Here is a 72089-nt window from a genome sequence, read left to right as displayed (position 1 = left end):
ATTGTAGATAGTAAAAAATAAAGAGGGAATCTTTATTTCTATAACTAAATACTTAAAGGACTTATTGAAAATGTTTGGTTTGGAAACATGTAAACTTGTTGGAACACTTATGGTAACTGGACACAAATTATCTACAAAGGATGAGACACCTACTATTGAGCAAAAAAAGTACAGATCTATGATCAATGTATTGCAATATCTGACTCACACAAGGTTGGATATAGCGAATGCAATTGGAATTGTTGCAAGATTCCAAGATGATCCTAGAGAAGCACATTGTGCAGTAGTAAAAAGGATATTTAGATATCTAAAAGGAACTTTAGAATTTGGATTATGGTATGGTAGATCTAATTATTTTACTCTAAGTGCTTATACTGATACGAATTGGGCAGGCAATATGGATGATATAAAGAGCACTAGTGAAGGAGTCTTCTATCTTGGAGGAAGATTAGTTTCTTGATTAAGTAAGAAGCATGATTGTACATCTCAAAGTACAATAGAAGAAAAGTATGTTGTAATAGCAAACAATTGCAATCAAATTATTTGGATGAAGCATATGCTGAAGGATAAAAAGATAGAAATCAATGAACCTATTGTTATACATTGTGACAACACAAACATGGTAAATATGTCTAAGAATCTAGTGTTGCATTTAAAGAATAAGCACATTTTTGTTAAGTATTACATGTTTAGAGAAAAAGTTGTAGAAAAAGAATTAGATTGGAGTATGTAAGCACAAAAGAGTAGATTACAGGTATATTCACTAAGCCTCTTCCTAAAGAGACTTTTGAGTATTTGTGAGGTATGCTTGGGGTTATGCCTCTTCCTACATCAGAGTAGAAGATAAAAGAATGCATTAGTCTAGGGTAATACAACACCATTATTTTTCTGGACTAGAAATTGATGTTTCCTATATGGGGGAGTATCTGTGATGGACAGAGTCATCTAGGACCCTTGATTGATATTGATGTAAATAGTGTCTTTTGACACTCAAGCTGAATAAGTATCAATTGATTATAGAGTTTGATGTAGAGATATTGGTTGCAAAAACCTTTGACATTGATGTTAATGGGGGAAAAATTTGGCATGAAAAACATTATGCTAAATGGGGAGAAGTATTGTAGGAAAACATTATGCTAAGAAGAAAATTTTGGCATTAGCACAATATGTAGAATAATAGTTTGGTATAGAGCACATTGAGGTATATCAATGGGGGAGTATGATTAATAAAAGGATTTGAAGATGGACAGTATTTTGTTAGTATTATTGGAACTAGATGTTTTTCATCTATTTTGCCATCAATTCTAAAGAGGGATATTGTTGGAAGATTGGAGAGATTAATGGAAGATTTGTTTGATGATGATATGTTACATTGATGTTCATTGATGTCAACATAGCATGTTTGATGTCTTTTATGGTATCTAACAAAATAGTAGTGGAAAGATCAAGTTGATACAAATGGCTAGTTGAGCATGATAACCACCCAAGGTTATGGGAGACACATCTGAGTATCTAGAATATATAGTTAACATCAAAGTAGAAAGGATAAGTCTAGAAGAAGTTATGTAAGTTTTGGTGATATCTGTTCTGATATAGTTTATAGATGCATGTTATTGTAAAATTGTTATATCTCTTAGCACAATTAATATCTTGAGGATCAAGGTTGAGGAAATGGAGAAAACATATTGAGGATGATGTGGCTAAGCTCACTCATCATAATATTGTGTGTACAGAAAACTATTCAAGTTCCAACGTGAAAGATTTGTGTTATCACTAAGTGTAACATGTTCTTAATGTGGTCCTATAATAATTAATTGAGAAGGACTAACAACCAACTCAAGGAGGTTTTTAATGAACTTGGTATAAAGGAAGGATATTTTCCTTTATCATAGCATGGATATATGTAAATTATGAATGTTTGGAAAGTAGCAAAGAGTGCAGAATGTGAAGTTGGGTAGAACAGTGTGGAAGTGAAGGAAACTTCATTGCTGAGGTTTTGTTGAGTGATCTGAGGTTTGGTATTTGGACCCAAGGTTTGTGACCTAGTCTACAAGGTCTAGCAGTGATTAATCTAGTTGACAAGATAGAGGAAAAGAATAAGGAAAGAAAAAAAAATAGTAAACTATTTTTTTGAGCAATGAGCTCTTCTTGTAGTTGAAATTGCATGTTTGGGTAGTGGGCTCTTCTTGCATACATTGTACTACAACTCCTAACAGGGATTCAAAGTCTCCTAACAAGGACTCATTGTACTAAATGTTGTAATAAACTCCTAATAGGGTCCATCCTCTAACAAGTAATATTCATATTAGTACATCATCTTGTAGGAATCATTCCCATCGGGGTTTTCCCTCTAATCAAGGGTTTTCCTAGTCAACATATCTAGTGTAATTATTTATGTGCATCTTTCTATGGTTGTTGTTTACATTGGTTGAATGGTTAATTTTATTTAAAGAAGATAAGTGTTTTAATTTTTAGATGATCAATTCATCCCCCTTCTCTTAGTTATCTTGGTGGAATATAGTTATCTTGGTGGAATATTATTTCTAACACTTGCTTCTCAACATATGAAGTGTTGGGCACTTCAGTCAATGTAACTTTCAGCTAAATAGATTTAGAACTTGGTTGGATGCTTGGTATAGTAGTGGTATCAAAAACCAACATGATAGAAGCCATATCTAATCTAGATTGTGCTAAGGTTGTGCTTGGAGAGTGATAAAATGAGGCCACGACTACTACTACAATTTTCTCTACATTAGTTTCCTCAATGCTTTGAATCTCTAGAAGAATTCCTCTAGTAGCTTCCTGTTATTCCTCCTCATCATCTAGGTTGACATCATCTAGCTCATCATATTTTATTTCTACATCTTCTTCCTCATCTTCATCATCCTTTTCATCAACATGTACAAAAAATTCACTAGGTTGATGCAACGTGTATATGTATTCTTCCATGTAGTTATAGCTTCCTTCATCACATATTCAATGTTCTTAAGCAATATCATACAAGCATTCAACTTGAGACTAAATGTCTTCTCATTTTTTCTTGAAAATAATTTGTTCAACTTCATCTTCAGCTAACTTCAATTTCTTCCTAGACTTGGCTACCCTTCTTGTGAATACAACAGGAGATGACTTAGTAGGTCTAGTTATAATAACTTTACCTTTCTTTTTTAGAGGCTCTTCTTCCTCAAATTTGGCTTCTTCTTCTTCATCCTCTGCATCATCATATTCTATATTGTCACATTTTCCCTCAATAAGCATTAAAAGGGAACTTTATTGCTTACTTCTTTTTAGTAGCTTTTCTACTCTTTTCCTTCCTTTATTCACTACTTGAGGTAACTTGACCTCAAGCTCAATTCTTTTATTTTCCTCATCATATGTTTAAAATTATTTGGCTTTAGCATCCACATGCTCATTAAGTAGAGCCCCTATGATATCCTTGGTGTCATCAATGTTAACCTCATACTCTAGAGGCTTAACCCATGCCACTCTAGGTTTGACTGTCTGAATTTATACTTTGTCATAGTCCACCATAAAATAGATATCATCCTTGCAATCTTCTACAAGTTTCTTAGGAATCCTAAATCTATTATGCATCTTCTCTTTAAATGATTCAAAATAGTTATCTATGATGTTATCAAAATTTTCACCCATCTCTGCTATATACTCATTTATCTAATATAAAATAGGAACATCTTTCCTCCATACTATTATACCTTTGGAAGAGAAGAATTTCAAAGCAAAGAAGAATAAACATGTCAAAAGAGATCTAAACTTACATGGGTTATTCTTTGATCCTCTTATGCTCCCCATGTTTTTTTTGAATTGGTTCAATAACAACATGACAAGGTCAAAGGATAGGTTATTCTTTTGATGTAAGGACCTCTACTTAATTCCATAAACTCATAATAGAAACCAAGAAATAATAGAAAATGTGAGAATAAAATATGGACTTCTTATTATTGCTGAAAATGTAGAATTATAGAATTCTCAATTACAATATGCTAACCCAAATGGGTGCCTTCATTACAGTAGTCTACAAGATAGTGCTACAAACTATCATGTAGAACTGTCCTAGACAATGTTTGAGCCTTTCTTAAATAGGTAGTTTTTTACTGCCTAAGAAGGTTTTAAATGCTCAAACTTAATACCTAGGGCCGATATACCCTAAAAAAACATATAGAGTCAGCCAAATACATCTTTGACAATTATTTTAGAAATTTCAGGCAGCCCAACTTTGGAAAGCCATAACTCACAAATCGTTGCTTTGATTGCCTATTCTAACCACTTTTTAAAAATGTTAGCTCCTAATCTATAGGCTTGAAACCATTTTATCACCCTTCCATCAAGTTTTCATACCTCATATGGGCACTCTAAGCCCTCCAATGGTGAACCTAAAGATTTTTCTACAAAATTTTTGATCGAAAATTTGCAATAACTTCTCGTATACTTAAGCTAGAGCAATGAGATTTTTATGGAAGCCTTATATCTCTAAAATGAACCTTCCTATAGAAAATAATAACATTCTAAGCTCATATGAAAAACTTACTAAAAATAGCAAGTTCCCATAAATAGTAACCACCCTATCTACCAGCCCTTATTAAAATAGAAAAGATTGAAAATCATTTCTTTTGGGGTGATGCAAGATTGCCCTTACACCCAAGATGCTCCTACATCATCTTCATAACCTTGTATGCAAGATTGACAACTTCACATGATACCTAGTTTAGTTGAGTAGAAATATAAATCTTGTGTGCAATTACATGAATGTCAAACTTCAACTCCATATATGTTACTCCATTGATCTTCATACCTCTTTTGTCCCACTTGGCAAGATTCTTCTTTTCCAATTCGACCCAACCAAGGGTTTTGGATTTCTTGGCTTTTTTCATCATTAGAAGCCTATTGATTTTGTGTATCATTTTCTTTGTTATCTGAATGGGTTTTTCCAACCACAATTTCCCATTGTGTACATGGCTTAGAATATATCTAATCCATTTGACCTGAAAGTCTCTTGGCATACATGAAATATACATCAAACCTTTGGTTTCCAAATGTTGATGATTAGGCTTTAATAAACCATCCAAACATAATTCCTTGAATGCCTCATCAATCTCTAGGGTTCTATGTTCCTATATAGAATAGTGGTAAAAAGAACATATTTCATGTATTAGTAATACCTTAGGCAAAATTTGAGACTGTGCACCAACTAGGTTGAGCGCCTTTGCAATCGCTAGACTCAATTTGAAATTAGGTTCCTTATAGTCGACTCCAAAAACCAACATTTTAGAACCTTTCTTCACTTTGCTACTTAAAGATGTCATGCTCGATAGGGTTTCAAAAAAATTTGAGAATTCTTCAACAACAAATACTCAAATCACTCCAAGGCTTTGAATTTTCTCTTCACAAATAGCTCTAGAAATTCGTAGTGCAATGATGCCTTTGATTTCTTCCTTTTAATCAATTTTCTTTGTTTGATCACCCTTAATGCTTTGTACTTCATACTCACTCGATGATAGGCTATCCTCCAGTTAGTTTATTCTTTATTGCACATAAGAGATCTATAGCTCAATAGAGTCACCATTAATTTGTAGGAGCTACCAATTGTGTATGCAATAATATGCAACCTAATCTTTCTCATAACGTCTTGCAGCCTAACCTTTCTTGGTAAGGTTTCCTACTTTTAATCATGCTCGATGCTCCCTATGTATCTTGAATGCTGATGTGGAAATTTCTTCTTGTTGGTTGGAATTGATGTTACATTGCTTCTTCTAAATCACAGCTCCAATCATCTCCATAAGGAATTAAGTTTAAATGTTTGGACCACCCAACTCATTGACTTGGGTGTCATTCACTTGATGATTTTAGTTTTCATTCTCTAGAGATTTTGGTACCCATTACTACCTCATTTGACTACTAATATTGTTAGCTTTGGATTTCTTTTCATCTTCAATTCTACCTATGTTCATGTAGTTCTTGGCAAGATGTCCAAGTTTTGTACAAATAGAACATATTTTTGTAGTATCTCTTTTTCTCATGTGATGTTTCATACATTTTCTCCAATGTACCCAAATTCACCATAGTAGTGACATCTACACCATGTATTGTAATCCAATCCAAATATTGCTTTCACAATTTTTTTTGTTGGGTTCCGCTATATGGTTTTCCACTCTAAATATTTGTGTCCTTTTTTCTTTTAATTGTGACATTTACCTTAAAACTTAGGTTTCTCTTAGCATTAACTTTCTTTATGACCATTCTTATTACACTTTTCACAATTTCCATTAAATATTTCTTTACCATTACTCTAGTACGTATTTGATGTTTGACCTATCTTACCACAATGATTGCAAGTAGGGATTTTATTCTTTTAAGCTCCTTGTTGAGATGATTCACCTTCTTATGTGTATCTTATTCTAGATTTTCCTTTTGCGTCTATACTAACTTTGTTCATTAAATCAATTTATGCTATCTTGAGATTTCATCATTCTTTCATAGGTTTTTTTTTTAATGTTGAGATTGTCTTGCAGTGTTTCATTATGTAATCTAAGATTCATAAGCTCGTCATTTGCATTAGTGAGGTAATCAATGAAGTCTACTTGGTAAAGGGATAGTTCCTAGATTTCATTGTTCTTTTCTTCTACCTCTTCTTTGGCTTTGTCTTTTTCTTCTATGACTTCACATAATCTCACTGAATGGATTTCTTGTTCTCCTTTAAGCTTTTTGATTTCTTCCTAAAGATTGGCATTCTTTTCTAATATGTCTTTGATTGCTTCATCAGCTTCATCTGAATTTCTTTCTAGATATATATCTTCAATTCTTTCTTTAGTGTAGAGATTTTCATTCATTTGTACTATAAGATCTTTCCTTCTTTTTAATGATTGAGAGAGTTTCTCCTTTGCTTTCTTGAGTTGTCCAATGACCAATTCAAGATCCCAATTGTTCATTGTTAATAGCCTTATCAAGCATGTATATCTCCATTGCCTATTATCTTTTCTCAAGATGTTAAACTTTTTATGTGAGAACCATGTAGCTTTGATACCAATTGTTGGAAATATAAGGTAGGCAAGGTTACTAAGAGGGGAGGGATGAATCAAGAACCAACAAGACTTTATCTTACTTCACTAATTAATCCTTCATATAATATTCTAATCTAATTGCATGTATGAAAGAATAAAAGAATATAAACATTCATAATACTATGACACAAGATATGGTGTCCCAAAAACCTTCCAATTAGAAAGAAAACTTGAGATAGGGATGATGCCTAAAGGCTTTAGTATTGTAGTATAAAGTTAACTTGTTCAAGCTTACAATTGACCACTTCTAGTGATATGTCCTATTAGGAGTAATAAAGACTATGATGTCCACCTTGTTAAATAATTTACAAACATCTAATGAAGTATGCACTTGGCTAAGAGATATAAAAAAGACTATTAAGTCTACATTATTAAAAGATTTTATTGATACACCTGTTAGGATGAACCAGTGGCTAATCTTTGATCTAGAACTTTGATTTTCTTGTTGAAATTCCTTGTATTGTAATGATCACCTAAAGGTGATAGATAAATCTTTGATGTCTCTTATACTTCTTGTAGCCTCTTTTAATCTTCATTTCTTCTCATCACATTTATTCCATATTCATACTTGGATATGATATAATGTATTACATATATACCAATCCAAACCATAACTTACTATACCCAACTACAATATGAGTTTCATCATAATTCACAAAGTTAGCCCAACTGTTGTAACTTGGGTTTTGAAGACAAACTCGGTGATGTTCAAATAGATGGCAAACACTTTCAATGCTTAGAAATATTTGGCAATTTGTTGAACTTGAAGCTTGATTCATACTAATCACTTCCAAGTAGCTTAAACTTAGTCAGCACTATGTGACTCATTGAATGCTGAGAAACTTGGTAGCAACTAGATCACTTGGTTGACACTGCATGACTCTATCAACACTATTAGAAACATTAGTCCACCAAGATAACTAAGAGGGGGGGTGAATCAATTATCTAATTATTAAAAAATTTATCAAATTTAAAAAATCTTAACCATTCAACCAAAGTAAAAAATAACCATACAAGATGCACATACATAATTACAATAGATATGTTAACTAGGGAAACCCTTGATCAAAGGGAAAACCTCAATGGGATTGATGCCCACAAGATGATGTACTAATATAAATATTCCTTGTTAGAGGATGGACCCTATTAGGAGTCTATTATAACATTTAGTACATATGAGTCTCTATTAGTAGACTTTGAATCCTTATTAGGAGATTCCAACCCTATTAGGAGTTGTGACAAGACAGAAGGACCCACTGTCCAAATAGCTTCTAAGGAAAGATCACCAAACTCACCATTCAACTAATCTCTCATATATTCCTTGTAGAATAATTATATGTACTATACTTCAGCTCCTTTCCTCTATCCTGTAAATTGAACCAATCATTATCAAACCTTGCAAACTAGGTTACAAACCTTGGATCCAAGTATCCATCTTTAGGTCACACAATATAACCTCAACAATGAAGATTCCTTCACCTTCACTTTTCTCTACTTAACTTTTCATTCTTCTCTTCATGTTGCTTACAATCACTTTTAATATATACTAATGATAAAGGAAAATGCTCTTCCTTTATATCAAATCCACAAAACAATTCCCTGAGTTGTTTGTTAAAACTTCTGAATTAACTATTATAAGACCACATTAAGAACATATTACTCTTAGTGATAACATTAATCTTCTGCCTTACAACTTAAATAAATTGTTTTACATATGTCATTATGATGATTTCACCAACATGTCTTCTTCACATCTATAACTTTGGCTTCTTAGAATAACAATTTTGCTAAGAGATATCAAGTTTAATAGAGCATTCCTTTGCAAACTCTATCTTTGAACACTCTCACCAAAAATTGCATAACTTCTTTCAAACTTAATAACTTATGCTTCCAATGTTAGCCATGTATACTAGACACAATATTATCTTTCTTTAACCTCAATTAGTGAAAATGTTCAACTATCTATTCATACCAACTTGATTTTTCCATTGTTCTTTTGTTAGATATCATAGAAAATTGCTATTTTGACATCAATGAAAAACACATTCATGAATGTAACATACTCCCCCATAGGAATATCATCAGCATTCATACTTTCAACAATCTCTCCCTTTTTCATTGATGGCAATATAGATGAAAAACATCTAGTTCCAAGAATGCCAACTGCAAAATACTATTAAACTTTCTTTTCAAATCCTCTTCATCAATTATTCTTCCCCATTGATATACCTCAATGTGCTTTACATCAAACTATTTTTCATGCTAAACTTCTCCCCATTGACATCAATGTCAAAGGTTTTAGCAACTAACAATATCTACAACAACTATTTTTTACTAGCTCAAGTGTCCAAAGACACTGTTAAAAACAACATCCAATAAGAGTTCTAGATAACTCTGTCAACCATAGATACTCCCCCATACAAGAAGCATCACCATTCAATCCAAACAAACAATAATATGCTATTACATGAAACTGATGCACTCTTGCATCATATACTTTGATGTAGGAAGGGGCATAACCCCTTGCATATCTCATAAATACTCAAAAGTCTCTTTGGGAAGAGGCTTAGTGAAGATATCTACAATCTTCTCTTTAGTGCTCAAATGCTCCAATCTAATTTCTTTTTTTGCAACTTTTTCTCTCAAAATGTGATACTTGATAGAAATGTGCTTAATCTTAGAATGCAACACTAGATTCTTAGACTTGTGTACTATACTTGCTTTGTCACATTGTATGACAATAGGTTCACTAAATTCTATCTATATATCCTTCAACATCTATTTCATCCAAAAAAATTGATTACAATTGTTTGCTACTACAACATATTCTACTTTTTCTATACTTTGTGAGGTACAATCATGCTTCTTTCTTAGCCAAGAAACCTATCTTCCTCCAAGAAATAAGGCTCCACCACTGGTGCTCTTTCTATCATTTAAACTACCTACCCAATCATCATTAGTATAAGCACATAAATTGAAATCATTAGATCTTTCATACCACAATCTAAACTCAAAATGTTCCTTTCAAGTATCTAAATATCCTTTTGACTACTACATAATGTGCTTCTCTGGGATTAGCTTGAATTCTTTCAATAATTCTAACTTCATTTTCTATATTTGGCCTTGTGTGAGTTAGATATTGCAATATTTTGATCATAGATATGTACTTCTTCTTCTCAACAATAGGTGTCTCATCCTTTGTAGATAACTTGTGTCCAGTTACCATAGCCATTCCAATGGGTTTACATGTTTCCAAACCAAACCTTTTCAGTAAATCTTTCAAATACTTATTCTAAGAAATAAAGATTCCTTCTTTATCCTACATAATTTGTAATTGTAGAAAATATTTCATCTCTCCTATCATGCTCATTTCAAATTCCTTCTTCATTTCTTCTGCAAACTTGTCACTTTAATCATCATTTCCTCCAAATATGATATCATCAACAAATATTACCAAAATCATTAATCCATCATCAATTTCTTTCCAATAGAGATTACTATGTGTCATACCTTTTCTATATCCAAGCTTTGTCAAATACTTGTCCAACCTTGTATACTAGATTCTAGATGCTTACTTCAACCCATGCAATGCTTTCTTTAGTTTTCATACTATGTCCTTGTCATCTATCAAAGGTCAACCTTGTTCTATGTAAACCTCTTCTTCAATTTCTCCAATCAAAAATGTTAACTTGACATCCATATGATATACTTTGAATTTCTTATATGCCACATATGCTAAAAATAACCTTACTAATTTTATTCTTGCCACAAGAGCATAGGTCTCATCATAGTCTATTCATTCTTGTCATGACTAACCTTTACATACCAAACTTGATTTATTCCTTACAACTTCACCTTGCTCATTCATCTTGTTTCTAAATACCCATTTAGTTCATATCACATTCTTGTTTACTGGTCAAGGAACTAATTCCCATGACTCATTCTTTACTAACTGATCTATTTCCTCTTTCATAGTTTGTTTCCAATAATCATCTTTATATGCTTCATCTGCATTCTTAGGCTCAACTTGATATATCAAACATAGTTCTCCATTGATTCTGCTTCTTATCATTGCACCTTTATCTCTACTTCCAATGATCTTCTTAGGTGGATGATTCTTTGTTATATCTTACCTAAAGTAGGAGTTGCTATCTCAACTCTTAGCTCTATTGAAGGTTTCAAGCTTTGTTCCTACCTTGTATATCCTTCATTTTGAAAATCATTGTTAATCTCAAAGAATACTTCATCATTCCTTGATTTACTAACAACATTCTCATCATCTCAATTGTATTCAACTATTCTTTCTTGTATCCTAAATTTCTCATCAAATCTAACATTTTCACTTTCCATAATGGTCTTAGTTCTTAGATTATAACATCTATAAGCCTTACTTTTAATTATTAACCAAGAAGCATATCTCCATCACTTCTAGCATCAAACTTACCAATATCGTAATGTCTTTTGATATAATACTTACTAATAAAAAATTTAAAATACTTTAGTGTAAGTGAGTGACCAAACCATAATTCATAAAGGTTCTTTTTTATGTCTTTCTTGACTTGCACTTTTTTCATAGTGTAGACTTTTGTATTTGCAGCTTCTTTCCAAAATGTCTTGGATACATCATTCTCTGCTAACATAGCTCTTGCTACTTCTATTATTGATTTGTTTCTTCTATCTACTATACCATTCTATTCAAGGGTTCTTGGAGCTAATAACTATCTTTTGATTCCATTATCTTCAAAAAAGATTTTAAACTCATTTAAAGTAAATTATCCTCCTCTATGTGATCTTAAACATTTAATCTTCATGCCTAATTCATTCTCAACTCTATTCTTGAATATCTTGAACTTATCAAATCCCTCAGATTTTTCTTTAAGAAATGCAAGCCACATCATTCTAGAAAAATTATCAACTAAAATCATGAAATGCCTTTCACCATAGAATCATTTAGTCTTCATAGGACCACTAAGATTTGTATGTACAATCTCCAATTTTTTTGTAGTAGTAAACTTCGTGCCAAGAAAAGAAGTTCTATTATGCTTTGCCAAAACACAAACCTTGCAAATTGTATTAGTAGGATTTATAATGTTAGGAAAATCTCTAACTGCTAACATACTACTAGTCTTCACAATATTGTCAAAGTTGATATGACAAAATCTCTTATGCCATAACCAACTATCATTTCATTAAAATTCAACTAAAATACATTACCTCTAAATCAGGTTCTTGTTCCAATTACCTTTCCATCTTTGTCATTGATCATGCATGTCTTCTCTATGAATGAAAATTGATAACCTTTGTCCACTAGTTGTCCAAAACTCAAAATATTTTGCTTCAAACCATCAACAAAATATACATCCTCAGTGTTAGTCTTACCATCAAGAGTTATAGATCCAATTCCTTTAACTTGGCATGTTGCATTGTTTCTAACTCTGACAATGCTTCCATCATGACTTTTGATGTTAACAAATTTGTTCATTTCACTAGTCATATGATGTGAACAACCACTGTTAATTATCCAATCAGATTTATTTTCAACCTATGATACCAAAGGCATTTTCTCTAGACATTCTTCTTTAATAGCTACAAGTCCAATTTCATCACCACTAGAACTTACTACTTGTTCATCAAATTTATCTTCTTCATTTGCACACAAACATTCTCCATCTCTTCTAGGTTTGAAATTGCCTCTATATTTTTTCTCTCTTTTAGGACACTTGGATGTATAATAATTGTATTCATTACATGTCCAACATTTAAAGATTTTCTTATCATCTTTTTCTCTTCTTACCAAAAGGGCTATTCCTTCAATCTTTCTGTCTTGATTAGTTCTACTACTGCTAGTAAAGTCTCTTCTAGCACTTGTGCTCCTTGATAAGATAGGTTCAATATTCAAGGCACTAAAAATTATTTCTATTCTGGTCAATTTTCTAGACTATCTAAGCTCATTCTCAATTACTTCAAATCTTCCAAGTAATGTTTCCTTTGTGAAATATGTGGTACAAGAGATCAACAACTATATCATTTGAACTGCTAGCTTAAATGGTGGTGTTGAGCTCTTCAATATCTTCCATATCACCTCACCATCTTCTTTGGCTCCTCCTTGAGATCTAATACCTATAGTAATTTTTGATATTCTACCTACAAACTTTCTTATAGATTCATCTTTCATCATCTTATCATCTTGAAATGCACAAATCCAACTTTGTAACCTCAATTTCTTAGATTGTTCATCACTTTCAAAACTATTTCCCAAAGCTTTCGAAACCATGAGAAGTATCAAGTGACTTTACTTGATTGTACTCAATTTTAGGAAGTGTAGATAATAGTGCTTCTCTATCTCTCATGTTAGACATGAAAAGATCTCTTTTGTCCTTAGTATAGGTTTTCAAATCTTTCTCAACAATGATGGCCTTTTCTAATTTTGTCAAGATCCAATATCTTGGACCCATATATAGAAAATGTGTCTTCATCTTTTCCTTCCAACTATCATATTTTTTTCCATCAAATTTTAGACTATATTTCTTGAACATGTTTGTCATGAATCTCCCAAAGTTGTTAAACTTTATCTTCAAGGACCTGATGCTTTGATACCAATTGTTAGAAACAATAGTCCACCAAGATAACTAAGAAGGGGTGTGAATTAGTTATCTAATGATTAAAAAATTTATCAACTTTAAACAATCTTAACAATTCAACCAAAGTAAATAATAACCATACAAAGATGCACATACATAATTACACCAGATATGTTAACTAGGGAAACCCTTGATCAGAGGGAAACCCTAGTGGGAATGATGTCCACAAGATGATGTACTAATATAAATTTTCCTTGTTAGAGGATGGACTCTGTTAGGAATCTATTACAACATTTAGTACATATGAGTCCCTATTAGGAGACTTTGAATCCCTATTAGGAGTTGTGCCAACCTTGTTCCTAGGAGTTGTGAGAAGATAGAAGGACCCACTATCCAAATAGCTTATGAGGCAAGATCATTGAACTCACTATCCAATTGATCTCTTAACTATTCCTTTTAGAATAATTGTATGTATTGTACTTTAACTCCTTTACTCTATCCTATCAACCAGACCAATCACTATCAGACCTTGTAGACCAAGTCACAAACCTCATATCCAAGTATCCAACTTCAGATCACACAATGAAGCCTTGACAATAAAGATTCCTTCACCTTCTCTCTACTCTACTTAACTTCACATTTCACTCTTCATGCTTCTTACAATCACTTTTTATTCATACTCATGATAAAGGAAACTGTCCTTCCTTTATATTGAATCCATAAGTTGGTTGTTAAACATTCTCAATTAATTATTATAGGACCACATTAAGAACACATTACACTTAGTGATAACATTAATCTTCTACCTTGTAACTTAAATAAATTTGTGTACATGTGTCATTATGATGAGAAAAATTAACCACATCATCATCAACATGTCTTCTTCACATCTATAACTTCAGGTTTTTAGAATAAAAATTCTGCTGAGAGATATAACAAGTTTACTAGAACATGCCTCTGTAAACTCTATCTCAAAATATTCTTTAATAAAACTTGCATAAATTCTTCCAAACTTAATATATTATACTTTCAAGGTTATCCACATATACTATACACATAGTATGAGCTTCCTTTAATATCGTGTAGTGAAAATGCTCAACTATCTATCTGTACCAACTTGATCTTTCCACTATTCTTTTGTTAGAGACCATCAAAATCTACTATGTTGACATCAATGACAAACACAATCATGAATGTAATGTATCATCATGATAATGATCCAATAATATTTCTACAATACTCCCTCATAGGAATATCATCAGTATTCATGCTTCCAAAAAACACTAGATCCACTTCATTAACACCATGAGCATGGCAGACACTATTGGACTTGGTTAACACTACAAACCTTTATTAACACTACAAACTTCTTCACTTCAACTAAATAGCTCAATAGCATTTCCTATGCCCAGTTTGCATTGTTTATAAAACTTAGTAAATACTATGTAGCTTGGTGAACACTACAAACTGACCTAGGTGCATGGTAGACACTGCATTCTAACTAATTAGCTTAGGAACAACTAAATAACTTGGTTAACACTACAAACTAAAAGATAAGCTTGGTAGTGATTGTAGAGCTTGGTAGCAATGAAACCAATTGACTAATTTTTGAGTCACTGATAGATAAATGGACCTTATCAACAATCTCCCCCTTTGGCATTAGTGACAAAAGTACTTGTCAAAACAAAAAATCTAATCATTCAAAACTATAATTCAAAACTTCCTTTGTCATAACTCAGTGGCTATGTTGACTTCCATCTTTTGTGGCTTGATAACATACTCTATTTTTCTAATTTTTCAAATTTGATTTTGTAAAGGTATTTTCTACTTATCCATACTACTCCCCCATACATATATCTCTCCTATATACATACAAATGGAGTTTATTATATTTCTTCTCCTTTACAATATCTTTCCCTCTTTACATATTACTACTCCCCATTTTTAACATAAATTCCAAAGGCATATAATATCTATATGTTAATACCAACAAGTGACAAGAATTCAGAATGTATCTTCAAAAGAAGTACCATTGTCTTATCCTAATTCTCCTATAGCACCTTGCTTACATTCCATACAATCTAAACATCTATTGATAATTTCATCATGTGATTAGCTATGGAGAATTTTTTATCATCGATGAGTGTCTTTACATGTACAGTGTGTTTCTACAATGCATCCATGTTTGGAAGAATCATGTCCTAGATTTCTATAACTATGGCCCTAATCTTGGATTCTTCCTTCAATAATTCTACTTGCAAATTTTTCAAATTTCTAATCTTTGAATAATATTAGAACTCTGGCTTGGGTCAAGTGACAGCTAGTGTATACTTGCCTTCATGTCTCCATCTATCTTGGAGAATTTATCCTTAATATATTTGTAAAGATAGATGTGTCACATAACTTGACAAATAGTGAAACAACATTATTAATAGGGGTTTCCATTGAACCAAGAATAGTAGCTAACTCTACTTGATCAATTGCAATTGTTTGTGCAACTTCTTCTAATACTCTATTCTCAAATTTTCTTTCTACTCTTCATAGTAGTTTATCATGTCCATTTAAGTCTTCATTATATTTATAGACAATTTTTGCTAACTAGTCAGAAATGGTTGTTTTCCATCAACCTCAATATTTAGAGCATCAACAAATATGATCTTTATATCTTCAAGAACTAGATTTTATTTGTGGTTTTCTTCTCTAAGTTTTTGTTTCTTAGCTTTTTTCTTTAGTAGTTCACCCATAGTATTCATTTGATTAGGCATTAGGGTAGAGATATACCAATTTGGGATAATAATATCTTGATCTAGATCAATTGCTTCTTCTTCTTTTTCCTTTTCCTTTAGAATGGTGAAAACAATTTTCTTTCCCTTGTCTAGGATTTCAATACTTGGTTGAGATTGGTTCTCAACTATCATTGCACTAGCTATAGATATACTTCATATAAAAACAATTGTAGAAATGGACTAGCAAAAAATATTGAAATGGTACTAAAAACAAGAATACCTTGTTGCTAATCAATCAACCTTGATGATGGAGGACCTTGCTACTTGGTAGATGAAGTGCAAGGCACTTCATTCAATGTAACTTTCAGCTAAATAAATTTAAAGCTTTCTTGGGTGTTTGGTATAGTAGTGGTATCCAAAGAAAACTTGGTATAAGCTATCTCTAAGCTAGATTGTGCTAAGGCTGTGCTTGGAGAGTGCAAAAATGAGGCCATGACTGCTACTGCAATTTTCTCTGCATTAGTTTCCTCAATTCTTTGAATCACTGGAAGACTTCCTCTAGTAGCTTCATATTCTTCCTCCTTGTCATCCATATAAACATCATATACCTCATCATATTTTATTTCTACATATTCTTCCTCATCTTCATCATCCTTGTCATTAGCATGTACAACAAAATTCACTAGGTTGATGTAACTTATATATGTTCTTCCATGTAGTCATAGCTACATTCACCACATAGTTAATGTCCTTAAGTAATATCATACAAGTGTTTAACTTGAGAGTGAACTTCTTCTCATTTTTCTTCAAGGATTCCTTTACCTCCTTCTTACTGAGATTTTGCATGAGTTGCTTCAAGGGGTGATCAAAGATCTCCTTGGATGCCTTCTATGCATTTTCCAATCTAGGCTTGATTGTGTACATAATTTTATAAGGTATTTTTTGTGCAAGCTCATCTAGTGAATACTTCCATTTGACCAATTTGGTCATAATAGTATCTTCAATCTACCTTTTCTCTTCTACATTCCATGTCTCATACTTGAGAAATTTGAAACATGCCATGTCAGTTCCTTTTTCCATCTTCTCCAATATTTTTTGAGGTGGAGGTATAGATCTCTTGAATATAATTTTCTCAGCTTCATCTTCACCTAACTTCAATTTCTTCCTAGACTTGGTTGTCCTTCTTGTGAATATAGCAAGGAATGACTTAACAAATTTGGTTATAATAACTTTACCTTTCTTTTTGAGAGACTTTTCTTCCTTGGATTTGGCTTCTTCTTCTTCATCCTCTACATCATCATCTTCTATATCATCACCTTTTCTCTCAATAATAATTAGAGGGGAACTTGCTTGCTTAATGCTTTTAGGTAGTTTTTCTACTCTTTTCCTTCCTTTATTCATTTCTTGAGCTAGTTTGATCTCAAGCTCAATTCTTGCCTTTGCCTCATCATATGTTATGAAATATGTGGCTTTAGGATCCACAAGCTCATTTAATAGAGCCTCTATTATATCCTTGGTGTCATCAATGTTAATCTCATGCTCTAGAGGCTTAACTCATGTCACTCTAGGTCTAACTACCTGAATGTATACTTTGTCACGGTCCACTATAAAACAGATATCATCCTTGTAATATTCTTGAATTTTCTTAGGAATCCTAAATCTATTATGCATCTTCTCTTTGAATGATTCAAAGTAGTTATCCATGATGTTATCAAAATTTTTACTGATCTCTACTATATACTACTATACCATTGGAAGGGAAGACTTTCAAAACAAAGAAAAACAAATACGTCAAAAGAGATCCAAACTTACATGGGTTATTATTTGATCATCTGATGCTTTCCATATTTTTCTTTAATTGGTTCAATATCAACTCAGAAAGATTGAAGGATAGGTTATTCTTCACAACCTTATATGCAACATCGACAGCTTTACATGACACACTATTTAACCAAATAGAGATATAAACCTTGTGTGCAATTACATGAATGTTGAACTTTAGCTCTATGTTTGTTATTCCATTAATCTTCATACCTCTTTCATCCCACATTGAAAGAGTTCTCTTTTCCAATTCAACCCAACCTAGGGTTTTGGTTGTCATGGTTTTGTTTAGCATTGGAAGCCTAGTGATTCTATGTATCATTTTTGTCATTATTTGAATGGGTTGGCCCAACCATAATTACCCATTGTGTACATAACTTACAATATGTCTAATCCATTTGACCTAAAAGTCTTATGGCATATGTCAAAATATGCGTCAAACCTTTGGTTTCTAGACATTGACAGTCAATCTTGAATGCACCATCCACACACAATTCCTCAAATTCCTCATTTATTTCTAGTGTTCTAAGTTCCTAAATAGAATAGTGGTAAAAAGAATGGATATCATGCAAGAGTAATACCTTAGGCAAAATTTGAGACTGTGCACCAACTAGGTCAAGTGCCTCTATAATTGTTGGACTCAATTTGAAATAAGGTGTCTTGTAGTTGATGCCAAGAACCAACATTTTAGAACCTTCCTTCTCTTTTCTACTTGTAGATGCCATGCTCGGTACGGTTTTAGAAAACTTTGAGAATTCTTCAACAACAAATGGTGGTTCTGAGTTTTCTCTTCACAAATACCTCTAGAAATTCATGATGAAATAATGCCTTTGATTTATTCCTTTTAACAAATGTCCTTTTTTTGGTATCCATTAATGCTTCATACTTCACACTCACTTGTTGATAGTTTTTCCTCCACTCGGTTTATTCTTTAATGCTCTGATGACATCTACAGCTTGGTAGAGTCACCATCACTTGGTAGGAACAACCAATTGTGTCTACAATATAATGCAACTTGACCTTGTTTGGTAAGGTCTTGTAACCTAACCTTTCTGGGCAAGGTCTCCTACTTTCCATCATGCTTAGTGATCCCTACACATCTTGAATGTTGATGTGAATATTTCTTCTTGCTAGCTGAAACTAATGTTAGATTATTATTCTAAATCATAGCCCTAGTGATCCCCATAGGGAACTAAGTTGAAATGTTTGGACCACCCAACTCATTGACTTGGGTGTCATTCACTTCATGTTTTTCCTTAGCATTCTCTAGAGATTTTGATACCCATTATTGCCTTATTTTTTTTTTGATATTGTTAGCTTTGGCTTTCTTTTCATCTTCAATTCTACTTATGTTCATATAGTTCTTGGCAAGACGTCCAACTTCTATACAAATCACACATCTTTTTGTAGTATCTCTTTTCCTCATGTGATGTTTCACACAATTTTCTCCAATGTGCCCAAATTCACCATAGTGGTGACATTTGTACCATGTATTATGTCCCATCCAAATATTGCTTTAACAATTTGTTGTTTTGGGTTCCACTACTTGGTTTTGCACTCTAAATATTTGTGTCCTTGTTTCTTGCAATTGTGACATTTACCTTCAAGCTTAAATTTCTCTTGGAATTCACTTGCCCTATGACCATTCTTATTGCAACTATAACACTTTCAATTGAATTTTTCTTTACCATTACTCCAGCACTTGTTTGATTTATGATTACAAGTAGGCCTTTTATTCTTTTGAGCTCCTTTTTGAGATGATTCACCTTCTAATTCTTCCTTTGTTTCTATACCTACTTTGTTCATTCAATTGATTCATGCTTTCCTAAGATTACATCATTCTTTGATAGGTTTGCTTTTCAATGTTGAGATCATCTTGTAGTCTTTCATTCTCTGATCTTAGATTTATAAGTTCTTCATTTGCATTAGTGAGATGATCAATGAAGTCTTCTTGCTAAATGGATAATTATTGGATTTCATTGTTCTTTTCTTCTATCTCTTCTTTGGCTTTGTCTATTTCTTCCATTACTTCACGTAATCTCACTGAATGGATTTGTTGTTCTCCTTTTAGCTTTCTAATTTTTTCTTGGAGATTGGAATTATTTTCTAATAGGTCTTTGATTACTTCATCAGCTTTGTCTAAATTTATTTCTAGATATATATCTTCAATTCTTTTTTTAGTGTAAATATTGGCTTTCATTTTTACTACAAGAGCTTTCCTTCTTTTCAATGGTTGATAGGGTTGCTCCTTTCCTTTCTTGAGTTGTCCAATGGCCAATTCAAGATTTAACTTTTCATTTCCAATAGTCTTATATAGCCTGTATACCTCCATTATCTCTGATATTTTCTCAAGTTTTTAAACTTCTTATACAAGGACCAAGTAGCTTTGATACCAATTGTTGGAAATATTAGGTAGGCAAGGTATTGAGAGGGGAGGGATAAATTAGGAACCAATAAAAATTTATCTTACTTCACTAATTAATCCTTCATATAATATTCTGATCTAATTGCATACATGAAAGAATGAAAGCATATAAATATTCATAACACTTTGACACAAGATATGGTGACCCAGAAACCTTCCAATTAGAAAGCAAAACTAGGGTGGGTATGATACTTACAAGCTTTAGCACATTAGTATAAATTTAATTTATTAAGGCTTACAATTGACCAATTTTGGTGATCTATCCTATTAGGTGCAATAAGCATTGTCATGTCCACCTTGTTAAAGGATTTACAAACATAAAATGAAGTATGCACTCAATTAAGATATTTAGAAAAGACTGTTACATCTATCTATTAAAGGATTTGATTCATACACCTAATAGTACTAACTAGTGGTTGATGTCTAATCTACAACTCTAATTTGTTGGTGGAGTTTCCTTATATTGTAATGATCACTTGACTGTGATAGATAATTCTCTACTATCCCTTATATTTCTTGTAGCCTCCTTTAATCCACACTTCTACTCATCGCATACAATTTCAAATTCATACTTGGATATGCTATAATGCATTACATATATACCAATCCAAAATATAACTTACTTGAGCTAGCTACAATACCAATTTCATCATAGTCACAAAGTCAACTGAACAATTGTAACTTAGGTTCTAAAGAAAAAATTAGTGATGTTCTGATACATGGAAAACATTATCAATGCTCTGCAATCTTTAACAATCAATTAAACTTGAAGCTTGGTCCATACTAATCACTTCTTAGTAGCTTGAACTCAGTCAGCACTATGTGACTCGGAGAATAATGAGAAAATCTATAGTAACTAGATCACTTTGTTGACACTACATGAGTTGATCAACACTAGATCCACTTCATTAACATTGTGAGCTTGGTAGACACTGTTGGACTTGGTTAACACTATACAGCTTGATTAACACTATGATCTTCTTCACTTCCATTGAGTAGCTCAGCCTCCACTATGCTCAGTTTACATTGTTTATAAATCTCAGTAAACACTATGTAGCTTGGAAAACATTACAAATTGACTCAAGTGCTTGGTAGACACTATATTCTAACTAATGTCAATGTCAATAGAGACTGTAGAGCTTGGTAGCAACGAAACCAATTGACTAAATGTTGAGTCTCTAATAGAAAAATTTACCTTAATGTCAATAGGTCAACATTGGATTCACTTCATTAATATTGTGAGCTTGGTAGACACTGTAGAACTTGGTTAACACTACAAAGCTTGATTAACATTAAAATCTTCATCACTTCTACTAGATAGCTCAGTAGACTCTACTATGCTTGGGATATACTATAAACTATCTCATATGCTTAGCATGAACTACACTCTAACTACTTTGCTTGGTAGCAACTAAAATACTTAGTTAACACTATTGGATGAATAATAAGCTTGGTAGCAACTGTAGATCTTGGTAGTAATGTAACCATCTGACTAAGTGTTAAGTCACTAATAGACAAATTAACCTTAATATCAACAATCTCCCCCTTTGGCATTAGTGACAAAAACACTTATCATACCAAAAATATGAATTCTCAAAATTATAAGTCAAAAACTTCCTTTATTAACATTTTGTGTCTTCAACTCAATTTTGACTTACTGTTGTTGTAACTTAGTAAATTACTCCATTTTTCTGATTTTCAAATTTGATTTTGTAAACATACTTACTACGTAGATATATCTGCATATTACTATTCCCCCATACATATATCTCTCTTCTATACATATATCTAAAGTATGATAATCTTCTTTATACAAATAATCTTCTTCTCTCTCACACTCTATACAGAGAATCTTCTTCTTTTCCTTTTTGACATAAATGCCAAAGGTGTATAATATCTACAAATTAATACCAAAATGTGACAAGAAATTAGTGTGTACCTTCAAAATTATTGACGCAATCTTGTCCCAATTCTCTTGCAATACCTTACTTAAATGCAAGGATATATGTACCTCTATAGATAGTTCCATCATGTGGTTAGCTATGGAGAATTTTTTGTCATGGATGAGTGTCTTTGCATGTGCAATGTGCTTTTGGAGTGAATTCATGTTTGAAAGAATCACTCCATGAATTTTTGCAAGTGTGGCTCTAATTATGTCTTCTTCCCTCAACAATTCTACTTGTAGATCTATTAAATATCTTATCTTTGTAAAGTGTGCATATCCACAACTATGATCAAGTGGTAGGTGGTGCACACTTGCCTTCATATCCTCATCTATCTTGGATAATTTATCATTGATTTCCTTTGTGAAGATAGATGTGTCATTTAACTTAACAAATAATGAAATAACATTAATGACATATGTTTTTAGCAAAGTAAGAATAGTAGAAAGCTCTTCTTGATTAATACCAATTTTTAGTGCAAGCTACTCCAAAACTTTATTTTTGAATTTTCTCTCACCTCTCTACAATAGTTTTTCTTATCCATTCAATTATTTATTGTACTTGTGGATAATTTTAGCTAACTGATCTAGAATAGGTTGTTTCTCATCAACCTCAATATTTAGAGAATCAACAAATATGCTCCTTATGTCCTTAAGGACTTGATTAATATTTTTCCTCTCTTCTCTAAACTTATTTTTCTTAGTCCTTTTCTTCCAAATTTCTCCAATGGTATCCATCTCTTTTTAAGTGAGGTTAGAGGTTTCCTAACTTGGAATAACAATGTCCTCATTTAGATCAATTTCCTCTTCTTTACCCTTTTCTATAGGAATAGTAGAATGAACAATTTCTTTTCCATTATTTAGAACTTCAGTGCTAGGTTGAGACTAATTCCCAACTATCATTGCATTGGTCATGGTAGAAAAAAAAAGTTGAAAAGGTAGGAATAGCACCAATAGTACTAACAATAGAAATAACATTGACATCAAGAATACCTTGTTGTTTCTTGGTCAAGCCTAATGCTGGGAAGACTTGTTGCTTGGAAGATGAAGTGCTAGGCACTTAGTCATTGAAATTCTTGGTAGAGAAAGTGTATAATATTTGAACTCAACCAACTCAATAGAAGCCTTCTCTAAGCTTGATTGTACTAATACTTTTCTCAAAGAGTGAGGAAATGAAGTCATAACTTCTACTACAATCTTTTATGCATGTGTTTCCTTAATATTGTATTTTGAGAAGACTTCCTCCAGTGGCTTCTTGCTCTTCTTCCTCATCATCAAGATCAACATTATATATCTCATCATCTCTAATTTCTACTTCTTTTGTATCATCTTCTTCTCCATCTTTGTCATCAACATGCACAAAAAAGTCACTATGATTGTGCAGCTCATAGATATTTTTCCATGTGGTAGTAGTAGACTTCACCATAGATTCAATTTCCTTTAGTAGTGTTAGACATGCATTGAATTTGGGTTTAAGCTTCTTCTCATTTTCTTTCAATGCTTCCTTCACCTCTTTCTCATGAAGACTCAGCATAAGATGTCTCAAGGTTTGTCCACCGATGTCTTTAGCAACCTTCAATGCACTATCCTATTGAGGTTTGAATGCTTTCAAAAGTACATTAGGAACTTTTTTTCTTAACTCATTAGGTGAATAGTTCCACTTACACAATTTTTTCACAAGGGTATCCTCAATTTTATTTTTCTCCTCTTTATTCCTAGTCTCATACTTAATAGACTTAAAACATGTCATACCTATTCCTTATTCCATTTTCTTCAATCTTTCCTAAGGGGTAGGGGTAGACCTTTAAAAGATAATCTATTTAGCTTCATCCTCTTCACCCAATTTCAATTTCTTCTTGGATTTAGAAGAACTTCTTGTAAACATAGCAAGGAAAGACTTGACAAGTTGGGTTATTATAACCTTTCCTTTCTTCCTCAGAGGATCCTCTTCCTCAAGTTTTGCTTCCTCTACATCCTCTTCTTCATCTTTATCTTCTATACAATCTCCTTTTCCCTCATTAATCATGAAAGGAGAGTTTTATTTCTTAGTATTCTTCATTATTTACTCAATCATTTTCCTTCCTTTACTCACTACTTGGTGTAACTTGATCTCAAGCTCAATTCTGGCCTTAGCCTCTTCATAAGTGCTAAAATATGTTGCCTTAGGATCCACAAGCTCATTAAGTAGAGCCTAAATGATATCTTTAGTATCATCAATGTTAACCTCATATTCCATAGGCTTAACCCATGCCAATCTAGGTTTGACTACTTGAATATAAGCCTTGTCATACTCAACCATGAAACAGATATCCTACTCATATTCTTCTACTAGTTTCCAAGGTATCCTAAATCTATTTTGCATCTTCTCCTTAAATGTCTCAAAATAATTTCACATAATGTTGTCAAAATTTTCTCTCATCGATACATAAATTTATTGATTTGGTATAGTAATGGAGTATATTTCTTCCATAGTATAGTTCCTTTAGAAGGGAAAAACTTTTGAACATAGAAAAATAAACATGTCAAGAGAGAACCAAACTTAAAATAATTATTCTTTGATACTTGGATGCTATCCATATTTTTGTTCAATTTATTTAGCAGCAATTTGAAAAGGTCAAATGAAAATTTTATCTTTACCATCTTGTATGCCAGGTCAACTACTTCATATGACATGTTCAACTAGCTTGAGCTATAGATTTTATGAACAATCACATGGATGCCAAATTTCAATTCCATGTTAGTTACACCACTAAGTTTCACACCTCATCTATCCTATTTAACAAGAGTCCTCTTTGTCAATTCAACCTGACCTAGGGTTTTAGTGGTCTTCACCTTATTCAACATGGGCAATCTAGTAATTTTTTGTATCATCTTCTTGGTTATCAAAATAGGATGATCTAACTATAACTGCATGTGATGAACATAGCTCAAGATGAGTCTAATCCATTTCACTTGAAAATCCCTCTACATATGTAAACATTGGTCAAACCCTTTATTTCAAATTTTTTGTGCTCAGGTTTTAGACTACCATCCACACATAGTTTGTTGAAAGCCTTGTTCATCTCTAGGGTTCTAAGATCCTAAATAAATAGTTCTAAAATGTCCAAATGTTGGGAACAAGAAGTACCTTAGGTAGAATTTGGGATTGTGCTCCAATAGGGTCAAGTGCCTCAACAATTGTCAAACTCAATTTGAATATGTGAGCCTTGCAATCAACTCCATGAAACAACATTTTAAAACCTTTCTTAACCTTGTTGCTATAGGATGCCATCACTCGGTAGGATTTTTTTTGCCCAAGTTTCAATTCATATCTTTTTGCTCTAGGGTTTTGAGTCAAATCAAGTGTCAATGTCTTTAGTCTGTGTCTAGATTACTCTTAAGGAACTTTTTCTCTCATCTATCCCTTTGTGTGTACTTAGGTGGGAATTCAAAGAAATATATTTCATTTTTTTATATGAGGTGATTAGGAAAGAAAGGGTAAGTTTATGCATTTTCTAGATGAGAGGGAAGTTGTTTAGAAACCCTAACTCTATGATCATGTGTTTCATTGAAGGCATAATACAGGTAGAATGGAGAGATCACAAGCATATATAGAATAATGGTAGAAAATAATACAAGAACTAAGGCTAAGAGTTGATATGAAGATCACAGAAACATCATGAAAACTAGAAAAATTGGACGAATGTAGGAAAAGCAAATAAATCCTTATAAATGGTGAAAGAACCTAGTCAAAGGTGGTATGAATTTCTTCAAAATTAAATCAATGGCTTGTATTTGATCCACATGTCTACATTGCAAAGTTGAAAAGTCAAATGGCTTAGATACTAAATCTAGATTGTCAGATGGAGACTAGATTGACAGATAATGTTTTAAAGATAGAATTATAAATATTCAATGATGGATCTCCTCAACTGTCAAATCAAAAAGAAATCCATGATTTTTGTTATGTCACTATGGACAGTTGCATGAAGAATAACTAAAGTGACATAATGATGATTTGACACATAGAAAAAATGGACCCACACTACAAAGGAAATTAGTGAGTTAAGATCTTTAAATTATATCTGTTAGATCAAAAGAACATCCATAGTTGTCATTATATTGTTATAAAAATTTGCACAAATATTAATCATGGTGACATAGAAATGATTTGACATGTGTCTTGATGGGCCCATTATATTCCACAAAGTGCCATGAAGAAAAGAAATCCAATGTCAGATTCTTTGAGTAATGGAATAGTGCCAACTATCTACCATGATGTGTATAGTTGGAAGATGGACCCACAATATAGAGAAAAATAGAGAGTTAATACCTTTTATCATCACCATTAGATCAAAAGGATATCAATACTCATCATTATGTCACTATGGAAAGTGACCTAAACATTAGTTATAGTGACATAATGATGATTTGACACATGTACCTAGGTGGGCCCATGGAGAAAGTCATAAATGGAAATGGATGGTTTTTAATTATGATTGTTGGTTTAAGATCGATGGTCAAAATTCAAAAATGCAATGACCATTGGAATATGAATTATATAGACTTAGTGCCAAATAGTAGAATATGAAGATAATGAAGAGTTCAACAGGGTTTTCTGAAGCCACATGAAGATGAATGATTTCTAGGTGTTCTTAGAAGTTCCATGGAATCAGGACATCACCAAGAATCATGTCACATGTATATACCATGTTGAATATTAGATATTTTTCATGTATTATTCATATTTTATTTATATTTTTTGATTGTTTCTCTACTAGAACTGAGGGATGATAGAAAATTACAAATGTAATTTCTTTTGATAATACAAATGTTGGAAAATGTGATGGTGAATTGGTCTATACTTCCATTTACACTATTTTCTTGTCATGTTTTGTGGCCCATGCATAGAGTAATTTTGCATTAAGAGTTGAAAGACAATCATGTATTATTCTATTAATAATCAAATGAGTTCCATTTCACTTTTATGTTTGCAGTATCGTGATTCCATTTACTTTCTTTATATATAGTTTTGTTTCTTCCCTTTTTAGTTTCATAACTTGTTAGATAGTTTCATTGGGAAATTAAAGATAAATGTGTATGAATCTATTAGTTTTTGGTTGTATTTCATTTCATTCAAGGCTAATAGTGAAAGAAATTCGATTTTCCCTCATGTACATATCTTCTCCATTCCTCTTCTATATTTAGATGGTTAATCTACATTTAGAATAGAAGTAAGGGTTAGAAATATCAAGATAATCTACTACATTCATTTCATTGAGTGTGATAGGTTATTCAAATTCATCTTGACTAAATTGTTTATGCCTATAAGAAATTTGGTTACCCTTTACTACTCTCAAGTTAAGAGCTTATAATATCAAAACTTCTAATCTCCATAACATTGCAAATCATAAGGGAGTTGTACCTTGTAATTTGAAAGGCAATGATAGAACACATACACTAACCCATTTTTTGGTAAACATCCTTTTGTCTCTCCAAAACATTCGGTATCAAAGAGTCAGGTTATAAAATTTGATAGGATGGAAAACTGTTAACCAATAGTTTTTAGCAACTCTACTAAGGAGAATTCAAATGAAAGCTCTGAAGAAAATCAGGTTTTTTCCATAAGAACCTAAGACTAGTTTTATAGCCTCAACCTACTAAAGAGAAGAAGCAAATTCAGATTTGAAGATTGGTAAAGTTTCCTTGATCACAAGGATTAAGGTAAACTCAAAACGCTATTTTTTTGAACATCTAATACATCTTGGATTCCAAATATACCAAGAGTGCTAAGGAAAGTGGAAGGATTAACCCAATATATGAAGAGCTCAACAAGGCTAACTTTTCTATCCTAGAAGACCTTTGCATAAGAGGAACAGCATGTGCAAGAAAATCTATGACTAAACTACTCCAAGATACTCACTTGTCTATAGTTGTTCCTCCTAATGAAATATAGAGAAGTCAATCTTCTTCTCCTATTTTTCATCAAAATTTGAAGTATCCCCAAAACTCTAGAAATCGGCATCAAATTGAAGTCCTCAAAATTTTGGACCCAACACAACTTGAACAGGGGAAAAAGGAGTTTTTATGCTCAAGTTATGGCTAGTCAAAGTTAGGTCAAACTTTGGACCAAAGGCCGTAAGAAAGGAAAAATTTGAAACACTCCAAAATTGATCAAAGTAGACATCAAACTAAAGGGTTCATCGAGATCTTTTTGATGATGGTCATTTCATCAAAATCGGAGCCCAGATGCAAAAGTTACACCCAATCAAAGTCATGGTCAAGCAGGCATCTCAAGGGTTGACCAAAAATAGGTGGGAAAATTTGACCTTTACAAAATTGGTCAAATTCAACATCATTGTGAAGGTCTTGTCGAGACAATTTCGAGGATATGCCATTTGTTAAAACTAGAGCTTGGATGCAAAAGATATGAAAGGTCAAAGTTCGATTGACCAAGTGGACTTTGATGACTAATGATGTCAGCATTATGATGTGGCAAAGAAACTGACATGGAAGCCTCCATCAATCATCATTTGACATGTGGCATAGTATGACATCATTCTTGACCAATAGGAAATGGACATGTGGTAGGGTTGTGTTTGTCTCTGTCCAACCAAGACTGGACATGTGGTGGGGTCAGGATGTGTTAGGTAGTTGAAGAAAAATTTCGGTTGTTGTGGGATTCGACCTCACAACCTCCCTTTACCAAGTTTCATGCTCCACCATTGCACCATGTAGCACTTTATTAAGTATAGCAAGTAATAATACTTATAACTATTAACTAAGCACAAATGGTGTATGAGGAGGAGGCTGGCGGGGGTGGAACCCCTAACCATCGGCCACCCAAAATTAGCCTTTACCATTGCACTATATCAACACTTTGAAATATATAGTGTGTAGTTTTTATTTGACCTTGATCTATGCCAATTTCCTTTGCTAAAAGGTCACCAGCGAGGTTTGAACCCCGACTGATTGGGCCTGGTTGGGCCTGCAAAATAACCATTGTTGTTGCGCCACATTCAATGCTTAAGACACATATAACAAAGGTTTATTTTAAACCTTATCAAAAACTACCAACCTATTTTAAATAGGTTTATTTGTTAATTAGTTAAGATTTAAACCCCCAATATGGTTTCAAGCTGAATTTATAAAATGGCCAAAGGGGGATTTCAAATAAGGGGTTAATTAATAAGCCCTATCTTTAAAATAATTTTGTTTACCTCAATTTTGGCACTTTTTTTGCATAAAAAGTGGGGTATTTTTTCTTAGAAGGCATTCTAGATTTTCCAGAGCATCCCAAAGCCATTCCAAAAGAGAGAATTATAGAGGAGATTTTTAGAGAGAATTTCTAAGAGCCACTCCATGATGTTGATGTTCTAAGTCTGCAGTTGAATGCAAAGTCTTCCTGGGTCTTCAATAACTAATTTTGCACCTTGGGAGCTTGTTACAAGATGGTTTCAAGTCAAGATTTGTGTAATGACTTTGTGGATGGACTGTAACATGTTGTAAATCAACTTTTAGAGCATCATTTATACATCAGTCACTCAGTTGAGTTAGATCTAGAGACATAGTCTGCTTAGCCGGATGAACTCTGAAATCAAATTGGTTCTTTCTCCCTCTTTCTCTTCTTTGTGTGCTTATGCATGCTTTTATTTTTACTTAACTATCATTTAAGTTCTTATTCTGCATTGAACTAAATTGAAATAGTGAAGTAAATTGGCATGAAGCTTGGTGTTTTAACGCACTGCACTAGCACATTGGGTTTTAGATTACTTAGTATTTACCTTTCATCTAGTTCATGTCATTCTTAATGTTTAATGTATTTTCAATTAAACATTAGACATTAAGTATTTGTACACCTTTATGCATTTTCACTAGTATATAATTGCCTAGATCCTAATCAGATCAATAATGAAGATTCATGGTAGGTTTTTGAAGATGATAAGCACATACTAAAATTAATTGAAGGGGTTGAACCTTTTGAAGGCTTCTACTTTGAAGGAAGCACTAATTATCAGAGTGATCTAGTGGCAGGTGAAACAAGTAAATCATAGCCTGATATAATTCAATTGAAAGGTAATAAGATTCCACCTCATCTAATTTCTTTAGAAAAGATTTTTTATTGGCATCATGCATACATAAAGAGAGAAAGAGATAAGAAAGGAAAAGCCTATGGTGAATATGATGGAATCAATATGGGGACAGAAGTTAGCCTGAAAGTGATAAATAGAGGAAAGCCTTGCACACCAGAGAAGAAGATAGAGATCATGAAAATAATTATTTAATTTCAAGATGCATTTTCTTGGATCTATGAAGACCTATAGAATTGCATGGGTGAGAAGTTCAAGCATGAAATATCTCTTATAACTAAAAGCAACACCATTCATGTAGTAACAAAGAAACTATAACCCTATAGTTGAAGGAGAAATCTTCAAGGAGATTGACAAAATGTTGCATGCCAGGATTATGTACCCTATTCATCATTCCACTTGAGTTTCTAATATCATGCCAGTGAGGAAGAAGAATAGAGAGATAAGGATTTGTGTAGATTTTAGAAATCTAAATCAAGCATCACTCAAAGATAATTTTTCTCTCCCTAATATGGATCATCTTTTACAAACTATTGCAAGATCATAAATGGTGTCCATGTTAGATGGATTTTTAACATATAATCAAATTCAAGTAAATGTAATAGATCAGTTCAAAACTACATTTACCAAACCATGAGATACTTTTTCCTACAATAGAATATCTTTTGGCCTAATTAATTTAGGTGTAACTTTTCAGCATGGCATGAATTTGGCCTTTGAAGATTTTAAATATAGAATTATCGTCATATACCTTGATGATTTGACAGTCTTTTCTAAAAAGAGAAAAGATCATATCAGAGATCTAGAAAGGTGTTGCAAAGATGTAAAGATCATGGTGCCTCACTGAATCCAAAGAAGTCAATATTTTGTGATACAAAAGGAAAGCTTCTTGGTCATATTATATCTTGGGAAGGAGTGAAGATTGATCTAGATAGAGTTAAATCTATTTAGCAATTAAGTTTGCCATTGAGTAAAAATGGGGTAAAATCCTTCTTTGGCCACGTAAATTTCTTGAAGAGATTTGTGCTTAAGTTCTCTAAAATATTTAAATGTATAGTTGATATGATGAAAGGAAATAAAAATTTCAAATGGAGTGTTGTTGGGAAAAAAATATTTTGAAGATATCAAGGGTGTCATTGCCAATGCCCTTGAGCTTGTCCATCCAAGCTACACTAAAGAATTCATCTTATATAGTTATGCCTCAAAACATACTATGTTAGTTATATTGATGCAAGAGAATAAAGAAATAATACAAGCTCCAAATTTTTTTAAGAGTATACCATTGAAGAATCAAGAACTAAAACACTCATAGATTAAAAAACATGGATATGCGGTAGTCAGAGCTCTTAAAAATTTCAAGTTTTATATGTTACATTTTCATTCAATAATATATGTGCTAGATCCTATGGTAAAAATTATTTTGACACAACAAGAGGTTGGTTTTAATAATAGAGGAATTTGGATAACAAAAGTCCAAGAATATGATATAGAAATTAAGCCAACCAAACTTGTAAGAGGTAATGCACTCTATAAAACCTTGGTAGAGGATCAACAATTTAAAGAAGAAGATATTCCAAAAGATCATATGGTAAGTCTTCAAGATCCTTGGTTCTCAAACATTGCTTATTTTCTGACATATGGTGAATTCCTTGATGGATTGAATACTAAGCAAAGAAGAGATCTAAAAACAAAAGCCTTGAAGTATGTGATTCATGAAGATGTTTTGTACAAGAGAGAAATTGATGAAACATTTTTAAGACATGCGGATAAGGAGCAGTAGGGATAGTTATTGGCATCTTTCAATAATGAGACATTTGGAGGACACTTCTCTTCTATTGTCCCTACATTTAAAATTCTAAGACATTTTTATTATTGGCCTAGCATATTTAAAGATGCATATAAGTGGGTTGATGATTGTGAGAAATGCAAGATGTTTACTAGTAAGCCTCATCTTGTTGCCCTACCTTTTAGGCCATTAGTAATTGAAGCTCCTTTCTATCAATGGGGTTTGGATTGTATAGGTCCAGTTAATTCTCCTTCCAATCAAGGAAATTCATATATATTAACTGCCACAAATTATTTAAGTAAATAGGTTGAAGCAAATCCAATGAAGAAGACTTCATTAGAAGTAGTATGTGAATTTCTCAAAGTGCATATATTGATCAGGTTTGGAGTTCCTATGAAATTGATAATGGATAATGCATCTTATTTTTCTTCGTTAGAAATCACTAAATTTTTCTATGAAAATGGTATTCAAGTTGGGCATTCCTCTGACTATTTCCCTTAAGGAAATGGGTAGGCTGAGTCTAGTAATAAGAATCTAATTAATATTTTGATAAAATTGGTCTCAGATAATTAGAAAAGTTGGCATAAGAAGATTCATGATGCTTTATGGGCTCATAGAACCACACCTAAAAGAGCTATAGGTATCTCACCTTTTGAATTAGTCTATGTAGTGGAAGCTAATTTTCCATTTCCTTTAGAGCTTGTTGCATGTAAACTAAAGTCTATGATTGAAAGGATGTTGTGATATTGCTATCAAGATTTAACTATGTGATTTTTGAGTCAAACTCATTGACCCATGTTTCATAAGTAGTGATTCAACATGAATCCATCTCTCATGAGAATAAATGTTACACTTAGCACTCATTGGATCTAGTGATGCTCATAGGGGTGAAGTGTCGAGACTTCCTAGGAGGTCACCCATCCTAGTACTACTCTGGCTTGAGTACGCTTAACTACGAATTTTCCTCCATGGTTAAACCCAAAGCTTGCAACCCCATTTGCAAAACCTTCACCAATTGTTGTGCCTTATGAACCATTCATTAGAAAGCCCCTTAAGCTCATCAATTGATAAGTAGGAGATAATTTCCATAGTAAGTCAAATTGTGATATTGCTATCAGGATTTAACTGTGTGATTTTTGAGTCAAACTCATTGACCCATGTTTCATGAGTAGTGATTCAACATGAATCCATCTAGATCTAATGAGTGCTAAGTGTAACATTTATTCTCATGAGATATGGATTCATGTTGAATCACTATGCATGAAACATGGGCCAATGAGTTTGACTCAAAAATCACACAGTTATATCTTAATAGCAATATCACAATTTGACTTGCTATGGAAATTATCTCCTTCTTATCAATTGATGAGCTTAAGGGGCTTTCTAATGAATGGTTCATAAGGCACAACACTTGGTGAAGGTTTTTCAAATGGGGTTGCAAGCTTTGGGTTTAACCATGGAGGAAACTTCATAGTTAAGCATGCTTAAGATGGAGTAGTACTAGGATGGGTGACCTCCCAAGAAGTCTTGGTGATTCACCCCTATGGGCATCACCTATATCCAATGAGTGCTAAGTGTAATGATATGAAAGGATGTTTTCAAAGATGGATTAGAGAAGAGGATCTTGTATCTTACCAAACTATAAGAAGAAAGAGAAGAGATGGTTGATAAAATCATTGAACATTAGAGAAGAGTCAAAAGGTTGTTCAATAGGAGAGCAAGGGCTAGAAAATTAATGGAAGGTGAGTTTTTATTGCTATGGGACAAGAGACATTATCCAAGACGCATGCATTCCAAATTGTAGTCTTTGAGGAAAGCACCATTTCAGATCATACAAGTGAATTACAATAATTCTTTCAAGTTGGCATATCCCACTAGAGAAACCCTGCCATGTTCTTATGATGGGAAGGATTTGAATTTGTATCAAATGCAAAATTGAAATTAGGTAACCCCTATATAGTAGCTATGATAGGTAGGTTTTCCTTTCATATAGTTTTCTTTAGCTTAGTTGCTTACTTTCCTAGGTAGTTTATTTTTGTTTTCCTAGTTTTGTGTGTTCTTTTTGTTTCCAAGATGACACCTTTTGTGCAAAACTAGAGATTGTTAGGATTATTTAAAGAATTATTGTGCTTAAATCCCCACATAGAGTCAGTTGATTCCCAAGTTTTAGTTCATATCTTTTTTTTCTAAGGTTTTGAGTCACGTCAAGTGTCAATGTCTTGAGTCTATGTCTAGATTACCCTTAAGGAACATCTCCTCTCATCTATACTTTTGTATGTACTTAGGTGGGAATTAAAATAAATATGATGCATTTTTTCATATGAGGTGATTAGGAAATAAAGGGTAAGTTTATGCATTTCCCAAATGAGAGGGAAGTCTAGAAACCCTAACTCTATGATCAAGTGTTTCATTAAAGGCATAATATAGGTAGAATGGAGAGATAATGAGCATATTCAAAATAATGGAAACAAAGAATACAAGAATCAAGGCTAAAAGATGATATGCAAATCACAAAAACATCATGAAAACTAGAAAAATTGGATTGAATCTAGAAGTAGATAAATCCTCAAAAATGGTGAAAGAACCTGGTCAAAGGTGGTATGACTTTCTTTGAAATTAAATCAATCGCTCATATTTGATCCAAATATCTATGTTCAAAGTTGAAAAGTCAAAGGGCTTAGAGAATAAATATAGATCATTGGATAAAGACTAGATTGACAGATGATGTTTTAAAGATAGAATTATAAGTATTCAATGATGAATCTCCTTAGCCATTAGATCAAAAAGAAATCTATGCTTGTCATTATGTCACTATGGAGAGTTGCACAAAGAATAACTAAAGTGACATAATGAAAATTTGACATGTGGAATAGATGGACCCACACTAGAAAGGAAATCAGTGAGTTAAGACCGTTAAATTATATTTGTCAAATCAAAAGAACATCCACGGCCATCACTATATCATTATAAAAAGTTACACAAAGATTAATCATGGCAACATAGCAATGAGTTGACATGTGTCATGATGGGCCCATTATATTCCATGAATTACCACAAATCAAAGTAGTCCAATGTCAAATTCTCTGAGAAATGGAATAGTGCCAACTATCTACTATGATGTGCATAGTTGGAAGGTGGACACATAGTGTAGAGAAAAATAGAAAGTTAATACCATTTATTATCACTATCAAATAAAAAGGAGATCAATGCTCAACATTATATTGCTATGGAAATTTTCTTGAATGTTAATTATAGCATAATGATGATTTGACATGTGTATCTAGGTGGACCCACAGAGAAAGTTATAAAGAGAAATGGTCATATTTTAATCATGATTATTGGTTTAAGATTGATGGTCACAATTCAAAAATGCAATGACCTTTGGAATATAAATTACACAAACTTGGAACCAAATAGTAGAATATGAAAGAAACAAAGAGTTTAATAGGATTTTCTGAAGCTGCATGAAGATAAACAGTTTCCATGTGTTCTTAGAGGTGCCATGGGATTAGGACATTGTCAGGAATGATTTCACACATCTATACCATGTTGAAGACTAGATATTTTTCATTTATTATTCACATTTTCTTTCTATTTTTTGATTGCTTCTTTAGTAGAACTGAGGGAAGATAGAAAATTATAAATGTAATTTCTTTTAATAGTACAAAGGGCATAAAACTTGACAGTGAATTGGTCTATAATTCCATTTACCCTATTTTCTTGTCATGTTTTGTGGCCCATGCATAGAGTAGTTTTGTATTAATATTTGAAAGACAATCATGTATGATTCTGTGAATAATCAAACAAATTCCATTTCACTTTGATGTTTGCAGTATAGTAATTCCATTTAATTTCTTCATATATGGTTTTTTTTTCTTCTCTTCTTAGTTTCATAACATGTTAGATAGATCTATTGGGAAATGAAAGATAAATGTGCATGAATCTATTAGTTATTGGTTGGATTCCATTTCATTCAAGGCTAATAGTGAAAGCAAATCCATTTTCCCTCATGTGCATATCTTCTTCATTTCTCTTTTGCATTTAGATGGTTGATTTGCATTTAGAATAGATGTAAGGGTTAGAAATATCAAGAAAATTTACTAAAGTCATTCCATTGAGTGTGATAATTTATTTAAATTTATCTTTCCTAAATTTTTTGTGCCTACAAACAATTTGGTTATCCTTTAATACTCTTAGGTTAAGAGCTTATAATATTAAAACTTATGATCTTAGAAATATATTCATTACATATCATTAAAAATCATAAGGGCATTGTACCTTGTAATTGATGCAAGGAGGGGATGCAAGAGTAACTAAGGCAAATTGGCACACTCAGCTACCCCAACCACCTTGCAAGAGTCAACACAATAGAAGCAAACACAAAAGAGAACAGCGCCATAGAGAGAGAGAGAGAGAGAGAGAGAGAGAGAGAGAGAGAGAGAGAACAATATTATTTTATTGATTCATGAAATTATCAGGATACATGCCCAACTATAAGGCCTTCTAGGCTATGGCCAGATACAAAATACATTCATGATCTAAGATCTAGTTTCAAATTCACACTTTCCATTTTTGCTCCCCAATCCTCTCTAAAACTACCCTATCTCTAAGCCTAAACACTTTATTTATACTAGCCAAAATGGCTTATAGATCATTCTAGAATATAGAGAAGCTAAAATTTTTCTCTCAATAGATATTAAATACCCAACATGAAAATAAACCTAACATTAAATACTTGAAGAGCCACAAGCAGGCTTGCTATAGTAATTAATTGTCCAGAAATTGATACCCTAGAAAAATCATGATATCTCATAGCTCTAATTGAATTAGAACTTTTTCTTCAAACTATAGATATTAATTTAGGTCCTCTAAAATCCCTTAAAGTTTCAAAGGCTGATTCACCAAGGATAAGTGTGCATCCATCTTGAAAGTTAAGCAAAAAAACTCATCATGCAAATTGCTAGAAATTGATACTTTAAGAGAATTTCCATATCTCGAAACTTATAAGGAATTAGGACTTTCACCTTGGATACCAAGAATTAATCTAGGTTATCTTAAATCCTTGAAATTAATAGCATCTAACTCATTGTGAAAAATTAGTTACACATCTCACAACAAGCACCCAGAAACTAGAAAAAACATAGTTCCAACAACAAGGTAAAAATGGCTCAAACCTTAACATGATAACTCCACTCTCTTTGTGCACATAGGAAAAGGTTCCCCAATGTGTCTCCAATTCTTTGAAACTACTAGAAGCACACAATTAAAGACATTTCAACTCAAAAAAACTAGGAAAACACTAAGAACATATAGGAACATTCCAACTCAAATTGATAAATCCATAAAGCATATTTCATAGGTTTGTTCTTCCACTTCACCAGATATTCATAATAATCTTTTCCCCTTGTGCTCTTACCAACTCTCTGATCCAATATCAGCTCAACTTCTTCAATTTACTTCTTAGGATAATTCTCTGATATAATAACATCATCATCTAATTCATAATACTTGTATAAATCAGCAACATTGAATATAGGAGATATATCCATTTCATCAAGTAACTCAGATTCATAAGCGTTTCCACTGTCAAACTTATTTAAGATCTTACTAGGTCCAAACTTCCTCATCCTCAGCTTACTGTATGTTCCAACTGGAAATCTTCCTTTCTTTAGATGAACCTATATGCACCCAAAAATGGTCGCCTAGACTATGGGCCCCCATTATTCAATTTATCAATTTATCAAATTTTTTGAATCAATGGTTTGTAATATTTTATTAAATCAATTCAAATCAATTCAAATCAATTTCCTTGATCAAATTCGATTTATTTCATTTCTAAGATTGATCATTATATTCCAAGTCTTATTTAATTAAAAGAAAATCTTCTCTTTTAATTAAATAAAATAAAATCCCCATTTAATTAAAAGAAAACCTCTCTTTTAATTAAACAGTTCATCCACATTTAATTAATTAAGAGAAAAACCTCTCTTTTAATTTAATTAAATATCTTCTATTTAATTAAAAAGAACTTGCTCCCTTTTAATTAAATAAAAATCCCACTTAAATATCTCTTTTGATGAAAAAAGGAAATAAAATAAATTCTTTTTATTTAATTTCTCTACACCTAAAAATGTGATCTAAGTGGGATTTATCTTTCCACTTTCTCCTCAACCACTCCTCTTTTCTAATTGGTGGAATCTTGTCTCACATGGATCACCACTGTCTTCTCAACCACTCCTCTTTTCTCATTGGTGGAATTTTGTCTCACATGGATCAAGCTCTATTATCCCATATTGGTTGTGAGAAGCCTCTCACCTCCATAATTTTCTTTATAAGGGAGAGCCCTCTCCTCATGTTAGACACCCATGATTATGCTATCGTTATGCTGCAGGTTTGAAGACCAATTTTTGAACGAGTTTGAATACAAAAGCTTTTTGTGGAGAACTTCTATTTTCTTGTCTTTTTCTCTCTTGCAACCATCATGGGCTTTTAGCTTAGATCTTGCATTTATAGATTAGATTTTTCTTTCATAGATTAGATCTTATTTTCATGCATATTTGAAGATCATGGAGACTAGCATTCTTGCTTTTCCTCTTTGAATCTCTCATCTCATGGTGTACTTGCATGGGCACAAAAATAGGTCAAACTGAGGGCCTCCATTGCAAACCCTTGCACTCTATGAGTAAAAAGCTATGGATCAATTTGTGAGGGCTCATTCTTGAGTTTTCTTACATGTAATGATTCATAGAAGTGTGACAACATTTTTGCACACATTTTTGGCGAGAAAGTCATGTTATTTGTACCCTTGTTGGTCATGAGTCATCTCGTTATGGTGCCATTTACTCATACATTCATGATGGGATTATACATAAAACCTTTAACCGATCTGAACGAAGAAACTTTATTCGAAATACCTCTCATCACTCCCTTATCTCTGGTGATTTGTATAGGAAGGGTCTAGATGGAACACTTCTTAGATGCTTAGAAAAAGATGAATCTGATAAAGTGTTAGTTGACATCCATGAGGGTATCTATGGGGGACATTCTAATGGTCTTGACATGGCTGGAAGATTGCTTAGGGTGGGATACTATTGGCCCACAATGTAGATTGATGCAGTAGCTTTTGCAAAGTCATGTGAAAAATGTCAAAAACATGGTAACCTGATACATACTCCAAGTAGGGAGCTCATTCCTTCTATATCTCATTGGCCATTTCAATGGTGGGCCTTTGATCTTGTTGGGAAAATTCATCCCAACTTGTCATCTGGACACAAGTTTATTATTACTGCCACTGATTATTTCACTAAATGGGTAGAAGCTGTCCCACTTTCTATTGCCTCGGGAAAGATAATTTCTCTATTTATTTTGAATCATATTATTTGTAGATATGGAGTGCCTTCTAAAATTATCACTGACAATGGAGGTCAGTTTAAAAATAAGGACCTTAAGAAACTTTGTAAAAAGTTTAAGATAAAACAACATTGGTCCTCTATTTATTTCCCACAAGGGAATGGTCAAGCAGAAGCATCAAACAAAACCATTCTTAAAATCTTGCACAGAACAGTTCATAAGAATGGTAGAGATTGGCATTTACAAATAAATCCAGCTTTGTGGGCCTATAGAACGAGTATTCGCACTCCTACTGGGGCTACTCCTTTTGCTCTTACATATGGTGCTGAAGCAGTGTTACCTTTAGAGGTTGAAATTCCTTCACTTAGAGTTTCTCTCAAAGGTCTAGTTACAGATGAAGACTACCGTGCCATGAGACTTCAAGAGTTAGAACTTTTAGATAAGAAACGCCAAGCATCATTTGACCATATGAGAGTCTATCAAAAGCGCATGTCAAAAGCATTCAACAAAAAGGTTCACCCTAGAGAGTTTCAAGTGGGAGATCTTTTCCTATGTGTGAATCATAAGAATCAACAGAATAGAGATCAAAAGGGTAAGTTTGAACCTAATTGGCTTGGACCTTACATTATTACAGCAGCTTTTGGTTCAGGTGCCTATTTACTATCTATAGCAGAGGGAGAGCAGCTCCCTGATCCTATCAATGTCTTTCACTTGAAGAAGTTCTATCCATAATGCCCATTCTATTCCGGGGCATCTTTGTACATATTTATTGATCCTGAAAAAAAAATCCAAAAAATTGATATATTTTAAAAAATCCAAAAAATTGATATATTTTAAAAAATCCAAAAAAATGATATATTGTAAAAATTCTAAAAATTGAAAAATGTCCTGAAAAAATGATCATCTTAGTGACAACCTAGCAAAAGGCACTTTGATGTATCTTCAAAAAAATTATATATTCCAAAAATACAAAAAAATAAAAATAAAAATAAAATTCAAAAATTCAAAAAAAATAGAAAAGTGTCTTGGTGAAAACCTGGAAACAGGCGCCTTGGTAGCAAAAAAAAAAAAGAAAAAAAATCCAAGTGGTGAAAACTTGGAAACGGGCGCTACTTGAGGCCTTTGCACCCCTGTTTCTTAGCACATGTCCTCGACACTTAGCCTTTCTCCACCTTGCCTTGTCCTTGTTACCTTGGTTTGGAATTGGTCTTTGTCTAGGGGGCATAACTATGTTAGCTTTGGTTTCTTAGATGTGTGAGTCTTTAGGACACCTCGCAAATGGTGTTTTTCAACACCCATTGACATCAAATGTTTTTCAACACTTATTGGTTTGGTCTTACCCAGTATCATCATGTGATCTTACCTTCCTGCAAGCATTTGATCCTTGTCCTCAAAACTCAGTATCAGTTAACACACTTAAATTTTTAAACGTAACACTTAATGCTTGACTTATGTCATGATTTTTTTATTTTTTTTTTCTCTGTGTACTAACTATTATTGATTTTTGTTGAGTGTCTTTTTCTGATAAGTCTCTCCATGATGCATCGCTAGAAGACTTGGGGCATGAGACACATTTTTATTTATTTATTTTTGCTTGTGGGTGTGGTCTTGAACTCTAGAGTGTCTTTTTTTGTCCCCTTGAAACACTTAGGAGATTTGAGACATCATCCTTGATTTTTTTTGCACAACCATTCTTATAGTCATCTTGGCATCTATGCCTTGATGCAAGCATAGTTTTTCTATATTAAATTGCGTAAGCTAACATTGAAGTCATCTTGACCTTTATGTCTTTGATGCTTATGTTAGAATCTTTCTACATTTCAATCCAATATAAATCGCATTCATATCTTCATAGTTGCATTTGTAACTAGTGATGATTGTGTGATTTTTCGATGTCCATTAATAATGGCCCAATGATGAAAATAAGTTCTTTTACATTCTCTAATGAATGATGAACACAAAATCCTATGTTACAGTTGCTCTTTTGCAAGTACACCATTGCATTTCATGTAGCTTGCATTATTAGACTTCATATTAGTTTGCATTTTTAGGCTGCATTATGAGTTTGAGAGGGTTCTCCTTTCATCTTTATTGTGGACATTTAATCAATTTTGGTCACATTTTGATCTTCATTTCCTTATTTTCTTTCGTGATCTCAATCAAAATTTCTATCTTAAACAATTGATTGATTTTTGGAGCATTTTTTATTTTTTATTTTTTTTCTTCTTATTTCTATTTCTTTCCATATCTTTCAAACTTCTATCTTCTTTTCTTCTAAATCACATTTGGAGCATAATATTTCATGCTTGATGATCTACCTTGGTTCTATGATTCTTATATCTTTCATCTTACATCAAGAAACTTATCTTTTGTTCGATTTGATCAAATTTATCAATTTGTTGTTTCTCCTCTATCTCATTTCAATTTCGATCATGAGGGGGCAGTAATTATCAATTTCAATCCTTGATTCAGTTTTATCAATTTTATCCTTGACTTTTTCAAGTTAAAATTTATTTGTATTATTTGTCCTAATGTGTTCCCGAGTCAACCACACATCTGGGTTGTTTTGTGATCCCAAATTGACCTCACACTTCAATTTCTTTCTTTGACTACATGTGTTCCCGAATCAATCACACATTAGTCAAAGAGAACCATCACCTCATCACCAACTTGAAACTAATGATGTCTTCTATACTGATTAGCATTCTCCCTATACTTCCAATTGCATTGTTTTATCCTCAACTTCACTTCCTTATGTAAAGATTTCATAAAATCAAAAAATTCTTCTCTTGCAGCACTTCTCTTTTCTTCACCAGAAATATCTCTCAAATCGGATATACCTAAGATATATTATAGTAACAATCTCAAAAGGTGTCTTCCCTATACTCCTTTTCATAGAATTATTGTATACAAATTTAACTTGTGCCAATACCATCTTCCAATTACTTGTCTTATTCCCAACTAAACATCTCAAAGAATTACCCAAGTTTCTATTCACAATCTCTATCTATCCATCTATATGTAGATGGAATATAGAACTAAACTTTAACTTAGTACCCATCTTCTTCCACAAAGTCTTCCAAAAATGACCAACAAACTTGTTGTCCCTATTAGAAATAATACTTCTTGGTAGTCCATGCAATCTCACAATCTCTTTAAAGAAAAGTTTAACAACATGCTCACCATCTAATATCTTCTTACATGGTATAAAATGAGCCATTTTAGAAAATCTATCCACTACGACAAATATGGAATCATACTCTTTCACTATCTTAGGTAATCCAAGAACAAAATCCATATTGATGTCACTCCAAGGTTTCTCAGGAACAATAATAGGTGTATACAAACTAGTATTTTGACTCATTCCTTTTCCAACTTGACAAACTCCACAACTCTTTACAAATTTCTAAACATCCGTATACATTTGTGGCCAATAATACTTCTCCTTCAGCAAACTCAATGTCTTATCAATCCCAAAATGTCCAACCAATCCACCACTATGTTTTTCTTTAATTAGATTCAACCTCATTGAACTTTTAGGAATACACAACTGAATACCTTTGAACAACATACCTTCTTGAATGAAATATTCATCATATTTACTTATGTGATCTACTAAATTTGGTGCATTTCACTCTCTCCACACCTCAAAAAAATCAAAATCGGCATCATACAACTCTTTCATTTCACCAAAACTAAGAACTTCAACCTTTATTTTAGTCAAAAATGAATGTCTTCTACTCAATGCATCAGCAACTCTATTAGCAACTCCACTTTTATAATTAATCACAAATGTAAAACTCTACAAGTACTTAACCCACTTCATATGTCTTTGATTCAATTTATGTTGACTTTTTAAGTATTGTAAAGCTTTATGATCAATATACAACACAAACTCCTTAGGAATCAAATAATGTCTCCACTTCTTCAATACTTGAACAATAGCATAAAATTATTGATCATACATAGAATAATTCCTTTTAGCATCATTCAACTTTTCACTAAAGAAAGCAATAGGTTTACCTTCTTGACTTAATATAGCTCCTATTGCATTGCCACTTGCATCACATTCAACTTGAAATACTTTGTTGAAATCAAGTAAACCCAATACAGGTAATTTAGAAACCTTTTTTTTTTAAGTCTCAAAACTCTTATTAGCTCCATATATCCACTTGAATTCCTTTTTATCTCCTTTCATTGGCTTAGTCATAGCATTACAAAATAGAACTGAAATTTCTTATAAACTTTCTATAGAAACTAGCCAAACCATGAAATGATCTTACCTCACCAACATTCTTAGGTGTAGGCCACTCCAAAATTGCTTTGATGTTCTCACAATCAATCTTCAAACCATCAGTTGAAATCACAAATCCAAAATACACAATCTCGTCTCGCATAAAAGAACACTTTTTTAGATTAATCAGAAACTTTTCCTCTTTCAACCTTTGCAATACTTGTCTAATATGCTCAAGATGTTTTTCCCTATTCTTAATAAATATTAGAATGTCATCCAAATAAATAATCACAAACTTACACAAGAATCTTTTTAGAACTTCATTCATCAATGTCATGAAAGTACTAGGTGCATTAGTCAAACCAAAAGCCATAACCAACCATTCATACAAACCATCTCTTATTTTGAAAGTAGTCTTCCATTCATCACCGTCTCTAATTTTAATCTGATGATAGCCACTCTTCAAATCAATCTTGGTAAAATACTTTTCTCCACTCAAACAATCCATTATGTCGTCCATCCTTAGTATAGGAAACCTATATTTCAATGTGATCTTGTTAATGGCTCTAGAATCAGTACACATTCTCCATTCTCCATTCTTTTTAAGTGCTAATATAGTAGGTACAACACATGGACTCAAAATTTCTTTGATTAATCCCTTTTGTAGAAACTCATGCACTTGTCTATTAAGTTCTGCATTCTCTGTAGGTGTCAATCTATATGATGCTTTGTTTGGAAAACTAGCTCCAGGAATCAAATCCATACAATGACTTATACTTCTTACTAGCAGTAAATCATTATGGATATCTTCAACAACAATATCCTTATACTTATTCATCAATTTTGTAATTTCTTCTAGTACTCAACTACCACTATTTGCTATCACTTGGTCATTACCAACTTTCACTGCTTGGTCATTACTACCAAAACTTAGTCCTCTATCAATTATGAACAAAATAAACTTGATTCTTCTTTACTTCCTTTTCAAATTACTTTCCATTAACCATGCAAACTTTTATTTTAGCACAACTAACTTCATCTAGACTTTCAATCAAAGGAAACAATATTTGTTTCTTCCTATTCACCCAAAGACTACATTGATTCAATCTTCCATCATGTATAGCATTTTATCATATTGCCAAAGTCTACCCAACAAAATATGACAATAATCCATAGGCATAATATCACACAAAAATTCATAAAAGTAATGTCCAATTTTGAACTTCACAATACATTGCTCACTTACCAATATCTTAAACTCATTATTGATCCATAAAAAATGATAGGGTTTAGGATCCTTTAGCCTCTACAACTACAACTTGGTAACTAGCTCTTTTGATGCCAAATTTGTAGAACTTCCACTATCAATGATTATTTTGTAGTATTTTCTGACCATCTTACATCTGGTCTTGAAAAGACTTCTTCTCAAAATAGGTTCCTCATTACTTCCCTTATTACATAATGTTCTTCTCACCATTAGATTTTCTCTAGCCTAAAGTCCACTTGGTGAACTCTCAATGTCTTCTTGAATCACAACATTTCTCATATTCTACCCACTTTTAGAATATTTACATTCAAAAGATCTATGCCCTTCTTTACCACATCTATAACAATTACCACAAAAACCATATCTAGGATAAGAATTACCTCTTCCTTGGTATGATCTAGTATCTCCTCAATATGAACTACCACATTTCCACTCAGTCTTATCTTTTTCATCATTCTTCCATTCAGATTTTTTTTTATCATGCATAGAACTATCAAATCTTTCACCTTGTCCATAAGATCTACCTCTGCTTCTCTAGAATCTACCACCTCTACCTCTTTGTGTTTGTTCATGCTTCTTTGTCAAGATCTCCTCATCTTTCAAGGCATATTGGTATGATTTTTCCACACTTTTCAACTTTTCAAAACTTATTTCATCTTGAATTCCATATCTTAATCCATTTATATACCTTGCAATCTTCTCAACATCATCATCCACATGTCTAGATCTTATGTCCAATCTATAGAATTTCTCAGTATACTCTTTCATAGTCATGTCCTTTTGTCTTAAATTTTTCATCTTTCTCAACAAGCTAACTTGGTAATCAATAGGAAGGAATTTGTTCTTTACCTTGGTCACCATCTTCGGCCAAGTTTTGATCTTCTCCTTTCCTCTCCCTTGTCTATCCATTTGCAAATTCTCCCACCATAGTGAGGCATGACCTTTTAACCTAGTAACTATAATCTTCACCTTCTTATTATTAGAAGTATTTTCATACTCAAACAAATTCTCCATTTCAAATATCCAATCCAACACAACATTGGTATCCAAATTTCCATCATAAAGAACAACTTCTATAGTAGGCTTTCAATTTTCCCTAGATAACACTCTCAACAACTTTGCTTCATCTTGGTCTTCTTTAAGTTCTAGATTATGATTTTTTGTTATTGTTTAATCATCACTTACATCATCAAGATGTGCTCCTCTCCACTAGGCTATCTATAAAGTATCTAATTTGGATACAATTTTTCTTAATTGATCCAATATAGAATTATCAACATTTCCTCTACCACAAACCATCTTTACAAATTAAGTTCTTGCAAGATCATAACCCTCTACAAGTTACAGATCAATATCAAAAATCTACAACCCTACAACCAAATTTGAAATAGGGTTCTACATGATCCAATCACCACAAGAATGAACCTCAAGCTTTGATACCACCTGATGAAGGGAGGTGTGAGAGTAACTAAGGCTAATTGGCACACTTAGCTACCCAAGCTACACACTCAGCTACCCAAACCACCTTGCAAGAGTTAACACAATGGAACCAACACAAAAGAGAACAACACCATAGAGAGAGAGAGAGAGAGAGAGAGAACAATATTATTTTATTGATTCATTAAATGATCATCATACATGCCCAACTATAAGACCTTTTTGGTTACGGCTAGATAAAAAATACATTCATGATCTAAGATCTAGCTTCAAATTTGCACTTTCCAGTTTTACTCCCCAATCCTCTCTAAAAATGCCTTAGCTCTAAGCCTAAACACTCTATTTATACTAGCCAAAATGGCTTATAGATCATTCTAGAAAATAGAGAAGCCACATGTTGGCTCTTAATAGATATTAAATACCCAACATGAAAATAAACCTAACATTAAATACTTGAAGAGCCACAAGTCTACCTATAACAGCAATTAATTGTCTAGAAATTGATGCCTGGCAAAAATTGTGATATCTCATAGCTCTAATTAAATTAGAATGTTTGATTCAAATAGTAAGTATTAATTTAGGTTATATAAAACCCCTTAAAGGCAAAAAGGCTAATTCACCAAGGATAAGTGCACATCCATCCTGAAAGTTAAGCACAAAAACTTGCCACCTAGATTGCTAGAAATTGATACTTTAGGAGAATTACCATATCTCCCAATTAATAAGAAATTAGGACTTTTTCCTTGGATAAAAGGAATTAATCTAGGTCCTCTTCAATCCATGAAATTTTTAACCTCTAATTAATTTTGGAAAATTAGTTACACATCTTGGAAAAGGAACCCAGAAACTAGAAAAACACAAATCCAGCAGCAAGGTGAAAATGGCTAAAACCTTAACATGATAACTCCAATATCTTTGTGCACATAGTAAAAGGTTCCCAAATGTGTCTCCAATGCTTGGAAACTACTAAAAGCTCAAAATTTAAAACATTTCAACTTGGAAAAACTAGGTAAAAAATTGAGAACATGTAGGATAACAGTGCAACCCAGGATGCTCCTACATCAGTAATTCAGATAGCAGTGATAGAAGACATACACTAACCCATTTTGGAAAACATCCCTTTGTCTCTCCAAAAAATGGGGTATCAAAGAGTAAAGTTATAAAATATAATAGGAGGAAAAAATTCTAACCAACAAGCTTTAAACATGGGACAAATCTTCAATAGCAACTGCTTAAATCACTTCGAGGCTCTGAATTAGGTCTTTTCTCTATGCTCTGAGAATACGTGGTCAAAAATACATTCAATTTTCTCTTTTTAATGAATTTTAGTGTTTAAAATCACCATTAATGCTTCATACATATCTTCTCAATGATATTTTTTCCTCCACTCTATTGGATCTTTAATGATTGGAAGACAACTTCAACTCATTAAGATCTCCTAACTCAGTAGGAACAACCAACTTGACATTTGCATCTTGAAAAATATATGCAACCTAACCTTTCTTGGTAAGGTCTTGAAACCTAAGATTTCTTAGTAAGGTCTTGAGATTCCATCATCACTTAGTGATCCTTGTGCATCTTGAAAGGTTACATGGATTTTTTTTCTTACTATTTGGAACTGATGTTAGATGACTTCTTCTAAATCATAGTTCCAATGATCTCCATGGAAAATTAAGTCGAGGAGATTGTGCCACCCAACTCATTGACTTGGGTGTCAACAAATTCAATAATTTGGCTTGTATTCTCTGGAGATTTATGCACCAATTATTACCTCATTTTTTTTCTGGTATTGTCAACTTTGGCTTTCTTTTTATCTTCTATTCTACTTGTGTTCATATAGTTCTTTCCAAGTTGTCCAAGTTCTATGCAAACAAATATCTCTTTATAGTGTCTCTTTTTCTCATGTGGTATTTTACATAGTTTTCTCCAATATGCCCAGGCTTACCATAGTAGAGACATCTACACCATGTGTTGTAATCCCAACCAAATATTTCTTTCATAATTTTCTCTACTGAATTCCACTTCTTGGTCTTACACTCAAACGATTTGTGTCCTTGCTTATTGCAATTATGACACTTTCTTTCAAACTTAGGTTTCTCTATGCATTCACTTGCTCTATAACCATGCTTATTGTAATTGTAACAATTTCCATTGAATTTTGCTTTACCATTTCTCTGACACTTATTTGATGGGTGGCCTATCTTACCACAATGATTGCAAGTAGGTATTTTGTTCTTTTTAGCTCCTTGCTAAGATGATTCACCTTCTTTTATATATCCTAATCCATATTTTCCTTTGTTTCTATATTGAGTTTTTTTATTCAATTTATTCATGCTTTCTTGAGATTTCATCATTCTTTCATTGGGTTTCTTTTCAATAGTGAGTTTATTTTGTAGTTTTTCTTTCTTTGTCCTTAGATTGATAAGCTCTTTATTTGCATCATTAAGTTGATCAATAAGTCTATTTACTAAAGGGATTGTTTTTTAATTTCATTTTCCTTTTCTTCTATCTCTTCTTTGTCTTTGTCTTTTTCTTCCATGACTTTACATAATCTGACTAATTAAATTTCTTACTCTCTTTTCAGATTTCTAACATCTTCCTAAAGATTATAATTCTTCTCAAGTAGGTCTTTGATTACTACATTAGCTTCATCTAAATTTCTTTATGGGCATAAGTCTTCAATTATTTCTTCAATGTAGAGATTGTAATCCATTTCTACTACAAGTTATTTCCATCTTTGTTGTTCACAAATTGAATAAGATTACCAAAGAGGGAGATTGATGATAGATTGAAGGAGATTATTAAAGAGGGAGATTTTTGAGAATAGCTTGATACAAGAATGATCAATATGCTTCAATCATTATTTTTTCATTGATGTCAAACTTGCTATCTACTAGTAAGACAACTACTTATATGATTTAATTACTATCACTTATTTGATTGATGAAGAAAATTTGATCAAAAGATGTAACAATAGCACCTAGAGGGAAGGTTGAGTTATGATTATGTAAAGAATTACAAGAACTAGTTAAGATAGTGATAACATAATGTATTGATAATGTGCTTAAAGGTTACAAAAGCTAGTTACACTAAGAAATTTTAGAAGAATAAATTACAGAAAATTTTCTTTGTAAAGCTTGACCAAATGGATAGTAAATGACAAGAAAAGTTAGTACAAGCCAAGCAGAAAATTAGTTGGAGCTAAGTAAAAGTTTATTTTAGTGTATATTGAGCAAAATAGTGGATGCCGAGTAAATTTTAATTGATGTCAAGCACCAATAAACTTTAGCTCATGCCGAGTGATTTTACAAAGGATACCAAGCATTGGAAGCCAAATAATGTCAACTAGCTACATTATTTAAAAGATCATGAGTTTGATGAATTTGAGCTAACAAGTTTATTTTCTTAGAATTTTTGGACTAGGTGCAAGATAAATTTGATGAGCTAGTCGAATAGAATTCAAGGTAAACCATTTTTAGGCAAATTAAAGGAGGATTCAAAGAGAAACTTCTAGAAGTGATATGGAATGTGGGATAGATTCATTGTATCCTACCTATTATGTCCTAACACTAAATTGTACGATGGAAAATGAGTGGGAAAAGATCTTAATTTCTTATTTATAGGAATGGCTAATTAGAAGAAAAGGTGTTATGTGCAAAAACTTAAGGAAGACAAGGAGTCAAGGGTTTCTTCTTCATCAAGTGACCTGAGATTACATTGGCATGTTAAGAAAGAAAACTTAAGAATATGAATGCTTGAAAGGTGAACAAGCTATCAGAGCTAAAAAGTATGAAGGCCAAGTAGAATGGAGGACTCAAATAGTAATATATAATCTACAAATGAAGTTGTAAGCTATTATCAGATCAAGCCTTACTATTACTCTTTAACAATTATATCAGTCTAGGGTAAATCCTTTGGATTAAGGTTGACCTAGCAATAATTTGTAAATCCTTTAACTGGGTGACATTCAAAATGAATGGTCTAAAGTCCTCTAACAAGGCTCACTACTAAAAGGGTGATTGAAATCCTTTAATAGGGTCACATTTAACAATGTGTATTGTAATCTTTAACAAGGTTGGCTTTTCATAGGGCATAACTTTAGAAGAGTGAAAAAGAGTAGCATGTTACTAGTGGTTTTTCTCAAATTGGGTTTCCACGTAAATCATTGTTTCAATTATGTTGATGAATCTATTTTGTTTCATTTTTACATTTCTACAAGTTGATTTGATAGTGACCTACAAGTTTTAAAGTGAAAGCATAATCTTATGGATGCATGCATGAAGATAAATATTTTATGGGTTCACTAAGTTGTGAAAAGTTTTTTTTATACATCTAGACATTGGATAACTGATTCACACCCCTAGTTATTCTAAAAGTATTCCAATAATTGGTATCATATCCATCTACTTAACAGGACTAGTTTGAAGGTACTAGGAGCACAAAGATCGAGATGTCAAAAAGAGAAGTACCAAAGCTCAATAGAGATAACTTTCCTACATGGAAAATTTTGATGAAGCTACACCTTGGAGGACTCAGAGATCATACACAATTTACCATTACCACCGAGCATGTTGACCCTACTAGAGACCCAACTATTGAGGATATGAAAAATAAAAAAGAACATAACCCAGCAATGTTGGAGTTTTCCTCTACCCTAAGTTATGCTAAATTTGATGATATCAAATGTCTTGATAGTGAAAAGAAAATGTGGGATGCCTTAGCCACCATCTATGGAGGAAACACCAATGTTCTTAGAGCCAAAGCTAAAAGTCTCAAAGGTAAGTTTGATGAAATGAGAATGGAAGAAGGTGAAAATATTGCTCAATATGTTGCAAGGATCAAAGAAGTTTTTAATGAAATGAGAGGAGCTAATGGTAAAATAGATGATGACACTGTGCTAAGAAAAGTTTTAAGAACACTACTGCATGTATATGCTATTAGAGTTTTTGCAATTCAAGAATTAAGATGCATACTAGGGAATGATATATCACTTGAAGGTCTTGTACGTAGACTCACTTCATTTGAGCTATCTAATTTTGATACTTAAAAACTTGAAAATATTGAATATTCTTTCAAAGCGAAAGTGTCTTTGAAGGAACCTAATGCGAAGAAGAAGAAGGAAAAGATAAAGTATGTATCCAATGATAGTGATATAGATGAGGATGATGTTGAATAGCTTGAAGCACTACTGGTGAAAATATTCCACAAATGTAAAGTCAAGTTCAAAGTTAAATTACCTATCATTTGTTTCAATTGTAATGATATTGGTCATATTGCTGCTAGATGTCCAAAGAAGAAGAACTACAGAGGTGGTGACAAGTACAAGAGTAGAAGAGATGAAGACATCAAGGACTACAAAGACAAAGGCAAAAAATCATGCTACATTACAGAAGAGGAAATGTCTGATGAACATGATGATGAAGTGGTGTATGCTGCAATGAAGGATAAATCTGATGAAGATGAGGCAACTGCAGTTGTGACTTGTATGAACAAGAATGATAGATAGATCATTGATAGTGAGTGTTCACATCAAATGACTAGAGACAAAAATAAGTTCATTTCCTCTAATTGTTATGATGGAAATAGTGTAATATTTGGTAATGATTCACCATATTTGATAAAAGGAAAAGGTTATATCAAGCTCATGGATAACATTTTATGTGACAATGCTTACTATGTTGAAGGATGTAACTATAATCTCTTGAGTGTGTCACAATTGAATAATTTGGGATATAAGGTTGAATTTGAAAACAAGGTTGCTAAGGTATATGACGCAAATGGAAGATTGATTGGAAAAGGTAATTAGACTAGAAGTAATCTATTATATCTTGATATAGACAATGCTACTTATCTAGTTGTAAAATCTGATGATGTATGGCTATGGCAAAAAAAGTTATGTCATGCCAATTTTGATAACCTGGTTAGTATCAGTAACATTAGAAAGGTTAGAAGTTTTCCTATGTTGAAGAAGCCTAATAATATAAGGTGCAAACAATTTCAATTAGGAAAAATGACAAAATCAAGTTTTATGAATTGTTGGTAAACAGATTTGTCACCTTGAAAATATATGATTTGGCCCAATGGAGTATGTGGCAAATCAATGTCTCCAATAGTTGGATAGGCCCTTGATATTCTACTTTCCTCTGCATTTAGAGGGGCAGCTCCCTCATAGGATAAAATTTGTGATTTTTCAATAAAGATGAGTAGAACTTAGAAAATAAAAAGGAAAACCATTGATAGCGAATGCACCACATGCCTTCAATGTTTTCATAAAAATGATATAAACTGTTGATGAGAGATGTAAGAAAACTTGGCAATAAAGAATATAATTGTTTCCACATAACCCATAATAGATCTGAAATAAACACAGAATTAAAATCCACATGCAAGAGAATAGACAACATACCCACAAAATGTGACACAAGATATACCCTGGGAAACCCTCATTGAGGGAAAAACCCAGCCTCCAAAAGCATCCATCACCATGTATTATTTAGCAAAAATATCATTGCCATACAACCATGGAAGCCTTCATGGCCATAGCCACAATCGAGAAAACTATGTGAACAAGCATGAATCCACACATCCCATGCCATGCTTTCAACCTTCACAAATGCTCCCTTGGCTAACCTGTCAAGCCTTGTCCTGCTCGACTCTTGCCTTTCTTTCTCTTTGTCACTCTCTATATTACAAAAACTACCCTTGTGGCTGCTTATATAGTAGCAAGTCCCACAAAACCACCAAGTGGTATTACATAAACCATGTGCTAAAACCATGTGCTACCTAACCTTCTGACCCCACATTTAATATTGGGCATTTAATTCTTTTTTTCCCAATATTAAATAATTACATGAAATATTATCACAATGTTACAATACAACTCATCAAGAATATTCTATGGGAATCTTTACATGTTACACGTCCATCTAGTTACAATAAAATAAAATATAACAATATTATGCAATGTGTGCAACACCCATAATCTCAACAATCTCCCACTTGTTGTATACATTGCATAGGGTCAATCTGTAGCCACATAAATGAACAAGGGAACAATCCCTCTCAACACATCCACCATCATGGATCAAAAAATACACCAAGTGGTCCATCCTGGTACCCCCAACAAAATCAAAGTATCCAGCATCTCAAACATGAATGATCTCACCTCCTATTATGCCACTCCCACTGGACATACATAGAAGCCATCCAAAGAGAAAGTCACCCAACCTATTGCATTAGAAGATCATAAAATCCTGTACCAACTAAAATTCCAAGCACAAATAACCTGATCCAAAGGTAATCACATGTATCCGTAGTTGTCAAAAAAATATCCATAGCTGAAATAGCACCCACAGCAAAGTGCCAAACCCATCCAATTATCCATACCTCTAAGGTATAACAAGTGAATCTCATATCACCAATATATCCAATCTATAACCTGCAATCACAAACCTCAAGAGCAATACCTGCCACATATATACCAAGAAGCTCCCACTACAAAAGATAATGTCAAATCTATAACCAATCCACTCAACACATCTCAAAGAAGTGAATCCATGTAGTATCAAGGACATCCACAATACATAAACTAATATCCTGCAAGAACAACTCTCATAACAAATCTGCAATGCTCTCCCAAATTCTCCACAACCAATAGAGGAAAGAGATAAAGGAGTAACCATGTCATCTCTCACATGACATACATGAGCACAAACCAGTGATCACAATCTCTAACCAATCTCAAATCCAATGTAGGCAAAATTGAACATCCAGGAAGATAACCAAGACCAAAGAAACCATGCAAATCATAACCTGTATCATGTCCTTCTACACACACCTCTAGATGTAAACTGTGCAAGTATGATCTCCTCCATTAAACCCCAACAAGAAGCCTCAACAACACCCAAACCATACCATATAACTACTCATGGATGTAAGCCTCTCACAAGAAGATCAAACTCAATAAACTATTCCTAAACCAAGGAATAACCATTCCTAATCCAAGGAATATGCCCAATATAAAACCATCTCCCAAACTCAACCAGCATAACAACATATGCACATAGAGATAACCAATGCTAAACCATCTCTCAAATGAACCTTCCAGAACTAACTCATGTACCATAGCTCAAGATCCATATCCATGAAAGACAAGCATAAATATAATGCAACTGAGAGAAACAATGGGCTATACCTCTCAAGTAGCAAACCATCGAGTAGACCAAGAGTGGGGAATGAGAATGCTCATCAAGATACCCAAGTCTCCAACCAAGACTCATCTAAGAACAATCTCCTCTCAAGTCCATATCAGGTGACTGCCCCTCGGACTTCCTGCTGAAACCATCAACCATCCCAACAAACACTTCTCTAATCCAAGAGAAATCAGCATCACCACCATCTCTAAGTATCCATGAGCACCTATAACCAATCAATCCATGCCAACTCCAAATGCAACATAGTAATATCATGAAGTATCCAACTTATGATCAGTGTAATCAATACCAAGAAACTAAACCAAGATCAATGTCAAAGTTCCAACCATGGCCTCAGGAACATAAACATGACAACATGATCTTACCATCTCAACCAAAGAGATAACATGCTCCATATGAACATACCATAACATGTCAAAACTCTAAACGTGTATCAAGAGTATACCATGACATAATAAAGAAACCATCCTCATACCAAGGATAACATGCCAAATAAAAAATATAAACCACACCTTTGTCAAGAACCTTGTGAGTCCTCAAGATGCAACCATCTCCACACACCATGAAGAAAACCATCTCCACATACTAGGAAGAACCATCTCCACATACCATGAAGATAACCAAGAACTCCATGAGTCCTCAAGATCTAACCATCTTCAAACATCATGAAGATAACAAGTGCACCATGCAAATGTCAAAGACGCTTCTGCAGCAATAGGATCTAAGACAAACCTCCAACATCTACAAACACTTAATAAATATATCAATGCCAACAACTTCCACTCAACCGTGGTACCAAGTCACCTATGGCATCATGAAATCCATCCTCTCCAAACCAAGAAGATATAAACCAAACCAGGAACTAATCCTGCACTGTCACCCCATCACTGTCACAAGCTCCCACTAAACCATGTATCCATGCTATCCATGACATAATGATGAAAAACCCATCCTCTAACCATGAGAATCAACCAAGGCATCAAACCATCAAAGAACTCAAAGTGCACATCATGAGCTCCTCAAAAGAAAACCAAATAACCGTGATCCTCAACCAAGAAGATATACCACCATAACCAAATCAGAAAATCCAAGCTAATGAACATCAAGGATGTACCTGTATAACCAATCATGTCATGCCAAAATTCATGACACCATGATCACATCCATGAACCGAGCATTTGGCTCTCAATATGTCCAACTTGTCAGCATAGTCAACCACAATCCTCTGCCATGACTGTACCTGGTAACAACATCTCATCCCTTCTACATGAAGAAAATAGTAAATCATGTGACTTAGGGCATAGACAACCCAAATCCAAGCCACCAATCTGAATATGCATCAATAATGAAAGATCAATGGGCAAAGACAACCAATAACCAAGCTATAAATGGAACTTGTAAGTATAGACCGCTTACAACACTGCACAACTTGTAGACCCAACAAGTCATCATGCATATCCAAACCAAACACTGATAACCATATCATCATGAGACCAATATGAAATATGAACTGAGTACACAATGACATCAAATCTTAAATCTCCAATGCCATAAACTCACAATGTTACCATAGTCAAAATATATTAATAAACTATTCATATCAATATATCAACAAATAAATCATGCCAAACCTACACCAAATCTAAACTAATGTGTAGAGCTCTCCAAGAGCTTTCTGTTGACTACTTGAAGTCCAAAATCTGACTCCGTATGCCCAAGTTATGCCCCAATTCGTGCTCAAAATAAACAACATCTAACTTTAGGGCTCTTGAAACCTAAAAAAATCTCAAAATCACAGAACCAAACCTACACCATCTTGTAGTGCTCTGAATTAGCGTTTCAATGCCTATAAGAACTCTAAAATCTGATATTCTGAGAGAAAGTTATGGCCATTTTACTAAGACAGTCTTTTTACCATTTTCAGTACGATTTTTCATTTTTTATTTTTTTCAGTGACAAAAATTCCGACGGGATTAAATTTGACGGCCATCATGGGCTGAAACCAAAAAAAAAAAATTATTTCCTCTGAACATGGCCAAACTAGGGCATATTATATATCAAATTTTATGGAAATGTCGACCCGGATCCAATGGTGAGGTCTGTTTTTACCCAGGAGGTCATTTCTGCAAGCTACCCCCCAAAACTCTCATTTAAATGAAACATCTGAAAAAATCTTTTTGTCCAACAATTTCTCATGCCCAAATCTTTTAACATCCCATCATAATAGCAAATCCAAAACTCTCAGACCTGCAATAAATCAATCATATATCTTGCCCTTTTCTTTTATCCTCTCATGCATTCCCATGAATTCAATCTAGGGTTACAATGATAAAACCATAGCTCTGATACCACTTGTAAAGAAACTTGGCAATAAAGAATATAACCGTTTCCACATAACCCATAATAGATCTGAAATAAACACAGAATTAAAATCCACATGCAAGAGAATAGACAACATACCCACAAAATGTGACACAAGATATACCTTGGAAAACCCTCATTGAGGGAAAAACCTAGCCTCCAAAAGCATCCATCACCATGTATTATTTAGCAAAAATATCATTGCCATACAACCATGGAAGCCTTCATGGCCATAGCCACAACCGAGTAAACTATGTGAACAAGCATGAATCCACACATCCCATGCCATGCTTTCAACCTTCACAAATGCTCCCTTGGCTAACCTGTCAAGCCTTGTCCTGCTCGACTCTTGCCTTTCTTTCTCTTTGTTACTCTCTATATTACAACAACTACCCTTGTGGCTGCTTATATAGTAGCAAGTCCCACAAAACCACCAAGTGGTATTACATAAACCATGTGCTAAAACCATGTGTTACCTAACCCACTGACCCCACATTTAATATTGGGAATTTAATTCTTTTTTTCCCAATATTAAATAATTACATGAAATATTATCACAATGTTACAATACAACTCATCAAGAATATTCCATGGGAATCTTTACATGTTGCACGTCCATCTAGCTACAATAAAATAAAATATAACAATATTATGCAATGTGTGCAACACCCATAATCTCAACAAGAGAAATCAAGGACTACGCTTGAGAACTATCACTGACACAATGCTAATTCAACCATTCGTGAATACTCACACCATACCATGAAAATACTCATAGATGAATCAACACTTCAACAATTCAGATTCCTTAGAAAGAGAATGCCAAATGTGCTTCCTTTATTTTGTTGCACCAAGAAAGTAAGAAATAAATAATTACAAAAACAACAATTGTACACACTTTCCAAAAATTACTTTGTTATCAAAGCATAAGTGTTCCTTGTCTCCAAGTCCAAAAAGTCCCTTATTACATTGATTTTCAAGAATTTATAGCTATTCTAGAATAACTAACCTTTCAGGTTCATAACCACTCAAAAAGTTAGAGTTTGGAATTTGGCATGAATTTTCAAACCAACTCTAACTTTAACTCATATGAATAAAAACTCTAGATCCTAACTCCAGTTACAATAAGTGCCATAAGTCACTTTTCACTGTAAGGTAATTAAAAATCTACTGCAAATAAAAGACCACAATGCTGATTTCGTAGAGGTAGCCTTCCATCTTCATCATCATCTTCTTTTTTTATTTCATCCATGCTTGCATTTTCCATAGCTTATGGAGTGATTTTTCCACCTCCATCTTCACTAGATTGAACTTCACTTCACTAGTACTTCTTGATGAATCACTCTATTATGATTTAGTTGCTTTCATACCTCTAAGTTGACACCTTAGTATGTTCTTGCTAATATATCACCCTATGTCATATTCCATTTGAGGAATTTCTTATTTATATTTTTCCATGTGCTCTGAATGCCCAAGCATTGTCTTTTTTGAGGTATTCTGTTAGATAGTTCATGTGCTTGTCTATGCTTTTATACCGTCCATACATATCCACCCATATGTCTTCCTTCATGAGAAAGGAGAATGAAAAGTGTGACTTATTTAACATTCTTGTCATCAATTTAAGAAGAGATATGTTATGAACTAGATGGAGGCAATGATCTTACTCATAAGTTGCACTCATTCTAATCAATTGATGATATTTGGTTTGACCATATGAGTACACTGGCCTTGAATATATTCACTCCATCATTTTGCCAACTCTTTGAACCAATTAGTGACATTGAAGTCTTTTTATGGATACCATGGGGGGAAGAGCCAGAGATCACCTGAGTGTTGCAGATTGAAGAATTCTGTCAAATGGTTCAATCATATTCTAATTGTGCATTCTATCAAATAAGTCAAATCCATCTCCTTTCTTGCTATTTTAACTTCAATGTATATGCTCTTTTTAAATGTCTTGGATTAGAAATGAATCTCTCCTTCACACATTGAGTTTGGAAGACTTCAAATCGCGTATTAGACCAATTCATGAAATATGGCACTTGTAGGAACCTTCTGCCCAATCACATATGGATCATTGATGCATCAACATCGAGTGTTGCAGGTTGGAAAATGATACAAGCATTTTGGCTTCATGTTGTATTTCTAACAAAAGATCTGAATGTTATTTATCATCAAGTCCTTTTGAATCTATCAAATCTATCTCAGCGACACCACGAGATACTGTGAGTTTGCCTTGATGACAAGAATAGCTTCCACAAACTGCTATGATAATCTTCTGTAGTTTTGAGGCTTCAAACTGACTCTCACGTGAAGGTGAATCCCTCTAAAACACTACAATCTAGACCATACACTGATTTCACTACCTCAATTTCTCATAGTATTTCCTCCTCCATCTTTTATTTGTTGTGGCTATATTCCCATGCCATAGTCCACCATCATTTGCTATTAATAGTAATCAACTCTGCCACATTTTTCCATTACCACAGCTTGTGGCTTATTGCAGGCATCGGGTTTCCTCTTTATCATACCTAATTTCCTCTCTAATTGATTAGGATTATACAAGGCAACCCTTCCCTTTCCTCCAAATTGGGTTCTTCTTTCTCTTCAAACTGAGCCTCCTCCTTATTGTTTATCAGTCTCTCTCCATTCTCAAGACCTAATTTATATTGTAATCAATTATGTATTCTTGATGCATCTGCATTGAGTGTTCCTAAAATTATTCCCCCTACTTCAGGATGTTTTTGGGTACATTGAGGCCCCTTTTTTTTTAATGATTTTCATGTCTTTTTTAGCTTACATACGATGTCGTGGTTGGAGAGTGAAAGACATTTTGTCAAACATGTCATGCTCCCTATTGCTGGTTGAGCTAGGTATGTAAATCTTGGATTAAATAGCTCCCATGCCTTGCCTATGTTCTATCAAGCCACAGATCATTAACTTGCATGGACAGCTGAGTAACATGTATTCCTAAGGTATTATATCAAATAGTATGGCACTTTTTGAAATCACAATTCATGTTCCTCCAACTTGGGCTTTCTTCAAAAAGGCCTCCAATGAAACAATGCACTTTCTATTACTCCAAATATATGTGGACTTTATTTCCAGTCAGCAATTTTTTTCATGTTGGAGTTTGGGTTGAGAGGTTCGGGTTAGGATTAGGTTAAAAAGTTGGAGTATGGGGAGAGAGAGTATTTTAGTATATGGAGAAAGAAAATTTGAATGAGAAAACCCAAACCCAAACTTGTACTTCTCTCTAAAAGTTTGTGTACATGGAGAGAGAAAAGTACAGGTAGAGAGAAGATTGTGAATGAAAGAGGACAACTCAAACTCAAACCTCAAACTTCTCTCTGAAAGTTGGAGTACGTGGAGAGAGAAAATTGGTTTAACTGGGAATTAATCTCTCTCTTTCCAGAATTAATATAATTAATCCTCCCTCTAAAATGTCTAGGTAACAATGAATAAAACTCATATCTATAAAGAAATATTAGATATTTTTCATACTGACTATTGTGGACCAATGGATGTGCAAAGCTACAAAGGAGATAAGTATATTATGCTGGTTGTTGAAGATTATTCTAGAATAATGATAGCTATGTTTCTAAAAAAGAAGTTTGATGCTCTCCAAATGTTTCAATGGTACTTGGAAAGAGTTGAAAAGGAAATAGGTAAAAATCTGAAATCTAATAGAGGAGGAGAATTTACATCAAATGAGTTTGAGATATTCTACAATGATAAAGGAATCAAAAGATAGACATCTGCCCCTAGAACCCCTCCACAAAATGGAATTTCTAGAAGAAGGAACAACTCGGTAATAGGATGGGCTAGATCTCTCATGATAGAGAAAAATTTTGCTTTAAAATATTAGAGAGAAGCTATAAATATAGCTATCTATACTTTGAATCATGTACAAGTCAAGAAAGGTACTCATTCAACACCTTTTGAATTATGGTATGGAAACTCACCCAATGTAAAATACTTTAAGGTATTTGGAAACAAATGTTACATTCTTAAAGACTTTAGGAATGGTAAACTAGATGCAAAAAGTGAAAAAGGTATATTCCTAGGCTATTCCAGAAGAAGTAAAGCTTACAAGTTTTTGAATACTAACACTAAAAAAGTTGTGAAAAGTGCAAATGTGAATTTTGATGAATATACAAAAGTATATGAGGCTAAAACTATGAAATAACTAGAAGAATACAAATCATTTGTATACTTTTATGAAGGTATACCTGCTGAAGAAGATGTAGCAAATCAAGCTACAAACCAATAGTAAGTTTCAGTGACTGTTGAGTCACATACTATGAATATTGAGCTACATTCAAGAGCCAAACTACACTTAGATGCTAAGTTATAGAATGAAGTTGAAGAACATTCAAATTCTAAGATTAGTAGAGATGCTGAGATACTTGATAGAGATGTACAAAATAATTCTAAAACTAAAAGATAAAATGAAGAAACAAGAGTTGAACCAAGATTGTCTAAATATGTCAAAAGACATCATCTGGTTGTACAAATTATTGGAGATAATGATGCTATACCAATGACAAGAAATATATTGAGAAACAATACATGTTTTTTGAGCATGAAGGAACCCAAATTAGTAAAAGATGCATTAGAAGATGAAGACTAGAGTAAGGCCATGGAAGAAGAGATTGAAAAAATTGAGAAAAACAAGACATGGACTCTAGTTCCCAGACTAGAAGACAAGAATGTGATTGGCACCAAGTGGGTATTCAAAAATAAGCTAGATTAAAATGTTGAAGTAAAAAACAACAAGGCAAGATTAGTTTGCAAAGAATATGCACAAGAAGAAAGAATTGACTATGGTGAGATATTTTCCCCTATTGCTAGGTTGGAAGGAGTAAGAACTTTACTTACTTATTTTGCATACAAAGGTTTCAAATTTTATCAAATGGATGTTAAATTTATATTTCTAAATGGCATATTAGAGGAAGAAGTTTTCAAAGAACAACCAGAAGGTTTTGTTAATGATAACAATAAGAACATGGTATGTAGATTACACAAAGCTCTATATGGTTTGAAACAAGCACCAAGAGCATGGTATGAGAGACTTAATAATTATCTTGTGAAGATTGTATTTGAAAGGACTAATGATAACAATAATCTATAAATAAAGATAAAGAAAGGCAAAGGTATTTTTTTATCTAATTTTTTTTTTTTGATGATATTATATTTGGAGGTCAAGATGCCTTATGTAAAACTTTTGCAAATGAAATGAAGAAAGAATTTGGAATGTCTATATTTTGAGAAATCAAATTCTTTGTGGGTTTGCAAGTATATTAGATGAAGTATGGTATATACATCACTTAGTCAAAATATGTCAAAGAAATACTAAAAACTTTTTGATTGGAGGATTCAAAACTAGTAAGTACACCTATGGTGAAAGGACACAAGCTATCAAAGAATGATGATTCAGCTAAGGTGAATCAAACATTGTGTAGGTCTATGATTAGAAAATTACAATATGCAATACATACAGACCTGACATTGCATTATCTATAGGGATAGTTACAAGATTCTCTGCTAATCCTAGAGAGAATCATTTGATGGTTGTAAAGAGAATAATGAGATACTTGAAAAGAACGAAGGACTTTGGTCTATACTACAATAGAAATGAAATTTTTTAAATAAGAGCCTACACTGATGTTGATTGGGCTAGAAATATTGATGATAGAAAAAGCACTAGTGGAGAAGCATTTTTCTTATGTAAGAGGCTGATTACATGGACTAGCAAGAAACAAAATTGCACCTCACAATCTATTGTTGAAGCTAAATATGGTTCCACTATTGTGAATTTTACAAACATTGTATGGATCAAATAGCTACTCAAAGGAATGAAGGAAGAAATCACAGAACTAGTAACACTTTATTGTGATAATACAAGTGCTATCAATATATCAAAGAATCCTATGATGCACACAAAGACTAAGCACATTGCAATCAAGTATCATTACTTGAGAGAATTAGTTCAAGATAAAGAGGTGAAGATGGAATATGTCAACACAAAGGAACAAACTATTGATATCTTCACAAAAGCATTACCTAAGGATGATTATTAGTATCTAAGAGGTAAACTAGGGGTGATACCCCTATCAAAGGATATCTAAGTAACAAAGAGGAGTGCCCTACATCAAACAAGATTATTTTCATAAATTTCAAATTGATGTAGAGGATCTTACTTTAGGAGCTCCTGAAGTAATCAAAGAATTGGCACTTCAAATCAGTCACAAGCAAGGTGATAGAGGGAGAAATTGGAAAAGCTTCTATCTACATGATTAAGATGACAAGTTTTTGGCATTGTTGTCAAAGAGAAGGATAAAAACTGATCAAGCCAGTATAATTACTAAAGAAGATAATTGTTGATCAAGAAAATATAATTACTGAAGGAGATAATTGCTAATATTTTTTATCAAGGATAATATAAGCATGATGAGGGAGATAGTAAAATGCAAGAAAGAGGGAGACGGGAAGGAGATAGTTGTTGATATTGTTGATCAATGATATTACAAGCATGATGAGGGAGATAGTAAAAAGCAAGAAAGAGGGCGACAAACTAATACAAGAAGAACAAAGAAGGAGAAATCCTAACATCTATCTAGTAAAAGGAAGATATAGTAAGAAGAAATTATGAAGGAGTTCTAAGGAAAGAGTTTTGTAATCTATTTAGAAGATGGAAGTTGTTATTAGAGGAAGAAATTTCAATACAGGGAATCATTTTCTTTTTGTTATTGTGTTACTATTTTAACCTATTTAGTTTGGTTGATCATTTTGGTTTGCCATCAGTGCCAAAGAGGGAGATTGTTGGAAAATTGAAGAAGACTACCAAAGAGGGAGATTGTTGATAGATTGAAGAAGACTATTAAAGAGGGAGATTGTTGAGAAAATCTTGATACAGGAATGATCAATATGCTTCAACTATTTTTTTTTGCTGATGTTAAACCTACTATCTTCTTGTAAGACAAATACTTATATGATTTAAGTACTTTCACTTATTTGATTGATGAAGAGGATTTGATCAAAAGATGTAGCAATGACACCTAGAGGGAAGGTTGAGTTATGATAATGTAAAGAACTACAAGAATCAATTAAGACAATTATAACATAATGCATTGATAATCTACTTAAAGGTTATAGAGGTTGGTTAAACTAAGAAATTTTAGAAGAACAAGTTACACAAAGTTTTTCTACAAAGCTTGACCGAATGGATAGTAAATTTTGAGCAAAGTTAGTACAAGCCGAGCAAAAAATTAGTTGGAGCTGAGTAAAAGTTTACTCTAGTGTATACCAAGAAAAATAGTGGATGTTGAGTAAAGCTTAGTTGATGTCAAGCACCAGTAAACTTTAGTTTGTGCGAGTAATTTCACAAAGGATTTTGAGCAATGTAGTGGGTGTCGAGTATCAAAAGCCAAATAATGTCAAGTGGCTACATTATTTAAAAGATCATAAATTTGATGCATATGAGCTGAAAAGTTTGTTTTCTTGAAATTTGTGAACCAAGTGGAAGATAAGATTGATGAGTTGGTGGCATAGAATTAAAGGTAAACCATTTTCAGGAAAATTCAAAGAGGATTCAAGGAGAAATTTCTAGAAGAGATACAGAATGTGAGATAGATTCATTGTATCCTACCTAATCCATCCCAACCCTAAATTGGATGATGGAAAATGAGCAAGAAAATATCTTAATTTCCTATTTATAGGAATGACTAGTTAAAAGCAAAAGTTTTGTGTGGGAGAACTTAAGGAAGACAAGAAGTCAAGGATTTTTGCTCCATCAAGTGACCTGAGAGAAGAGATTACATTGGCATGTTAAGTAAGAAAACTTAAGGATATGAATGCTTGAAGTGTGAACAAGCTATCGGAGCTGAAAAGTATGAAGGCCAACTAGAATGGAGGACTAAAACAGTGATCTGTAATCTGTAAATGAAGTTGTAATTTGTTATTAGATCAATAATTATTGTTACTCTCTAACAATTGTATCAATCTAGGGTAAATCCTTTGGATTAAGGTTGACCTAACAATCATTTGTAAATCCTTTAACTGAGTGACATTCCAAGTGAATGGCTTAAAGTCTCTAACAAGGCTCACTCCTAATAGGGTGATTAAAATCCTTTAACAAGGTTACATTTAATAGTGTATTGTAACCTTTAATGGGGTTGGCCTTTCACAATGCATCACTTTAGAAGAGTGAAAAAGAGTAGCATGTTACTAGTGATTTTTTCCAAATTGGGTTTCCATGTAAATCATTGTGTCAAGTGTGTTGATGAATTTATTTTGTTTCATGTTTACATTTATGCAAGATGGTTTGTGAAATGTCCCTTTTCTAATTTTTCATGATATTTTCAACCTCTAATCAGATCTTTAAAATCAAACAGCTAATATCCCAAAGATCCACCAAATTCCTCAAGAAACCCCAAATCGGGTATGTTGAAAATAGTGCTAAAAGCTTCACAACTTCACAAATTATTAATGAATCTGAAAATGAAAATTTTTACAGAACTTTCAGCAGCATAAAAGCCTACAAATTGACATTTCCAGATTTGTATAGCCTTTACACAACAGCTCAAAAATGTAGGACCAAAACTATGCTCATCGGGCTCCCGAAATAGCACAAAATATGCCCGGAAACACCACAAGAACACTAATAATCTATATCAGAAGTTTAATAACATCCCAATATATATATTCAGCTCTATTTTAATAGCTTAAAGTCTAAAATACAGCAGCAACCAAAACTGATATGAAATACTCAACTGGAAACACCAAACTCTTACAAAAATACACCCGAAAACTCACAAATCTGCACTGTTCAGCACAAAGGCAAACTCTGTATGAGCATGCACATGGAATGGCTTCAAAATCCCATCCTTAGCCTTCCTGGAAACCTGCAAACTCCCATTCTTGGGTCTCCCTGGAAACCTGCAAACTCCCGTTCTTGGGTCTCCTTCTCCACAGGTTTGGCAGCCTCTGAAGAATAACAAAGAATGAGCGAAAATCAAGTCTGGAATCCCCCCAAAATGCCTCCAAACCTCTTTAAAAAGGGCATAACTGTAACTCACATCCAAGAGAGGTTAATGAAACATATTTTAATAATAATTATCATTTATTAGTCCAACAGTTTCCAAAGATTAACTCCCTTTTTCCAAAACTTCACTTTCTTGGGCCTGCCTGCCTTAGCAAAGATTTTCTTTTTTTTTAATTATTTGAAAAGGGGACATGACAAGTCCTCCCCTCCCAATCATTTCTTGTCCTCAAGCAATGGCTAAAAAATAAACCAATCAATCCACCTGGATCCCAAATGTAGTCATGAACTATACTACTACCAATTAACATAGGCTCCTACAATATCCTTTGCAATATGACCAAGAGGAATCCATAATCAAATTGACAATTATAGCTCAACCAAACTCTGAAATCACCACTACCACAAAAAAAAACCCATGAGGCACAAACTCTTAGAACATCAGAACCCAAGTAAAGTGGACAAATCAAACTACCAACACAGTAAATACCATCAACGCATCCCACTGGCCTATATGGAATGTACAATCCAACTCTGAAACAATGGTGAACCCTCTTGAATGAAACTGTACCAAGTATGGAGAATCCACACACTGTACAACTCCTGCAGTCAACACAACTCTGCAAATCATCGGCCACTATCTCATAACCATAACTCCCATACACTGTTGATGGTGAAAAGACATTACAAGATAAAGAGTAAGAAATGGAATCCAAACCAAATTTGTCTACCATCAACTCATCAACACAAGGATCAAATGCTAACTAATGTACATACCCTGCAATATAATGTTGATAAAAAAAACCAACCTCAGTCAACAGCTCACCATGAAGAAGTGATACAACCCACTGTGACTGATCACCAGCTAAGTCAAGAGATGTCATAGCCAAAGGAGTAGAATCAATAACAACACCTGCTGAAGCATCACTCTGAAACTCCTGCTCTAAGTCATGTATTATCAAGCTGTCAACTATAGAACCTATCGCCATGTCATGCCCATCACAACTCTCATCTTGAGGCATCAAATTGTCCCATAACTGATGATAAGCACTAGGAACCAAAGTACATCTCTGTATCATCATCTCATCAACATGGTCATCAAAGGTAGATAGATGAGCATACCTCACAGTGTAATGCCGATAGAATGCACCAATCTCAGTCAGTGGCTCAGACTGCAATCCAGATGTAACTAACTGCAATCGATCATTAACCAAATTGGAACTGACTACTACCTCTGAAGACATTGCAAAGGGAGTAGTATTACTAGTAGGAACCATGCCAACTATCAGCTCACCAATGTCACACATGGTCTTTGATACAACATCTCTAGTCTTCGTGCCATTAGTACTAGAGGTCACCACCATGTCAGGCATACAACAATCTGCTACAACACCCAACTCAATTGAACCTAACTCTAGTGGGAATGAACCTAATATTCCAATGTTAGTATCAAGAATGGATGCATCCCCATCTCCACTGTCTCTGACAATCTCGGCCCTGGACATCCTCAGATCACCAAACACCACTGCTTGTGACTGTATAGAATCAGGTGAAGACTGTAGTCGCTCTAACTCCATGGTCACCTTAGCCAAATGAAACTGTGACTCCTTGAAATCCAACTGTGTACTCTCAAGAATCTCAGAAGTCACCTCAAGCTGTTCAGTAAGCTCACTCACCTCATCTTCCTTGGCCAACAATGCATCATATGCTGTACTGCCCCACTCCATAAGATAATCTCTGTCGGCTACCAACTGCATATAATTTTGTCTCAAAATCCAAATAGCCTCCCATAAAGAGTGGATCTCTGTCAAGGAAAGATAACTTCCTCCCTGCTCATCACTAGTAGGAGAACCCCATCCATAAACTGCTAACAACTGACGAGCAGCATCGAAATGTTGGCAAGTGATAGCAATGTCTTGGTCACTAACTCTCAACTGATTAGACACATGATGGCACTGGCTTGACTGTCTCCTACAAACCTCCTCTGATGCACTGTCTGAAGGAGTGTCCTCAAAGTTACTAGTCTCTAGAGTATCACCATCGATATCCTGTGAATCAAATCTAAAGCTCATATCAACATACGGAGTATCAAAAACATTAGCATTGCTGTCCAACTCCTCTATACCCAAGGAAACCAAGTCTTCAAAACTACCCACTGCATCCTCCTGGATGTCATCAATGCCAATATGATCTTGGGACTCATCTATACACACTGCCAAATATGAAATATCATCAACACATTCCAGCAAGTATGGTCGACTGGATATATGAACAAAGCCCAACATTGGTGTATAAAAACTAATACCAACATCAAATAAGATATTGGCACAAGAAAAGACAACACCGTGTAATCTTCTAATCAAATCCATGATAGCACCCAAACAAACACTGCTACCAAAAAGTGTTAAAGATCTCTAGTCAACTGAATCCCAAATGCCAATATAACAATCTCAAGTCCATATCCGTAAACTAGAATCAACTGGTAACTTAAGAAAACTCCTCATCTGAGTAATATGACCAATACCAACTAACTCCACATACCTGTCATGATGAGATAATGAAGTCACAATACTATCTTGGTTCACCTTCAGCTGGCTGGATAAATCATGTGAAGTAGTACCAGCCTCAACCTCATGTGATGAAGCATCTAACTGTGCCTGGTACTCTTTCTCAGCAAAGTCATGAATGCTCAATGTCTGCTCATCTCTACCAGGTATCTCACCATCATGCACAACAACATCCTCATAATCATCATCCTTGAGGTCAAATCTATCTATCACTCTTTGACTAAAATCATCAAATGTAGTTACCTGATCATGACCTTGAGTAGTCATTCCATGATACCACCAATCATAGGCTGCATCTTCCAAGTGTAGACTTGCAATTTGAACAACATCACTCTCCTTCATGGGGTTAAGTGTGAAGAAGGTCTGTAATTTTTGTAGCCATGCTCTAGCTAAAATTTTATTTGTTCCATCAAAAGTAGGTTCTATAAACTTGCTTATTTTACTTTTGAGCTCTCTTCCACTTATGTCATGCTCCCTTTTGTACTCTTTCTTGGGCATCAAAGTGTTCATCATATCCACATATTCTCTAAAAGGAACTGAACTATGAAAGTCATCATCTAAGCCATTATAAGTAGCTCTTAATGTAATCAAGTTACCTGTAACCTCTTCCATAGGATTAATGGCTGGATTTGGTACTGGTGGCTCATCTGCAGGCAAGAAAATAGTTTTGGTTGATTTAGATGGTGTGGATTTCAGATTTTTTGGCTCCTCTGAAGTGCTCCCTTTCTCATTAATAGATGCAACTCCTTGTAGTTTTTCTGTCAATATTCGCAAAGCCTCTCTAGTTTTTGCCAAACTATCCACTGTTTGCTTCTGAGTATTTTGGATGTCTTGGAAGAATTTCTTTGCCATCTCATCTGGATCAGCCATACTTTTCCCTTCCTTGGATTTTGTAATTTTACTTTCAACTGGAGGTTTGATCAAAATTTCTTTATTCTTTTCTCGCTGCAAATATCTTTTTTCTCTTTCACTTAGTTGCATGCAACCATAAATTTTGACATGCAACTGATTAGAAGCAACATGCAACCACCAAATTCACCAAGAACTAACATGCATATGATTAGAAGTAGAATGCAACCATAAATTTTGACATGCAAAATCTGGGTAGTTGTCAAAACTAACATGCAAGATCTGGGTAGTTGTCAAAACTGACCTGCAACTTCTACAAACCCTCAGGCTGGCAAGATCATGGCTCTGATACCACTAAAATGTCCCTTTTCTGATTTTTCATGATATTTTCAACCTCTAATCAGATCTTTAAAATCAAACAGCTAATATCCCAAAGATCCACCAAATTCCTCAAGAAACCCCAAATCGGGTATGTTGAAAATAGTGCTAAAAGCTTCACAACTTCACAAATTATTAATGAATCTGAAAATGGAAATTTTTACAGAACTTTCAGCAGCATAACAGCCTACAAATTGACATTTCTAGATCCGTATAGCCTTTACACAACAGCTCAAAAATGTAGGACCAAAACTATGCTCATCGGGCTCCCGAAATAGCACAAAATATGCCCGGAAACACCACAAGAACACTAATAATCTATCTCAGAAGTTTAATCACATCCCAATATATATATTCAGCTCTATTTTAACAGCTTAAAGTCTAAAATACAGCAGCAACCAAAATTGATATGAAATACTCAACCGGAAACACCAAACTCTTACAAAAATACACCCGGAAACTCACAAATCTGCACTGTTCAGCACAAAGGCAAACTCTATATGAGCATGCACATGGAATGGCTTCAAACTCCCATCCTTAGCCTTCTTGGAAACCTACAAACTCCCATTCTTGGGTCTCCCTGGAAACCTGCAAACTCCCGTTCTTGGGTCTCCTTCTCCACAGGTTTGGCAGCCTCTGAAGAATAACAAAGAATGAGCGAAAATCAAGTCTGGAATCCCCCCAAAATGCCTCCAAACCTCTTTAAAAAGGGCATAACTGTAACTCACGTCCAAGAGAGGTTAATGAAACATATTTTAATAATAATTATCATTTATTAGTCCAACGATTTCCAAAGATTAACTCCCTTTTTCCAAAACTTCACTTTCTTGGGCCTGCCTGCCTTAGCAAAGATTTTCTTTTTTTTTAATTATTTGAAAAGGGGACATGACAGTTTGACAGTAACCTACAAGTTTTAAAGTGAATGCATAATCTTATGGATGCATGGATAAAGATAAATGTTTTATGTGTTCACTAAGCTATAAAAGGTTGTGTTTATACATCTAGACCTTGAGTAACTAATTCACCCCCTCCCTCTTAGTTATTCTAAAAGTATTCCAACATTTGCAATGATTGAGAGAATTGCTCCTTTTCTTTCTTGAGTTTTCCAATAGCTAATTCAAGATCTATTATTTTCATTCTCAATAGCCTTACCTATCATGTATACCTCCATTGCCTCTAATCTTTTCTCAAGTTAAAATTTTGATGTGATAGCCAATTTCTTTGATACCAATTATTGAAAATATAAGGTAGATAAGGTTACTGAGAGGGGAGAGGTGAATTAGGAACCAATACAACTTTAACTCACTTCACTAATTAATCATTTATATATTATTCTTATCTAATTGCATGCATGAAGAATGAAAGCAATAAAACATTCATAACTCTTTGATAAAAAAGATATTGTGACCCAAAAACCTTCCAATTAGAAAGAAAAATTGGGGTGGGAATGATATCCACAAGATTTATTACTACAATATAAAGTTGGCCTATTAAGGCTTACAATTAACCAATTCTGGTGATCTACCCTATTAGGAGCATTAAGGATTGTGAGGTCCACCTTGTTAAAGGATTTACAAACATACAATGAAGTATTTACTATGTTACAAGATTTAGAAAGACATTGTTAAGTCCACCTAGTTAAAAGATTTGACTGATGCACTTGTTAGATAGAATCAATGGCTAATCTATGATCTACAACTATGATTTGTTGAATGAGATTCCTTTAATTGTAATGATCACCTAACTATGATAGATAAGTCTCTTCCTTACCATATACTATTTGTAGCCCTCTTCAATTCACACACATCTTCTCTTACTTCTTCACATACTCATTGAATTACATACTTGGATATGATACAATACATTACATATAATAATCTAATTAATTACTTACTAGAGTTGGCTGCAATACCAATTTCATCATAATTCACAAAGTCATCTTGTTGTTGTAACTCAAGTTCAAA

The sequence above is a fragment of the Cupressus sempervirens genome, chromosome 3 (genome assembly GCF_028749045.1).
Source record: "Cupressus sempervirens isolate cs-2001-9-10 chromosome 3, ASM2874904v1, whole genome shotgun sequence".
Lineage (NCBI taxonomy): Eukaryota > Viridiplantae > Streptophyta > Pinopsida > Cupressales > Cupressaceae > Cupressus > Cupressus sempervirens.
Note: the sequence above shows the minus strand (reverse complement) of the source record.